This window comes from Salminus brasiliensis, chromosome 19 (assembly GCF_030463535.1).
Source record: "Salminus brasiliensis chromosome 19, fSalBra1.hap2, whole genome shotgun sequence".
Lineage (NCBI taxonomy): Eukaryota > Metazoa > Chordata > Actinopteri > Characiformes > Bryconidae > Salminus > Salminus brasiliensis.
In genome coordinates this window covers 963,370-1,035,458 of record NC_132896.1, presented here as the reverse complement: position 1 = coordinate 1,035,458, position 72,089 = coordinate 963,370, and the positions used below count along the sequence as shown (strand labels likewise).

Here is a 72,089-nt window from a genome sequence, read left to right as displayed (position 1 = left end):
TAAGTCTAAATAAAAGAATTGCTAATCAAGCAAAAAAACATTTAAATGGCAGTGATCAACAATTCTATGATAATAGAATTACATTTGAATAATAGTAATATGCAAAATAATAGTGCATTTCTGCAATGATGTTCATGATGTGACAAGTTCTTCTGTTTGTATTAAGTCAGAATAATGTCAGATGTGCCGGGACAGGTAGTGGCCAGTGTTATTTCCCATTGAGCCCATTGAGTCAAATTGAATCTGTCTTGTGCCATGTTCCTCTTTTTCCGTGTTCTTCTCTACTATGGCTCTATCACTCACTCTATTACATCTCCTCTAGTCATGGCTGATGAGGTTATGATGTCGCCCCAGGGTCACAATGAGCTCTGAAAAATCCCCAACCCAATGTCCTGCAGCGTGTAATTCAGTGGTGCATGTGTGGACTGACTCAGCCTGGTTAATCTGCATATGCTTTACTGTCTGTTTATCTTCAGAAGAGCTACTGGGAGCAGTACAGTGCCGGAATGCTGACAAGGAAAGCCACAAAGACCCTTATCAACCTGGCTCAGGCTATAACCAACCAGAAAGGAAGGTCAGTGATTCAGCTCACCCCGAATCGTTGTTTGGTGGGGTTTGGAACATTATCCTGTACTTTCTTGGCTTTGAGACATAACCATCGTCTCTCCATCCAGTGTAATTCTTGTTTTCCCCAGGAAACAGTAGTTGAGAGAAATTGGGTCATCTCAGTCAGATATAATTACCATAATCTATAATATAATATTTATGCATTATTGAAGTTAAATAAATCCACTCTGTTTTGTTTATTTAGATGTAATATGTTGTGTACTTTAAGGTGTGCTGATTAATAAATTCATTATAGTACGATATATAGTTCAGCCAACACAATTTACTAAATCTCCTTCAGCAGTAAGTGACCAGAAAATACTATATACCATATAATTATTCAAAAACATAAACATGAAGTCAGTGGTCAGTGAGAGTGTCTACCTGTAATTAACTGTATATAACATTAGAATAAACTGAAATAAACAGAAAGTCAGTGGTCAGACTGTTTTGTTGGTCAGTACAGTTATTGATATGCTGGTTAGAAGAGCACAGGTTCGGGTCCTGATCTCTAGACACTGTATGGATGTGTTAAGTTCCAGCTGCAGCTCACCTGATCTACTTTACTGATCTAGCAAAGCTAACACACTCACACACAACGACCACAATGAATTGTGTTTATTGTAATGTTATGTGAATTTTTAGTCTAAAAGGAACTCTTTTGCTTTCACTTCATTTTATTACTATATTTTATTACTGCGGAAATGTGTAGTATGTAGTAGTATGTATAATGATAGTGATTTGTCTTATACTATAGGTCAAAAAGTATGGAAGCAAGCAGTGTTTTTTTCTAAATGTTTAAAAATATTAAACATAAAATTTATTCTAAAAGTTTTTTGTGTAGTGTGTAAAAAGTGTAATATTGTGAAGATTGTAAGGTACTGTTCACTACTCAGTCCATGCAGTTTGCATATAGAAACCAAGCAGAAAAACAGCCCATTTTGAATATATTCTTTGTGTTGTGATGTCATAAAATCTGGCACATTTACATATGTTTGCCCATTCACATTTACTTTGCTCTTTGAATGAGGTGCAAAACAGGGCAGCCAGTCAGAACAGAGCTAATTTACATATTCTTTATGTAGGCTTATTTAGCATTAAAGGCATAGTAACAGAAAATAGTGGTTTTCATATTGTCATGGCAGCTTTGGTTCCTGAACTCTCCTGAAATGTTAGTAGAAGTAGAACTAAATACAGAACAGGATATAGATGTAAATATTTCCAATTTGCCAATTTGCCAAATAATTGGCGACTGTGACGGGCAGTCCAGAATCTTCCAGGACTTCTTAAACCAAGCCTTGAGGGACTTTGAGGTATGCTTTGGCTCATTATCCTGTTGGAAGGTCCAAAGATACCCAAGCTTCAGCCTCCTCACAGAAGGCATGATGTTTTCTCCTAGGATTTCCTGATACTTGATTGAATCCATCTTGCCCTTTCACTCGCTGTCTTCAAACACCGTCTTACTTACTAGAGTACTACTTGTGGTCTCCATACTGACTTCTAAATTTAGTAGAGTCTAAGCTTTTGGATCCTAGCCTCTACAAACGAGCCAAGGGTATTTTCTGAGTGAGCGGTGAAGCAGTCGTCATTACTAGTGGTATTGTGAGCTGAATCTGGAGATTACACTCATTTACAGTGGAGGTGGAGTCATTTTGAGTGCTGTAGTGTAGACATGTTGCATGGAACTGGTAGGCCTTAGAGGCGTGTCAAACAGAGGACAGGTGTAATTCAGCTGTGTTGGTTTTCCTCAGGTTCATGAGTGTTGATGACATACACATGTACTTGGATTGGGAAAAACATTTCAGCATCAAGTGCTGGAAACTGATCAACTGGATCGGTGTCATCAAAAACACCAGGCCTTCAAAGTAAGTGACAAACCCCATTTCTTCTAGACCAGAGAAATGAGACTTTGAAACTAGACGAACACATGAGCCTCTTCCACTGCAGGACCAGATGGTTACGAAAGCCACGCTGTGCAGTTCTGCGTCGGTACTGACCCGCTAGAACGGCTTCTATTTACATTTGCTGTGTTGCTAAATCAGGACCAGGAAGCGCACGGTGTCTCGTAATAATTATGCGCCAGTTTCGTTCTTTAGTAGCACTTAACACTAGCATCTGTTAGCACAGTGTAATCTGCATGCATAAATCACACTCTTCCCAAACCAAGCCGAGGAGGCCTTCATATAAATGTAGTGCCAAATATAATTAACTAGCGATGTTACCTGCGACCCATAGCTGACTCAAGTGTGACGTGACTTCTGCCAGCCGTGATTAATGACACCTAGAACTAGAACTCGCTGTGTGTGTTCCTCACCTATGGAGGGAGCTGCGTCTCCAAGATCTGTTCAGCTCAAACTCAGTTAGCGTGAATCTGAGCTGTGTGTAGAAGCTCTCCTACAGTTTAATCTGTGTAGGAACTTCTTTCACTTTTCCTAAAAGAAGCATGCTGTGCTTTACTTTTTGAGGCCCGGTCTCAAATCACTCCCTTTCCACTATGGAGTGCACTTTGTAGGTTGAGAACGAACAGTTTCCTCGTGGAAATCTGCACACAGCTCCACAGTCATATGAAGTAAATCTCATTTCACAGTTGGTTCAGTCCTTCTCAAGCCCTCAACTAAAAGAATATGTGCTACACCTGTGTGAGCACTTGAGAGACGTGAGAGACATTGTGTGCTAATATTTAGCATTTTCAAAACCTTTGGTGTGTAAAGGCCTTAACTGTCTAATAGGATTTGCTGAAAATATTGTGGGTATGTGTCATGACTGGCTAGGACAATGACGGGTGAACATGCAGGATGCAGGATTTTAATAAAACAAACAGGGGAAAACACAAGAATGCAGCAGTAACAAGGGATAATGAATAAACCAAACAAACGTGACAGACTAACATGGGCAAAACATGAAAGCCACCTAAGGCTGGTTGGTAGCCAGGGAGCCAGGCGAGATAGGGAAGATAAACAGGGAGACAATGCTAGAACCAAAAACCACTGGCAGGGCCAGTAAAAGATAACTCTCTCAGACGTCCCCGTGAGAAACACCAATGACAGCCACAAATCTCCTGAACATGAAGCCAACCCTCCAGGTTGGCATAGCAAGTGTACCAAGACGCCGACACTCCCGGTCGGCTAACGAACCGTACACAGACGCCGACACTCCAGGTCGGCTTGGGAACCTTAATTCTCTGCGAGGGGAAGATCGCGTTTGCTCCCTTTATACCCCAGTTCTCAGGTGACCCCAATTAAACAGAAAACATGGCGTCGTACATAGTGTGTTGTCAACATAAAAGTCCTGTGAGTGACGTGAACGTGAATCCAGAACTAAAAGTCTGTGACATAAACATGAACATAAGAGTTCTTGACCTTGAAGCCTGTGGGCGGCAGCTCGGGACCGCCCCCGGGGCGGGCGCGGACCTGACAGTATGTTTGATTAGCCACGGGGGCTGTGTTTACCACTGCTCTAATAAAAAACAGATTGGGGAAAAAAAGAATTTGGCCATGGGTGCCTAAACTTTTGCATAAGACTGTATGTTTCTGTTATGCTAAATCATCGTCCATGGTTATGGTGATGATTAAGAGGTAAAGAATTTTGGAATTTCTGAATAATAAAATGTTGGGTTTGACAGGAATGCCGTGCTGAAGCTGTGCTACAAGATTGTCCTCAGTGCCCCCTTCAACATTCTCATGTGCATCGTAATCCTGCTCAACGTATTGACCATCATTTTGGACTATATCCCTGAAGTTAGCACCAAGTACGACCTGGAGCTCAGCGTGGCAAACTATGTCTTCTTTGCCTTTTACGTTGCTGAAGCTGTGTTGAGGGTAAGAGAAATGAGGGTGTGGTTTGTGGCAGTGGCTGGTTATCTGCAATAACTTGCATGTTCTGAATGATGCATATCTGATTGAGGTGTGTTTCGACAGGCTATGGCGTTGAGAAAAGCTTATGTTTACGATTGTTGGAACTATTTTGAATTACTTATACTTGTACTGGCTGCTGTTGAAATCTGCGCTGAAGTTTTTGCACGCGTAAGCCACATAGTCAAGGTCCTACGAGTGTCGAAGATGCTCCGCCTCTGCAGAGTCCTGCGTTTGCTTAAGGTATGCTTAGTCCAAATGTTCTGTTTAAATTTTCAGCCCAAAGTTGTGATATTCCTCCTGAGCACTTTATTAGGGACACTGCATTATATATCCTGGGTAAGGCCTCTCTTTGCCCCCGTTGTAAGATTGGGTCCATGCATTCATGTGACCAATTTCTGACCTTAAAATCTGTGGTCAGTGTTCAGTTGTCCAGTGATGGTGAGCCAGTGTGCACTGCAGCCCCAGCCTTCCGTTATTTTCTGAGAGATCTTCTGTGGTTGTAGCTCATCCTTCTCAAGGTTGGAGGAGTTGTTCATGTGTTTCTTTATTCCACCGTTCTGAGAAACCCTGAAAATCAGAAGCAGATCAGCAGTTCCGGAAATACTCCAACCAGTACAATCACCCCACGCTCAGAACCACTGAGATCATGTTTCTGATGGCTGGTGTGATCGATGGAGCTGCTGGCCCGTATCTGTGATTTCACACACGATTGGTTGATTAGAAAACTGCATGAATGAAATTCCTAATAAAGTGCTCGGTGTGTGTGCATCTTGATTAGATTAGATTAATAGTCACAGTTTACAGAGGAATAAAAAGAAATACATGTAAAGGAGCAGAAGCCACACAGTGTAATACAGTTCTAATGAAGAAGTGTGCAGTTACTCAGCAGTGTTTTGGCCTGCGTTCGGGTCTGTAATAAATGTAGCACTTGATCTTTGTGTACCTCCAGGTAATCGCGCAGGTGCTGGTGAAAATACTTTGTCATGAGTTCCACGAACAGGTGAACTTTGGCTATGACATTGCAACAGGCTACATCAACGCACTGGAAGACATCAGCAAAATCATAGACCACATCACCGAAGACCAAAGAGTTGCTGAGGTACGGACAAAATATCATGTTCCTCCGTCCTCCTAACCACGGCTGCACTTACAGCAGTGAGTGCTGTTTATCATTTGAGCTTCTGTAGGAGGTTCAGTTTTAGCTGTGTTATTTACAATCTTCATTCAGCATAAAGTCAACAAGCACCAATTTGGCAGCAGAATATAAAGTGTTTTGATGTTCACTGGTTTTATGGAATTGTCACATCATGGAGAGATCAGTCTAGCCCCTGTAGAGAAGTACTGGCAATAGAATAGGACAAAAGGGGCATACAGGATAAAAGAAGTTGTAAAAACGCTGTCATATATTGGTCCTTTAATACACATATGGACAAACGTATTGGGACATCTGCTCATTCTGAAATCAGGAGAATTAGAAAAGGTTTGTCCTGCTTTTGTTGGAGCAACTGTCTGTACTGTCCAGGGAAGAAGATTTTCTACTAGATTTTGAAGCATTGCTATGAGGATTTGATTACAGCAAGAACATTAGTGAGGTCAGGATGTTTGATGATGATCACCACCCCTCTTCATTTCCAACCCCCCAACTCATCCCAAAAGTACTGGATGGAGCTCTACCATTATTCCAGAGAGCACAGCTCTTCCACTGCTCCACAGATCAATGCTGGGGGGCTTTATACCCCTCTAGCCCACGCCTGGCATTAGGCAGCATGGTGCCAATAGGTTCATGATGTTGATCTGCTCCAGAGAGTCCTATTCTATTGGCAGTAGTTCTCTACAGGGAATAGACAAGCTGTGTGTGTGTGTGTGTGTGTGTGTGTGTGTGTGTGCATTTGCACATAGTCTAATGACCTGTGCAGTGCATCACATAGGAAGTAGGAGCCATACACTGTGTCTCTGCCTTATTCAGGAGATTGAACTTAATTCAGTTCAGGGCTGCTGTTGAGGTGCAAATAAACTTAAATAGACTCAAATAAATAGAGATAGAGGTAATAGAGGTAAACTGATCCGTCTGATTAGCCTAAGAAAACTCTATATTACCCATGTCTAATTCTAAACCTATTTAATATTTCTGTTCTGTAATTCTAAATAGAATTATTAGTAATGAAGTTCCTCAATTAGCTAGTTTTATGTTTACAAACTACATATTCTCAGTTGACCTCTCTCGTCAAGAAGGAGCTTCTGTCTGCTCACTGCATGTGTTTTCTTTATTCAGAACATTTGCAGCTGTGATAGTTGCTTAATCTCCTGGAGTCTAGGAACTACCACGGTTAATAGACACACATTAAACCTAAACAGTGTGTTGAGTGAAATTACACACTGATGAAAGAGATTTTAATTAATGAATTATTATTCCTGATCAATTAATTAGTTCAGTCACTTTTCTTTCTTCAGCAAGTAAAGAGCCTTTTGGAGAGGGACATGAAGTATGCTGCTATGGAGATCGGTAAGCCCTTTATTTACATTTACAGCACGTCTTTATAGTGTGTCTATAATTATTATTCCAGTTGAATTTCCTACAGGGTGACGTTTTTAAACACTTTTTGGGTTTATTTGAAGCTAAAGAAATTGTTGTTGGTATTAATGGAGCAAAGGTTGGTGACAGTCTAGATCTTGTGTTTATTAGCATCGTTAGCCTAGCATTTCCAGTTGCAAACTAAAGAAGCACAGATCCTAACCATGTCTGGGCGGATCACCTGAGTCTGGGGTCAATAATCAATCATTTGAACATTTGTGATTTTTTCTTTTCTTTTTTTTTTCAGAAAATAAAACATAATATGATAAATGCACAGAGGCAGACAGCATGATGCAGAGGGCTTACCGAACAGTCTTGACCTTTTGAACACTTTTTAGTGCCCGTGAGATCCAGATTTGTACATTTCTAAAGTTTAAAGTCATATGGTGAAATTTGCAGGAGAGCTTGCGGGAAAGCATCATCGTGACAGATCGGAAAAAGGATGTCAGGTCACTCCAGCTCGCACTGTCACCTTCTCTGCACACTTCCAGCGGCTGGCGAAAGAAGAGAGGGAAAAAGCCTGCTGACTTTTTCTGCTTTTAGAGCAATCTCCACCAACGGCACCATCAAAGGAAATGGGCAGCACCGCAAAAATATAAATGATTAGGTCTGTTATGAGGGAAGATGGGGCTTAAGAAAAGAGAGTCAGGCTGTGAATGTACCAGCCCATTGTGGGCTGTGAAAAACAGCACGAGTGCACAGAGGTTCCACCTCAAAGAAACGGATTACAGGAGCACCGCTGGACAGAATGCCACAAAGCCACATTCTTAGCAGTGCCCGTCTTTTCGCGACAGCCACGTAACACTTGATTAGCATCAAAATGGTATACTTGTGCCTGTCCGCAATCGAATCACAGATTATACGCATATCACACGTACTCATGTTCTTGAAATGGATATTGATTCTCCCGCAGTGCACAACTAACATGGACCTGAGAGAGAGACCACACTGGCTTTGTGGTCTGAGAACATCTACATCCAGTTTGTTTTCAGTCATACTGGAAGACATGCAGTACAGCTTCTCAGAATATATTTAAAAGGCCCGAACCATTGAAAACTGAATAGACCTCACTATTATGAAATAAAAGAGCTTGATGTCAACAAGGTTTCACAGCACACCGCTCACCCCCCCCTTTCAAACTGTCCATGTTTGGAAACTTGGAGGGAAAAATCCAAGCACACCAAAATGTGTCCCATCAAACCATGTGATAATGTTCTCTCCGCTGATTGGTCAGACTTGTTGGGAGCGGAGCAAGACAGTAAATACAGGAAGAAGGTCTAGTGCAGATTTCTGTGCAGTTTAACATGGAGCAGCAGCGGAGATGGTGTCTGTTCATAGCTGTAGTAATGATCAGGCAGGATACCTGGTTAAACTGCACCTGCAGAACGAGGTCAGATCACCTTCTCACCACAAATGAACCGCTCCAGAGGTTCCTTGTGCAGTTGTTTTGGTCTGGATCTGAGTTACTGGTTACTGGCAGGTATTCTCACCTGCCCAAACAAAGGGTGAAAACGAACCAGAGTCCGATTTAACCGGACTGAGAGTGTGAAAACACCCCAAACTGCAAAGCAGCCACTAAACACAGGAAAACATATTGTAGCCCTTTAATTCAAATGAAGGTTTTCTCTGTAGGATGGGCTTTTACAATAGTCTGGAAAAGAAAACTGTCAGATCGTTGTTTAGGCCACACCTGCTTTTTAGACCAATAAAAAACCTGATCATCAGTATACCCTCAGCTTTAGCTCACAGCTGCTTCATCATCACTATTGTCTTACTCAATTGAAGAAGATCAGAAATCAGTGACCACTCCCATTTGACAGCTTTTGTACGTCCATGTGAAACATCTTGTGTCTGCAGATTTGCTTCAGAAAAGCTTTCCGGAGATTGCCATCTCAGTGAAGACCAGGAAGGCCCTTCGATCGATTCTCAACTCCAAAAGAGAAACCATCCAGCAATTTGTTTCAGCAGGACGTGTAGATGAAGTGGAAGCCTCAAAACTTGAGAAGGTAAAAACATTTTGTCACTCCTTTCTGTCGTAATTCCAGATTCCAGCTCACTGCTGTTTAGTTATTAATTTCTCCTTGTTTGTTGTTTTGATCAGGTCATTGAAAAAAATATGAAGAACCTCAGGGATTTCCCCCCGGCCATCCTGATGCCGATACACATGGAGGTCCTGCAAAATGTGCCATGGCTTCGTAACAGCATTCCTCAGATTCTGTATTTGAAGGTAGAACCTAAAGTATTTAATTAAGGAGCTGAAATAGAGACCTAAGTGCAGGTCTCTACACCAATGAGTCAAAACATTATGACCACTAGGGGTAGTATGCTGTTGTTCTTCCACGTGCTGCCAAAACAGCTCAGACTTCCTGAAGGTGGTATCTGTGTCAGATCCTTTAATTACTGTTAAGTTGGAGTCGCTGCAGCTCGGACCAGCGCCTCCCAGAGCTAAATAGAGCACCCTCACGATGTGATCTTACAAAAAAACAGACCACCCCTCATTGCTCCTCAAGGTTCAAGGTCCATTTCCGACACTCGCGTGTCTGGTGTAGGCAACAGTAGATGAGGTTTCGAATGTTTGGCTCTTTGGTGTATAAATACAGTATTTAGCAAAAGTCTAAAAATAAAAGGTAATAAGTTTTTATTTGTTGAAAAAGAACCTCACATTAAACACTGCTCTACATACAAATAAATAGTCATCCATTTCCAGTGCTGTCCTGGAGGAAGGTAGATATGTTCACTTCCCAACCAACACCTAGTTTATCTAATCAGTCCTTCATTAAAGTCAATCAGAGTCTGGAGCTCACAGAAAAGATCAGCACTCAAACCTGTGTTTTCCTAGCTGTGCTGCTCTAACCAGCATATCTATAACTTTACTGATCAACAGAACATTCTGATCACTGACTTTATATTTATTTGAGTTTATTCTAATGTTATATAGAGTTTTATAGGTATATATTAGACTGTTACACTAATATAGTAACATTCTCTATATACAGTTATATAAATATAAAACATATGCTGTTGCAGAAGTACAGATAAAGAAATATAAAAAGTTGAAATAATAATTATTATTACTATCTAGTGCATAGACCCAAATGCATGATTTGGTGGATGAATTCATTTTTGATGGATTGGTCCTGCTGTTGTTTCCAGAAAGTTTCCAAACTATTGAATTTCATGTCTGACGAGACCATCATCCGTGAAAATGACCAGCCTGAAGGAATATACCTCATCATCTATGGCACGGTAAAGGTAAGGTACACTCTTGACAAGTGTTAGAAAGGTTATTGTCCACAGCTGTTTCTGTTTTTATTCCAGGTGAAGTTAATACACAACTGGAAATCAGGAAAGCTGTTTCTTTAATGTACAGTAACATCAGGGACACAGTTTCTCTCTCCGACTCGTAGAAGGGTTTTGCAGATGTACATAAAATGCATCATAAAAAAGAAAGAAAAGCTTATTTCCGAATTTGTTACTAAATGATGTGTGTCATGACTAAATCAGGTTGTTCTAAAGCGTGGACAACGTTAATCAGATCAGAAAGCCCAATACAAATGTAGTGGACATTAGTATAGGTGGGGATTGGCTCTACATGACATCCCCTCAGCTCTTGAAGAATGAGGCTGACTAATTTCTCCTGAACAACACACCTGTAGTGTAAGCCTTGTCTCAGCTTTAATTATCCCACACCAAGGACCAGAGGAGAACATAACACAGAGCATGCAGGTAATGCTGTTAATATGTGCAAATTACACTTGATTTGTCACTTTTTGCCACCTTATAATCGAGCACAATGTTAGCAATTTTAACACATTTCAATGTGGCACTGCAATTATGGGTTATTTGGAAAGATAGGGGATAATAGGCCTGTCTCCCAGAGCATCACTTGAACATTAGCTGGGGAAATGCTTTGCTCCTTATAGATTTCACTGGCCTTTGGTCGCCAGCGTGCATTTCAGTGAATAGGTTTAGCATAGGTTTAATATTTTACAAATGAACAGTTTTGTAGAAAAATCTTTTTTCTTCGTTGTTTTGAGAAGCAGTAAACACAGCCTATGTAGCTAATCAAGCATAAAACACATAAAACATAGATATTCAAAACATCCTAACGCAGTTTCTCTTCATCCCCTTTAGCAGAAATCACAGCTCACAAGACCCTTTTTTCATTCAGATTTCCCCCACTCTTCTTAGCAGACAGTCTTTCGTTCTGAGATGTTCTTGGGTTGTCTTGCTTGTTTCTTCAGGTAGTCCATGGTGGTTAATCCTGTTGTAGTTGTCAGTTAGTTTAAGTACTCATACTTTGGGCTCGGAAACAAATTAATCTGCTAGAAAAAACAGTGAAGAGTCAGAAAACAGCTTTGGCCAGATTTATTCAAATGAACTTGCTGGACAAAATCATTTTGATGTAATGTAAGAAAGAATGAAGAAAGATAAAGTCGTTGATTATAGATAAAAAAATCAAGAAGAAACCCAGTTAGCCGGTCTGTTAACCCTTTCTTTAGTCTAAACACTGGTGTTCTGACCTCAAACCAAACCATTAATATCAATTAATACATATTGGACAGACCCGTAGGTCTTACAGTCTCTTTTCGGCTTCAGCCTTTTAACAGAGGGTTTAACATCTACATCCAGGATTTGCTGGAATTTTGTGGAATCCATTCTTCCCTCCACCCGTACAATATTGGCAGTGCCACTGGCAGCAACAGCCTCATGTTTCACAGTTGGCATTTTTACTTCAAACGTATCTCTGCTGACGGTGGTCAGAGAGCTCTGCTTTGACTTTATCAGTCCACAGCACTGTCTAATGTAAAGGGTCCCTTCTTATGACTCTTCTATGACTTATGTTTGAACATAGCAATGCTGCACAGTGGAACGGTGCAGAACCTTCTAGTTCTTGGGTGTTGCAGGTTCTTGGAAGCCATGTCTGGGTTTTGATTCCAGCTTATGGGCAGTTCTCTCTCATAGTTTTCTTGGTCTTCCAAATCTCATCTTGACCTCCACAGTCCCCCTGAACTGCCAGTCCCCCTGCCTACATGGCAGTAGTTCCTTAGAGGAGCAGGGATTTTAATGAGTGTTAGCACAAGGTTCGTAGAGTGAAAATAGAGGATGTGTTTCATGTTTGATTTGCTACAGAGACTGTTCTCTCTACTTCTCTCCAGTAAATGGTGCCAAACCTTCCCCAGACTGTAGGTGTAGGTAGCTGTTTCTGATAATGTGGCCAGTGAGAGTTGGTAAGAGTCGGGTAGACATAAGGCGGCAGCGATCAAACACAGAGACACACAGATCAAAGGACTTAAATCTTGCTTGATTCAGACAGCACTGATTATCAGGCCTTCTGAATGAACAAATACATCAGTAAACACTAATGATTACACACCCTGAATTTCACATGAAGGGTGACCTGCTGGAGTTCAGAGCTAAACCCTCCATATCACTCATCCCTGGACGGAACACGTTGATCATTGATATCTGACCTAGAAAACAGTGGGATGTTGATCGGTTATGTGATCTCTATTGCTCTTCTAACAGCTGCATGATTTAAAGGGAGTCCACTCAGGTACTGCATGATGTGTTTAGTGTATGGACAAAAGTATTTTCATTCATTGTTCAGTTATTGTTTCTTCTGAAATCAAGAGTATTAAAAGAGTTGCTTGTGCTAGAGGAACTCCTCTCTACTGTCCAGAGAAGAAGGCTTTTTACGAGGAGGATAGCTGTGGAAATTTGATTAGATAGATTTGATAAGATTTGCTCCTCTGCTTGTAATAATTTCAGATGAGTTGAAATGGTCTTTATCACCTGCTTGTTTTACTACAGGTGACGAGATCGAGACCAAGCCGTGGAGAGGATGATCAGGACGAGGAGAGTGAGGTGACGGATTACCAGAGCTCTGGCACTATTTTTGGAGAGCTAAACTGCCTCACACAGCAGCCCATGGAGGCCACTGTCACCTGTATGACCCACACGATGGTGAGAACGCTAATTAATTAAGAGACATATTGATGAATTTGGTGACAGTTCAAGACCAGATTGTTAGCCTGCAACTTTAGCCTAGCATCTCCTGTTGTAAAGTATTGTTGTGGATCACACATCAGTTACTAAACACGCCTTGGCTGGTCAACTAAGTCTGGGGTCAGTGATCAATACAGTGATCAATTACTACACTAATACTATAAGGTATACACTCGATATTAACCTTAACAGTGTGGGTTTGGCAGGTTGGTACACAAAATATTAACATACTAACCTGTTTTGTACTACATGGAAGTGTCACGCATTACTGCATATTCTTCTGCTGCCATCGCCGCTGCGCTTCAATCACCATCCACTAATTTTTCTCATTTTACAGACGCAAATTGTGGGATCCATTGGAACCACATGAAACCGACTTTTGTCTGGTTCTGAGTGTTTATTGTGGATATTTGAGCATACTCAACTTCTGCACTTTTGTCTATTTTACATACTACATTCTCCAAAACTAGTTAGTATAAATAATTAGCAGGCATGTTGGGCAAATCCATGCTCATTTGATTGTTCACTGAACTACTGCTTTAAGGGAAAACCAGTACATCAGATGTTTATTTTTATTTCTTTTTAATAAACAGATTTGTTCATGAAAGCTCTGTTTCTCCCCAGCATGTTCAGCTGAGCGCTGCTAGTGTCGATAGTTACTAAATCCTCGGTTTGTTCGTGGTCAGTGCCACTGAAATGGCTCTTGGCAATTTTGGCGTTCTTTTGCTCAAAGAGCCAGATGTGTGATTTTCTCTTCTTTCTAAACACAGTAAGCATGGAGAGGAGCTTAATTGGCCAGCCAAGCCCACTGTTATTCCTGCATAGGAGCTTAATTGACTGCTCTTCCCACAGACATGCTTCGTTACCAACGAGTTGCTGCATGAGGCTTTTGACGCTTTCCCTGATAAGCCTTCACTAGAGTACAAAATGTGGCTCTCACTGGCAGTCAGAAGCAGCTGCACCATCCTCCTGAACAACAGCAGATACCAGGTGAACCCACCCCCCCACTCCCCACCACCCTGCTTAGGATGGGTGCTGTTTCAAGACCGTAAGCCAGTTCATCTCTAAAACAGGGAAAAGACATTATCCCAATTGAAAACAGCTCAGACTTAACAAACAGTTACAAAGTACAGTAAAAGAGTTACATGCTGCTGCCGACCCTAAACTACAGTAGCAGCATTAACCTTGTGCCTCTACTCACTGGTCCATCATGGACCATGCTGAGCACAGCAGTGACACTGACGTAGTAGAGCTGGTATGAGTACTAAGCACAGCGCTGCTACAGGATTTCTGATAAAGAAGCCAGTAGGTACAGTCTGATCATGTCTGTGTTGTCTGAGTTGTCTTGCAGGACTGGACCTGCCACCAGATATGTGAATACCTGTCCAAGGGCTACCTGGTGGACGTGGAGGTGAACAGGACTTTGGCGCTGTATGATGACAGTGTGGATACAGTGGTGTTAATTCATGGCAGCTGTGATGATGTGGCGACTCAGAGCTCCTACCAGGCTCCAGCTCTTATCAGCAGGATCACACATCAGGTTACAATCAGGAACACACACACACACACACACACACACACACACACATCACAAGTCCCTTGTTTTATTTCTGTCAGTCAAACAAATACAGATTACTTATTATAGAGCAAGGTGGTGAAGTGAGGGCAGCACAAAACTACTGGTATCTGGAAGCCCAGCTCTGTCATGGAGTGACAGTTATTTGTAATCTGCATTGCCATTATATACTTCCTGATATTCCAAATAAATCTAAAAATAAAAATATTTTTCTTTTGCCTGAATAAAAAAAACAAATTGCCTTCATGAGCAAGCCTCGTCTTAGACTAAATTTAATGTCAAAAACTGTGATTAGTGTAGGTCCAGGATCAACCGATCCTAAATGCTGAATATAGAATGTTATATCTGTATAACTGAAAATTAGAGGCAAACATTTAGACCATCAAACCCAACCGTGCAGGGTGTGTTTTTAGATGCTGTTCTGCTGACACCTGCTGGTGTTTGGGCAGACATGCAGTCTGCTCTGCATAGATTGCTCCCCCTACTGGCCAAAGCCAATGGAAAAAACAGTGTTTTTATACGCTTGCTTCACAGCCCTGATCATATTAATCCTTTTAATGTCATCATATATACAAAATATTCAATATTCAAATATTAAAATTGTGACTGATATAAGAATTGTCACCTGAACCTGATATCTGATAAAGCTGATGTGGGTGTCTGTGGCTATATGAAGCTATATAAAAGTGTAGAAATTGGGACCAAACCCACCTGCATCAGATTTACTCAGAAACAGAACATTTATTAGTAGGGAATACAAGCAGTAAAAACCAATAAAATGCAGAGATTTAAGTTCAGTATTGTAGCATCATCTAAACACTCTGCTCTGCTGAAGATCAGTAAACACACCAACCTCAGATCAGCTCACATAATCACACAAATCCAAACATCCATCGCTTCTTCCTTCTTCTGACATTTGGATGATGTCTCCTTATTGTTAACCAGTAATCCCTCATATATAGAAACATAACAATATGACCCATAAACTGCAACTTAGTTTTATGGAAATATGTGCAGTGTGGTGTGACGGTCTGTGAGAGAAGCTCAGTATCAGAGTGTGGGGGTCAAATGTGATGTTACTGGTTCAATTTCTTTGGGGCTGGGGCATGGTGACATCATAAGAAATCAGATGTTTTAGAGGCAGTGAAAGTCAGTTATCGTTTAAATAGATAATAAAACTTGAATTATTTTTAAAGATATTATCTGATTATCAAAGTGATCAGCAACACAAAATAACAAGGTCAAAAGGTCAGCTTTGATTTCAGACTTTAATAACAGTGATATTTATTTGCAGGTAAAAGCGGAGAACTAACGCTGTGTCACTTCTGGTTTAATTTAGGTGGTAGGAAGAGCGAACATCACCAAACTGCTGATGGTTCCGAAGATGCCCTCAGCACGACCTCAGGGTAAAAACACCTAATTCTTTTAGAGAAAAAACAAAAAACAGGAAATCACTAAGAATTTACTCCTATTGGGCGTCGGGAGATAAACGTTTTAGAAAAATGTTTTAGCTTCTACTAAGTTTTAGCTTCTAGACACAAGGATACATTTGGACCATCATGGTGACCAATCATGATGATGAAGCTCCTGGTAGGGTCTAGTGCAGGAGACTTGGTAAAGCCTCAGGGCCCGAAGTGAAGGCATATGGGTTTCTGTGGTCCTGTTCTCCATTAATAATCAGACCTCTCAGACCAGCTCTGAGCTGTTGGAATAGTTCTGATCTGTAATGAAGCTGGAACTCACTGAATGTGTTTACATGCACTTCATAATCCACTTCATAATGAGTCAGGCAGCGATCGGAGTTCTGCTTTGTAAACCAGCCAGTAAACTCATGGAATAAGACGTGAAGTAAACGCCATGTAAACCCAAACTTCGTGCTGCAGCTTTAGTTTTTTACACATCGAGCCACAATATGAACAAGCTGAAGAATATTTGAATCCTTTATTTCCTGCTCTGGAAGTGTTTCGTCGTCGTCTCACAGGTGCTGTTTGCTTATTCCGGTCTGATTTCACACATGCAGACTGAGAAATCAGAGGTGACTCCAGTTGAGATCCTGACCTCCTGAGCTAAAACCCAGCTCTCTTTCTCTGATTTCTAGACCTCACTCCAGTCTCAGAAAGCAGAGTATGCGACTCAGTTCTGAGGAGAGGTGATGAGTGTAAGGGGCATAGATATTTAACAGGTAGGTATTGGTAACAAGGTGCATAGACATGTAGCATGCTGTGACGTTCTAAGTACTGAGGTAGTAAGTATGGGATATATAAATGAGATAAGATAAGACGCCGCTCTGAGCGCTAAACACGCTCTCTCAGACAAAACAACATGGGACGGACCACCTGTGTGAGTTATGTAGTGCCTAGAAGCCGCAGGTTGTGCATGCTGTGAAAAAACTACTAAACATGGTGGCAGTAACATTTGTGGTTCTAGATAACAGTGAGTGATACAGTGTCAGAAACCACAGTCACGTCTAGTAGAGGTCACTGAACACCTCCACACGCTTTGAGGAGAGTGTGATGTGGTGTCACTAGGTGTCACTACAGAAGCAGACCTCTAGGCTAGCTCAGCTGAGGAGGGGGAACTGGAAACTGTCTCACTGAACTGCTGCTTTGAGTCTCGCAGGTTGTGAGAACGTCCTGCTCTGTGAAACACCGCGGGGTGCGTGAGACTGTATTGATCTAAAGCTTGGTGTTGTAGGTGCTGATTCTGGAGGAAGTGACGAAGAGGAGCCTGGCCCATCTGGACTCCAGGTCTGGTGAAGTTACGTAGGGCAGTTTACGCTGGGCAAAGAAACAAATAAAATAACAGCACACGTCAGATACCGAACATGTCTTGGTTGATTTTTCCCGTCTCTGTCTTGGTTTATTGGTTCATTTGGTTCTCCAGTAGCTACTGCATCTACAGCTGATAGTGTTCATGGGGTTGATAAAAATCCTACAATAACAACAAATTCACAGGAAATATAAAAATAAGCAGAATGTGGAAGGAAAAAGAAAAGAAAGAAAATGAGGTCGGCAGCACTTTATCATACTAAAGTCTTAGTGGGAGCTTTTCACTTGGTGAGTAAATGTTATTTTCACACTGATTCAGATTCCAAGTGCCGCGCGGATCATCTGCAGTCCCACTGCACTTGGCCATGCTTCTGTCTCATCACACTGCACGGACCTCTGAACCACACCTGAGGGTCAGATGTCAGGTCTAATTTGCTGCGGCCCTGTGAACTGGGCTGGAGCTGCTGTGCTGCATGGCATCAATGACCCTTGGACAGTCTGGTCTATATTTTATCAGTCTTATCTACCAGTGAATGGGCTTTCTTTTTAATTTGTCATCATTTCAAAACAATCATTTTCTAAATGAGTTGAATAAGCAGGTGTCCCAATACTTTTGTGCATATACTGTATATATGCCTTGAGACAAACGTGTGGGCAGCCCTGTTCAAATCCCACATGCTGAAGTTATAAATACGTAACAAAGTCCTCTACAGGAAACAAACCTGAGAGACCTTGTGCACGTTTTTACACCATTTCTAGAATTCCTCATTTCTTTAATCCCACATTTAAGAATTAATATGTTGCATAATTCATTTCATTGTTGTTTGCAGTTATGCTTCAGAATGTACAGGAGTGTTATATCGTATATAAATAAATATACAGGTAATAAACATTCGATGACAAAATGATGATAGAGGTGCTGTGAGCGAAATGGTCCCTAATCAGCTCTTCAGTTATATCTATATAGAATTTCTGTAAACATCAAATTCCCACTTTTAAACGGAGTGTATCACAGCGTACCACAGTGCAACTCACCTAAAGGAACAACGTGAAAGCCTGGGTGAGACTCTGCAATCTGCTGCAGCTCCTAAAAAACAACAGAACCTTAACCTCAATGTTCTCAGCAGAGCAGCTCAGAGGAACCTGAGGAACCTGAGGAACAGACTTCTGCACGCAGGGCAGTGAGATATGGAGGTCTGATCGAACCTGCAGCAGTTCTGACAGTGCGGACAGAGCTGAAACAAGTGCCCACTGACTTCTACTGTAAGTGTGTTTTGAGTGGATGAGGTTTATTTATTTATTTGTTTATTTTGGAGAGTGAGGTCATCCTAATTGAAGTCAGTACATCAAATATTGCTCATTCTGAGGTTGTTGGGAGACTATTATAAAGTCTTTTTCTTATAAGTTCAGTAGATAAAATCACCCAAAACAACTTCAACTATCTTAAAATAGCCTGATAATATCCTCACTACAGTCTGAAAATGAGAAATATTCTGTATATTTACTGATTCTCAGATGATTTCATGATCAGGATGGTATTTGTTCAGTAAAGCTATCCAGATCAATTCTTGCCCCTTTTTACATCCCCCTGGAGCTCATAGCTGTAGATGTTCATCCAAACCTGCTCCACTTCTGCAACATGGCAACAAGGCTGTCTAAATAAGCCCTGAATGTGACTGAAATAAGGTTTTGTTGACCGTTTAGTGTCCCGGTCAGCAGCTGTCTGTGAAGCCTACACACTTTCATTTCTGTACAGATGCCTCGTGTAGTGCACACTTGTGATCATTTCTGTAACAAAAGCATTTTTATATATAATAAAGGTTCTGTTTTAAGGAATGGCCTTTTCTCTTTCATTTCCTCTCAGATCTTCTGTGAGTTTAAAAACTAATTAAGGTGAAGACCAATCAGCCAGAACATTCAAACACCAGGTGAAGTGAATAACATTCATCATCACCTTTGAAAGGGTGGATCTACATATCAGGCAGTGATGAAGGTGATGAAGCAGGACGAATGGACAGGACTTAAAGGATCTGCTGCTAATGTTAGTCTTGGTGCCAGAGACCACAGCAGGACACCTTCAGAGGCCTTGTGGAGTTCATGCTTCAATGGGTCAGAGCTGTTTTGATGAACATAAAGTGAGGACGTTACACAATGTTAGGTAAATGTTTTTAATGTTATGGCTGTTTGGTGTATTTGTATACGTACATACTGCTCTGTGGTGTTGTACAGTGTGCTGCTGCCCTCTTGTGTCCATGTTCACCTACCGGGCCAAAACGGTACATCACATGCTCATGAGATTCATGAATGTTCTTCAGCACTTTGGGGTATTACAAGTCTGGCTTTCCTGAAGAGCGGGCCTACTGAGCCGGTGAGCCGCTCTCTGTATGTCTGGGATTTGACTGATTGGTTGTGGCCATCCTGACTGGACGAATTCCATAACTAGGAGTTCTGCATCTGCAGCTGAATCAGTTTTGAAAGCTGAGTTTTCCCACCGTGACCGGGAGGTGAGCTGTTCTGCTTGCTCCTTCAGGTAAGCTCTGCTAAGGGCATCTGCAAGGTGCAATTCCTGTCCTCGGGAGCTTCTGGAGCAACGTCTTGAGCACGTTTTCCAGTGGTTTGTGATCGGTCTCGACTCGACCTTGAGCCATGTTCCTCAGATGACTGATCCCAGGCCTTCAGAGCTTGCAGTCTTTGTTAAGCTGGTAGAATCTCAGTAGAGGGGCATTGCTGATGACTGACTTCAGCCTTTCGGTCGTTCTGCTGTGATGACTCTCCGTGCTGTGCTGTCTCACCTGCGAGAAGCTTTCTGAGTGCTGCACTTATTACTGACAATTCCCAAAAACTCTCAGGAGGCAGCCTTGGGCTGAGATTTTGGCGTGTCCACTTTTGCGGAGACCGTCTTGGTCTTCCAGTCGTCTTCACTCAGGACTGTGTTCCAGTGTTTCTCACCTCTGTCATCCAAACCTTGCCCTGTCTAGCAGCTGTTTCAGTGTCTCCTCATTCACCCCACCCCAAAATCTCCTCCCTGATACTGACAACACCAGCCGACTCCTTCCCTTTCAGGGCCGGCCCAGTGTTTTCAGGGTTTCGCTCCATTGGTAATTTTGTGGGTTCTGTTCCTCATGCCGCCTGGTTTGGTATCATTGGTGTAAATGGAGCCTCTAAACATTCCAGGAAGCTCTTCTTCTTCTTCTGCAATTTCATGCGCACATGATTTTCAAGCCTGCATTTGACTGATCCAGTGGTCAACATAAAACATGAAGCTCACGTTTGCAAAAAGGTGACCACCAACATGCAGTGCATTATGGGTCACCACATAATCAATCGGACCACAGACAGGTGCAGTCAGGTACTTCTAATTAAGGACCTTATCTTCACTTAACCTTAACTAAAAAATACGTCCATCTCAGAATTATGACATTATGACCGTAATAAGTCAATATTATGAGTTATAAGCTCCTTATTTTTAGATACACGTGTGTTTCTGATAAATCAATATTAGAGGGTATAAGGTCCTTGATTTGAGGTAATAAGTCAATGTTATCATCGTTCAGTTATTAAGTCTTTATTTGGAGGTAGACTTATTTGTGGTACTGGGTCAGTGTCCGGGTTCGGGTTCTCGTGTCTAGTCGGGTTCAGTAGCGGGGTCTAGCCTGAGCGGAGGGGGGCTTTATTGTCTCCAGGGGAACAGAGGGTCTCGGGAGCGAAACACTTCAAACAAGGTGGCTTTAATCACCAGGCTGCTTTCATCTGTGGCTCCTTCTTCCCACGCCTTCCTCATCTCGGCCATCTCCTGTTTCACCTTCCTCTGCAGCTTCGAGCCCCTGGTATCCAAGAGGCACTTGTACCTCTCCTCCAACAGCTGCACCACCTGTCTCTTCTTTATTCTGCGAAACATCCCCACAATAGGCTTGGGCCACATGGTGCCCCTCTGCTCTCCGCCTGTGGACGGAACAGTAGTGAGGAGCTGGTCGCCTGCAGTCCCCTTTTATAGGCGCCTCAAGTGACGTCTAGATACACGTCAAAGAACGTCATAATTAAACCTCAACCGCGCGCGCGGTCAGTATTGCAGTTTTTCACTGGGACGTTTTTTTTAATATGGAGAATGTCGTCCGGGTGTGTGTCAGACACTAGAGGGCGCTCCTGAGCGAGTTTCGAAATGAGCAGGTTAATATGGAGGGTCTCTACCGCCCCGGCCCCTTTACTGCAGAAGAGACCAACAGCCAGGCAGGGTTTCTCGGGTTTCTCAGCGAAACACATCATTCTACTCTCCAAAATGAAAGGAAGTCTCAGTACCTCCAGTCTCCCTGAACCGGTTCTGCTCTGACCCACACTCACCACTTTCATTTGGGCCACGGTGCCACAGAATGACAGGCCAAATCTACCTGGAGTACCTGGAGTACCTGACCTGTAGCTTACAGGATATTCTCTATTAATACTGCTCTCTGCACCCTGTAGATCTACTCTATAATACAGTGCTGATTTGTAGGCGGCACTGTTTATGTTCTGATCATAAATAAGTAAACAAACAAAAATGCATTTGTGAATGTAACATGCTGAGGGACAGAAAACTGCATGCTTTGCTGAGGTGTGTTCCCCTGCAGAAGAGGTCCTCCTCTGAGAGCTGGTGGATCTCTCAGTTTCTTCCTCTTTGGGACAGTGTCTGTTATGAAGGAACTACAAACTGCAAATCAGAAGGAGGATGTTCAGCAAGCGTTCACTCCCACAGCTGTGTTTATATATAAAAAAAAAAAAAACCAAAAAACCCTGAACGCCACAACGCTGCACATGCTCTGTGAAAAAGTAGCTGCAAAAAGGAGAAGGATTTATTAAAAAAAAAAAAAAGAAACAGGAGGGAAAACAGCCACTTCTCCATGAGAGGAACGCTCTGAGGAAATGAATTTACATCATGATTTCTGGAAGGAAATTATTCCCTGGGTTCTTGCTAGCACAGAAAGCTTTTTATTAAAAAAAAAAAAAAAAAAAAAAGTAGTGGAAAAGATCAAAAAAAAAAAAAAAAAAAAAAAAGTGGATGCATGATTGAAGCTCTGTCAGAAAAGACTCAGTCCAGCTCTCCTTCAGGTTAAAGTCGACTGTAAAAATTGGGCCAGATCCTCTGCAGGCCATCAGAGAGAGAGTTTACACTGGGGAGCTACATGCAAACTGGACACAGCCTGATCTTCTTTGACCAGCCTCGCCCAACGGAGAGGTAGAGAGAGAGAGATTTCCACGGCTCTTAGTAACAATATTTTACCTACGTCTCAAAAGTTAAAAACTAGACCAAAAACGTCTCTTTCAAGCTCGCTCATGTTAAAAGGATACAAGAAACATTTACAAATAATACCTGTGGCAAAATAAATCAATCATTTAAAGCGTCCCTAATAATAAATTTATGAATAAAACAGATTGAGAGATTGCCAATCTACATTCTTGTGGTAGCTGTTGCTTTTACTTGGAAATTAAATAGCAGATTTTTGGAGGAAACCCTATCAAAAAAAACAACAACAGCTGAGCTTTTGGTCACACTGGGTGTTCCAATCTGTATAGTTTGGTTATTGATCTTCTGTTTCTGTATACATTTGTCTTTTTATAAAATATGTTTATTCATACAATCATTTTAACTATAGCAACATTACTATTAACTTTGAGTGTCAAGATATCAGACAGATCACCTCATGAGAACAATAGTATATAAACGAATGCACAAAAAAAAAATCATTAGAGTACGTTTCTCTTCATACAGTTGGAATTTTCTGTACAGCTGTCTAATATGAATATTGCTGGTCCTGATCTGGTGAACTTAGTCTGGTGAGGCTGCGCTGGCTCCTGCTCTGCACCTCCTGCTGGAGGTTGGAGCTAAGCTGGCATGCCCGACATCACACTGGGCCGTTCACCGCTGCTTCGGGAGAGGGCGCACACTGCTCTGTTCTGTAGGAGAGAGAGGGGGCCAATGGGTTGATTATGCAGTCCTATTCTATTGGCAGTACTTCTCTACAGGGACTAGACAAGCTGTGTGTGCTTCTCTACACTCAATGACAATTGACAATGAGGAGCATCAAATGATTCTTTGAGGGATGCCAAAGAAGATCCATGTTTGTAACAGATGTGAGGGCAAAACTTAACTGTGTAAAAATGATCCATTTCTTTTAGCCCTTTAAACGGCTCCTCACGCTCACATCTGCATTACAAACAGTTCTTCTTTGGTAGCCCTTAAAGCATCATTTGATCCACCTATTTTCTGTACCTGGTTAAAAGGTTATAAACACAAATCTTTAAGACAGTTATTCATGGCACTTTTTAAAAACCTATTCCAGCACCATCTAGAACCCTTTGAGTTTGCTGAGTGTACCATTCATGGAGTTAATAATAATAATAATAATAATAATAATAAAAATAATAATAGTGAAAAAATGAATCCTAATTGGAAAGAGAAAAACGTTAAAAGTCCTTACTTGGCCTCTTCCATGGCTGCGGCGTTCTCTAGAGGAGCGCTGAGAGCGTCGCAGGTAGCTTTTGTTTTCTCTGCTAGGTGCTTTGCACTGTCAGATGAAAGCGGGAGAGCGGACTCAGTTACACAAGTGGTGGATGAAAGAAAGGTGAAAAAACAGTGAGGAGAGACCGAGAGCAAGATTGAGTTGGGAGGTTTATTTCAGGGGTCAGGAGGCACTACACAACCCCGGGACAAGGCTCGGCTTCTCAGCACCACGGCCGGCCAGACTGCGCTTACCCTGATTTCTGACAGTTGCTGGCAGGCAGCGCTGATGCATTCCTCTCAGTCTCTCCACTCTCCCCAACAGCATACCTAACAGATGCATCTTCAGAGGTAGATCTGTTCTCCTCCTCACTGAAAAACAAACACACACCAGTTTATACACCTTCTCCACCTACACCTGCCCAAAGCCCGCTCCCCCCGCCAACCACTGTAAACATACCGGACAAGACATGCACAACAGAGTGGACCACTTCAAAAACAGGGGCAAAGACGTGTGAAAATGAGGACTGGGCTGGAGAAAACAAGACGGTGAAGATGTACAGCACATAGGGGAGCAGAGGGACGTCTGCCCAAGTTAAAGTGCAAACTGAGCAGATTATGGGAGCCTGCCTGGAGATGGTTTTGTTTAGGAGGAGGATGTGAGATGATTGTGAAGGAGAATCATTCCAGAGTGGGTAGCCTGGAACATGCCAGCTAGCCATAATTTTTAACCCTTAGAAGTCCTGCCACCGTCTTCATGTTTGTTGTTGTCAGAAGCTTGTGACTCTAAACTGCCCTCTAGAGGATGTGCAGCTCAACACCCATGCCACCATAGAGGGTGCATATAAGCATGTGGGCAGTGACTGTTACCCTGATTAAAACTGACGCCTCTCAACCAGACAGACAGTGCGCCTGGCTGAAAATCTTTTCTAATCAGTTCAATTTGGTAAATTACTATAAAATTAATTTATGTATTTAAGTTTTTCCCCCCCCCCCCAAAGGTGTCTCTGCAGAGACTGCAACTTATTTTATATCAACTATATATTGAGCTTGACCAGGGCACCCAAACTTTTGCACACGACTGTAGGCTTGTCACAATACCAGAATTTGTTCCAATACTGATCCCCAAATGATCACGTTGCTCGACACCAAACAACCCGACAAAACGTTAAAACACTTCTTTTCTGGACGCAATGGGACAATCTCCTCCACACGAATTAAGCCTAGTCTCAGCCTGTAACGTCGATGGTGAATCACCATGTTTAAGTTCAGACTTTAAGCCGCATCTGAGGAACAGGAATGCAGATGTTTGAGGACTAATGAGAGTTTTACAGCTTAACTGTCCCTTGTTAAAGTGAGGGACACTGAACGATTCAGAAATCCCATTCAGTCAAACGAGACACTAACACACATTTCAGTTTTCTCTCAACAATCTCCGCCGTGCGCTCATTTCAAACGAGTGTAAAATTATTGTACGGAGCCGATTCACCCCTCACCATCCTCCCACTGCAAACTCACATGTCAAAGTAAAGTGGGCAAGAAGGAGGTGGGACACATCCAAGCAGAGCTACAGTCTCTCATTAGGGTGAATATTAATAACGCTCTAAATGTAGGTATTGTGATATACACTGAGGAGGAGGAGCTACAGTCTCTCATTAGGGTGAATATTAATAACTCTAAATGTAGGTATTGTGATATACACTGAGGAGGCGGAGCTACAGTTTCTCATTAGGGTGAATATTAATAACTCTAAATGTAGGTATTGTGATATACACTGAGGAGGAGGAGCTACAGTCTCTCATTAGGGTGAATATTAATAACGCTCTAAATGTAGGTATTGTGATATACACTGAGGAGGAGGAGCTACAATCTCTCATTAGGGTGAATATTAATAACTCTAAATGTAGGTATTGTGATATACACTGAGGAGGAGGAGCTACAGTCTCTCATTAGGGTGAATATTAATAACTCTAAATGTAGGTATTGTGATATACACTGAGGAGGCGGAGCTACAGTTTCTCATTAGGGTGAATATTAATAACTCTAAATGTAGGTATTGTGATATACACTGAGGAGGAGGAGCTACAGTCTCTCATTAGGGTGAATATTAACGCTCTAAATGTAGGTATTGTGATATACACTGAGGAGGAGGAGCTAGTCTCATTGGGTCTGAATGGGACTTTTTACCAGTGTTCTTTGGGAGCTCGTCAAACCTCGCTGCAGCCGCTGCATAACGGCTAAGCACTAATAAGCAGAACTAGAGTTTGAGCCATAAAGAAGATTCTCTGCAGCTCTTTTTAAAGCAGAATTTTCTTAAGATGGGGGGGGGGGTTGGGGGGGTGTTTATGATATCGTCAACTACCTGCACATCTGGTATTAACATGCAAATGGAGATGGAGTAATAATTAAAAAAAAAAAAAAAAAAAAAAAAAAAAAAAAAGAACAGAACATGACTAAATTAGAACTGAATGGCTGACATGGAAAACACACACGTCAGAGGGCTGCCCCCTCCTCCTGATTGGCGGTACATACCGATAAGATTTCAACACCCTGAATTCCCACGCACGCAGAAAGAGAGAGGAAGCGCATGTTTTAACAGTGGAAGGACACACTTTTGTTTTTCAAGCAGAAACAGAACAGATGTTGGCTCTGTACACAGGGTGACATCAAATTAACAAAGAACAGTTTAATACATTTTAGAAGGCCTTTGAGAGGGCAGGTCCCTGGCCTGCTGGCTGCGGGAGGGGGAAAGGGGGCGGGACTTCGTGCAGAGTGACATGAAGCCGAATATTTTGGGGGTGGGGGGTTGGGGAAGGGTGATGAGGGAAAGCCCTCTGACGAGAAGTGAAAACAGCGTACCTTTTGAAAACAGCAGTTTCGGTTTTGGCATCTACAGTAAGGCTGAGCGTCTCCTTCATGGAGCCGTTGGTGACCGTCTCCGTGATCCTATCGCCGGCTGGTTCCTCCTCTGCATCCGAACTTCCCATCTTCCCCCCTGGAGAAACAGGCGGCTGAGCGGTGTCGTCATCGGGCCACTGCCCCGCACCTGCAGAAGGTAACCGTGTTTCATGTAGAGGCGGCATGATACAGATATTGAAATCCAACAGCGGCGATGTTTCTTCTCTAAGGCTACGATTAGTTATGAGGAATATGAACACGGAAATTGCACTCTGACACAGACCAGGGCAACCACACCAAGACACTTGAGAAGAGGTGGTCTCTGTCTGGCCCCAAATGTGATGTGACCACGATCCCACCCTACTATCAGATGCTCTCAAGTTTGAGCTATTAAGCTCTGCAGGTGCAGTTTAGCCTGGTATCCTGCCCAAATCATTACTACAGCTATGAACAGATGCAAACTCTGCTGCTGCGTCATGCACAGAAATCTGCACTAGTCCAGAAGACCGGGCCTTCCTCCTGTATTTACTGTCTTGTTCTGCCTCAGGCAGGTCTGACGTGACTTAATGCAATGGATTTTTTTGTGTGTTTCCCCAGTGTGAAAACAGACCAAATCTCGTTCTTAGACGTGACATCATGCTACAGCAAAATATATGCCTGGATTGCATCACACCTAATTAGTTACAGTTAACAAAATTGCATGTAGCCAGTTTTCCATTCATTTCAAAAGATGTCACAAATACAACACGATTAAATTCAAGTCATAATAAAATATTCCTCCTTTTACCTGCAAACACCGACATGGACTGAAAATGTAGAACTGCATCACATCAGCGAAATAATTCAGCCTAGATCAATCTCAATTGTTGGCAACGACCTCAACTTTCAAGAGTGGTCAGCTGGTCAGGAGGGCGTGGACCCACAGGACAGGTTTACAGCGGGAAAGGTTGGACTTACCTGCAGGAGCATTAACGCCGAGTGGATCCACCGTCTCCACGCTCGTCTCCATGGCTACTGGAGAGTTGCTCCTCAGTGGATCTTTAGGGCTGAAGACAATAAACACTGATCATTGTTGAGAGCTGGGCACAGTTCAGACTTTTTACTGAACACACACACCTAGATGTAGCTGAGCGCTGTCACTGATAAAAATGTAGTAACTTCTAATCTCCTCGCTATCAAGAACCACCTCATCACACTATCCTACCATAGAACCCACCCTTCAGACAGCAGAACCACTGATTTTAATGGAGGTGCTCATACTGCCCCGACATGCAGTTCTGAGGAGGGGTAGATTCTTAATTTCACTGCAGTAAAATAACTCCAGATCTAAGCACAGGAATAAAATCATACAAGTGAAACAACTGACTAAGCTTTCACCCAGTCACTGGGGGTTCATGCAGGTATCGGCTAAAGGATTAGCTCACCTCACGGGTGTGAAGCTGGAGAAGTCGGCCCAGCCGGTCTCCGTGGCAACATTGTTAGAAGGTGAGCTCCAGGCTGCAGGTTCAGAGGGAGAGGAGAGGGGAGCGTTTGACACGGCTCCCGTATCCATGGGAATATCATCAAAGTTGGCTGTCCAAACAGGTCCTGAAAACAAGGTGAAATTCCTCGTTCATGTTTCTACTGAAGGAACTGAGCAAACCTTTTTAGTAACTTCAGTAACACACACACACACACACACACACCTAAAGAACCTCAGGTAGCAATGAGAGGTGGGCTACATGACAAGGTGTTTAGGAGATGCTGGACTACAGCACTGTATTCATTCTACTGCATTTAGAACCTCCACCAATCAATGTCCTTTTCCTCTGTTTAGATTTCACATCAATCAGTCACCAACACCACCACTGTTTCTACACTCATAATCCACTCTATCAGCTCCACTGATCATACAGGAGTTCTGTACACTGTGTGTAGAATTATTAGGCAAATGAGTATTTTGATCACATCATCCTTTTTATACATGTTGTCCTACTCCAAGCTCTATAGGCTTGAAAGCCAAATACCAATCAAGTAAATCAGGTGATGTGCATCTCCGTAATGAGAAGGGGTGTGGTTTAATGACATCAACACCCTATTTAAGGTGTGCTTAATTATTAGGCAACTCTTCCTTTCCTTTGGCAAAATGGGTCAGAAGAGAGATTTGACGGACTCTGAAAAGTCAAAAATTGTGAGATGTCTTGCAGAGGGATGCAGCAGTCTTGAAATTGCCAAACTTTTGAAGCGTGATCACTGAACAATCAAGCGTTTCATGGCAAATAGCCAACAGGGTCGCAAGAAACGTGTTGAAAAAAAAAAAAAAAAAAAAAAAAGCTCAATATAACTGCCCATGAATTGAGGAAAATCAAGCGTGAAGCTGCCAAGATGCCATTTGCCACCAGTTTTGCCATATTTCAGAGCTGCAACGTTACTGGAGTATCAAAAAGCACAAGGTGTGCGATACTCAGGGACATGGCCAAGGTAAGGAAGGCTGAAAAACGACCACCTTTGAACAAGAAACATCAGATAAAACATCCAGACTGGGCCAAGAAATATCTTAAGACTGATTTAAGGTTTCATGGACTGATGAAATGCGAGTGACTCTCGATGGGCCAGATGGATGGGCCCGAGGCTGGATCAGTAAAGGGCAGAGAGCTCCACTCCGACTCAGACGCCAGCAAGGTGGAGGTGGGGTACTGGTATGGGCTGGTATCATCAAAGATGAACTTGTGGGACCTTTTCAGGTTGAGGATGGAGTGAAGCTCAACTCCCAGACCTACTGCCAGTTTCTGGAAGACACCTTCTTCAAGCAGTGGTATAGAAAGAAGTCGGTATCGTTCAAGAAAAACATGATTTAATGCAGGACAATGCTTCATCACATGCATCCAAATACTCCACAGCGTGGCTGGCCAGTAAAAAAAAAAAAAATGATGACATGGCCCCCTTGTTCACCTGATCTGAACCCCATAGAGAACCTGTGGTCCCTCATAAAATGTGAGATCTACAGGGAGGGAAAACGGTACACCTCTATGAACAGTGTCTGGGAGGCTGTGGTGTCTGCTGCACGCAATGCTGATCAGAAACAGATCAAGCAACTTTTGAGTGTCATGGTAAAGAAAGGTGGCTGTATTGATCACTGATTTGCTTGTGGTTTTGTTTTTGAATGTCAGAAATGTTTATTTCTAAATTGTGTTATATTGGTTTACCTGGTGAAAAAGTGAAATGGGTATATTTGTTTTTTTATTAAGTTGACTAATAATTCTGCACAGTAATAGTTACCTGCACAAACCAAACAGATATTCTCCCAAGATAGCCAAATCTAAAAAAAAAAACAAAAAAAAAACCCAAACAAACAAAAACACTCCAGTATTTGATCTGTTTTGCTGTGCATTTTAGTTATTCTTCTAAACTTATTACTTCTTAGTCATCTTTTTAAACACACGTGTTTAATAAATTCAGAGTCCATCTAGAACATGGTAGTTTTTCAGTATCTTAAGCTTGAGTCTTATGTATTTTGTAGCATTCTAAACAACACTGCAAGAGTGTAACCATAAAACAAAGCCCTACAATAAAAAGAGGAATTCCTCTCCTCACCCTCCCCGCTGTCCACTTCCATTCGGTCATCGGCAGCAGTGTTAGTGGGCTCAAACGGACCCTGCTTTCCATCTTCCTCCTCAGAGTCTGTACTCTCCTCACTGTCTGTGCTTCCTGAACTCCTGTGAAACACAGCAGTTCCATCATTAACACAAACCCACAGCTACTCACAAGTAACAGACAGACACTGTAGACAATGAAAGGCAGTATCAATCATTGATCGATTACAATCAGACTGAACATTTCCAGAACTATTTCAAGCATTTTTAAAATCTTAATTAGTCCAACATCACAGTTTTCATGACCAATTATCCGATCAATCCCATTTAATCAATCAAATACACAATCAATTCAATGTAGTACTGCTATGAAGATTTGATTGCAACTTTGAGCCACAAGGGCATCAGTGAGGTCAGGATGTTGGATGATCACCATCCCTCCTCATCCTCAAAAGTACTGGATGAAGCTCCACCACCATCATTCCAGAGAACTCAGTTCCTCCACTGCTCCACAGACCAATGCTGGGGGGCTTTATGCCCCTCTAGCCCACGCCTGGCATTAGGCAGCATGGTGCCCATATGGTCATATTGATCTGCTTCAGAGAGTCCTCTTCTATTGGCAGTACTTCTCTACTGGGACTAGACAAGCTGTGTGTGTGTGTGTGTGTGTCAGAAATGGACGCAGGCAACATGCAAAATGTCACATGCCGTCCCACAGCACCAGTAGGTACCTGGGGCGTCTCTGAGTTTCTGGAGCAAACGTCACATCTTTCTCATCCCAAATGTCTTCTTCATCTGAGCCGGCATCTTCAAACTGCTGGATTTTCTCCTTGCAGCATGCCTCAAACAGAGCCATGTTCGCCTGTTTTAACACACACACACACACACACACACACACACACACACACACACACACACACACACACACACACACACACTTCTCCAATATCTAGTCCTCAAACATTGCACATTTTAATTATCCATGTGCAGCTGAGTGCCAGCGTGACAGATTTTCAAAGCACACATACTTACACTTTCATTTGTATTCAAGGAAAAATTGATGTCTGATATTCTATCAAAGGGAATACTGCAAGGTTAAAGAGAACAGAGTTTAGTTCAGTTAAATCCGTTAGACTGAGACACCACAACATCTTACAAACAGCACCCAGTCACCCACAACACCTCTGAACTCGTGTGCCCCGCGTTTCGGAATTATGCCAACATTAGGAACAAAGTCTAAGGTGTTGTCTCTCTATCAAAGTGTCAGATTTGAAAATTAGGTTTCAAATTGATGAGGTTTCAAAGTACTTTAGTATAATGGTATGTTTTAAATATGTAGTCTGTTGCGACAAGCTTGCATGCGACAGCGTGTGAAAAGCTAAGGTTGTCTGTTTAAAGAGCATATTTTCATATAATTCATAAATTTCATATCACATACACTGAAGCACAGACATACAGGCGACAGGGAAGAGGGCTCAGATGGGAGTCAAATTCGCTCTTTACCCGTGATCTAATCACAGTAGTGCACGGTTTTATTAACAGTGACAAGAATTTACACAATTCACCCATCCCCCTGCCGTAGTACATGACGAAGGGCTTAATGTAATTGCTGGGTAAAATAGCTAAAGCCCTCCACCCCTTGACAACTTTTTTCTGTTTCTTCCACTGTTTATTTAGATACCGCAGGACCTTCATAAAAGGTCTCGTGCAGACCTGTCAGAGCTGTTGCAGTGGCACGAGGGGGATTTACTCAATAGTAGGCAGGTGGTGTTAGTCATGACCGCCTGGTGCAGTCAAACACTTCCTTACACTTGAAACTGAGAGGATCCAGTCACAACTTGAGACCAAATGTATCTGGCCTCAAGTGTTTACCACAGAGTGCAGCACTTATTTATTTATAATAAACAAACAAATAAATCATAAACAGCTTAGTTAGAGTTCCTCATACTGGCATCTCCTCAACAGCAGAATAGCACACAGCTTCAGTGGTCGGTAAAACTCTGCTTACAGATATAAAAAAAATAAAAATCCAATTTTCCAGCACATGTGTAAATCACAGTACCCATAATAAATAACAAAAAAGGGTAAATCAACAAATTCTGATCACCACTAATATTGATGCCACTCTACAGAACTAAAAAAAAAGAAATATCTGAATGTTAGAAAGAGTATTACAACACTAATAGCGGAGATGTGCAGGTAATAAAATATTCAGTGAACTGTTTCCAGGACCAGAATTCACTACTCAGGTGTTTGTTAGTGGTGGAAGGCACTAGAAGCCCAAGAGAAGAAGATTACAGAAGACCGATACAGAGATGTAAATTTGGGTTCTCCTACTAAAATATGTAGGAGATATAATAGTTGTGTTCATTAATGCTAGAAAATGATACAAATACTATTTCTTCTGAGGAAGCAAAGCTCTCACAGCAAGTCAACTCTGATCTCTCAATTTAATTGACAACTTACAACTGAATTAGTGGGCGAATGCTGTTAAAACAGGAGTTCATAGAGGAGTAAAATAGTTCCAAATCACAATACTTGACTCCTAAAACCTCAAACCTCCATCAACTCCTTTAAAGCTTTGTGATGCCAAGTATTTCAACATGATCAGAGATGATGTGCTGGATAGGAGTAAGGGAATGGTTGGGGTGGGTACAGGATGATAAAGAAAAGCAAGAGTACGGATGGGAAAGGAGGAGAGGGGTACAAGCAGGTTTACATGCATATGGATTGGTAAGGGTACTGTTGAGTACACAACTTCACTGATGTGAACCAGCATACACTTTTATCCAGAAGCAGCTACTCACCATTCTAGCGCTTCTAACTATACTAATGCTTCCAGCCTTTTCTCTTCACAGTTAACTAAAAACTGTTCATTAACTCATTACTAAAATAAGAAGGAAAATCAGAGCAGGACTGGGGTCAGAGTTGGAAACAGTCCACCAAACACACACAACTCCGGTTGAAACTTTTTAAAATGTGCTAATTGTCCTTTTTCAGTGATGAGGTTTGATATCTTTGAGTGCACCATGGTAACTACAGGTGTAACGATTTCAATACAGTATGCTGCTGTGTCTTAAAAAGGAGAAGAAAACAGCAGCAGATCTCGGCGCACCGTCTGTGGCTGTTCGGTTTTCCCTTCAGCGACTGCCTCCACAACATGTTCTGACAACCGGGCTTCTTCCTGAAGAGCTTATTTGTAGAGGTTGTGATTTTCGGGGTTTTAATCAAATTGAATGACCACCCGGATACCTGTACTGTTGAAATGCTTTTATTTACCTAGGCCAAACCAATCTGTGCAGAACTGCATTAGAACTCTAGAAGAACTGAAACATTTCATAAATTACAGAAAAACAAGCCAAGCCTTGACCGTTTAATATCCTAACATTTATTACATTACACTGCTGTTTATTGTGTTTCTGTGCTGGAGAAATCAGTCTGAGTGGATCAGGCTAAACTCAAACATTCTGTTGTTTCTAAAGTACTTTTAATAAACAGAAATATTAAAATCTTAACTTTGCAACATTCTTTAATATTAGTGTTTTAATATCTAACACTGAGTAGATGTTCTGATACAAACTGGCACAACCAAATCACCACTATCGTACTGAACCAATCTTCTGTAATTTGGAAATTGTTACACCTTTAGTAAGTCATGACTATTTTATTTGATTTAAAGCAGCCTTTAAGCCAGAGCACCACAGTATAGCTGCCATCTCGCACCCAACCCCACCCCCCCCCAACCAAACCCAACCCATGCTTTTCATACACAGGCCAAGCCCTAGCCAGCAGGGCATTACAAACAGGTTTTTAAAATACCATTTTAGCTCAGACTGGGCCTGTGTGTGAAAAACAAAAAGCAGCCTTTAGCGCCTCCTCTGGCACGGAAAGGAAAAGTCATGCAGGTTGAGTACTCACTCCACAACATCGTCCTGATCGGCAAACTCTTCGTCATTGAAGCCAAACTGCTCAATAAAATTGGACGTCATTTGTTGCATCTGATAATCAGAAAAGGCCTGGCAAACCCAGGACCAACGATAGTGATATAGTCTCGACACTACAAGGAAACTTCAGTGTTTACATCAGTTAAGCAGTTCAGACAAATAGAAGGTGCACAGAGACACTGAGACCACAGATACTTCATCATTAGTCAAAACCTACAGATGTGAGCCTTACTAGATATGGTATTAGTGGGCGAACATACAGATTAACGAAGACAGTAAGAACCTCAACACACAAACATCTGATTAGAGCTCATCCCTTTACAGACTTACTTGTTGCAGAGATGAATCCTGGTGGAAGCCGCTGTCTTTGAAATCTACCTCATCGTCACTGGACGAGTGAATATGATGAGTGTTAACCTGCAGACAAAAATACATTCTTAATTAGCTGCTGTTCTGTTTTAATTATGATTTTATATAATGTTTTAATATTACAAATACTATTAAACAATAAAAATACACTACATAATCACCACTATTATTGGTGACAAAACTACTGGGATACCTCTAGTAGAAGGCCTTCTATTAGATTGTGGTGTGTTGCTGTAGAAACTTGAAAAGAGCTTTGGAGATGTTTTAATACAGGATGTAAAAGCACTACGTTTTATATGAATGTTAGTTCATATTTATTCTGATATTTTACAGATTTAAACACTTACTGCTCGAATAACTGCTCAAATTCTACATTTTCTAATAAATGTTCAATAATCTTGCTTATGGGATTTCTGACACTATGACTCACTGTTATCTATAAACATGGGCTGAAGCACAGAGCAGAGCTAAACAGAGTAGCAGCAGCCTGCTTAGTCAAGAAATTCCATTAGAGAGTTTATTTTTGGGTTTGCTGAAGTGAAGTCTGTCTGAGAATAAACATGGAGCTTTGTTGGCTCACAAATTCCATGCATGCACAATTTTACTGGTGTCGAAGATTTAAAATTGATGGGTTGTAGTAAACAGTATTATTATTATTATTACTATTATTAAGAAGCTGTGTTGCTACTCTTCATAACCAAGTATGTGAATTGTGTGCCACTTTTTATACTGCAGGATTGTGCAGGCCACTGTTTCATGCCATCATTTAGCTATTCCAGTACTTATCAAAGCTATTCCGTAATTGCTGTGAACCTGGAGCACTGACGCTGTAGCCATACTTAGGCCCATCTAATACTACACAGTCATATCAGAATATTGTGACCACCCCTGGTTTGGAATGAACTCGGTCCGTCAGCACCCCAGTCAGTTGTTGCGTAGTGCAAAACGATCATAATGGACAAAGCGTAGTAGCATCTCTGAGAATGGATTTCTTTGCAAAATACTGCCATCATCAACAACAACCAAACAAGTAAATAAATGTGGTGCTTTACAAGCTATTGATGACCGAGGGGAACGACTACTCTGACAAGCGTCCGGAAAGCAACTGTGGAGCAGTTGATCTCTATAATGAGCACCTTCCATCACCCTAATACATACCAGGATGTCTCACTAGTGCAATCCGAGACAAGGTGTTTTATTAGATAGGTGGTCATAATATTCTGAGATTACTGTACTACTAAACCTGTTCCTGACAGACAGAGAAGCCAAACCAGGCTTACACTGGCTTTAACAAAGCAACACATGACACTTACTAAATCTACAGTGTTTTTCTTGTTTGTGTCTGCTAGTTGCCCCGAGGTGAAGGCTTCCCACCTCTCCCGGTCGTCCTCTTGGAGCTCTGAAAAAGTGCTGAGGAAAGTTAATACTGGAGGGACTAGAACACTTTCACTTTACTAATCATCATAACATCTAAACACAACAAAACTAACTAAACAGGTGTTTTTTAATTCAATTAAAGATTCTGTCTAAAATTCCCAGCACAGAGAGAAAACAATAAATCAGAGACCCCGTCTCACGCGTTTCACTCAGCTTACGGAAAGAGAGAGTGAGTTCAGGACGACTCAAATTAAATAAACCCATACAGGTGCAAACAATCAGATACTGACTATTTAAACACCTGCAGCCAGCAGGCCACACAGGTGCTTTCAGCAGGTACAGCAGAATCACGAAAACACAAACAGTACGGTTTTCTACATCATGTACAGTCCCATCATTACATCCAGAACATTTTAATCTTGAAAGCAAAAAAAAAAAAAAAAAAATCCCGATTTTAAGGAATAACTTCAGGGGGGGAAACAACAAGACAAGTCGAAACACACCTGAAATTAGCTGCTGAATCTGAGCCCCGTTCGGGCCTTTGTCACTGTTATGTACTACAGAGTTTGCTATTCTGGTCAGGTGACCCATGTAGCCTCTCCGACGGCCACCTTCAGACCTGAGGAGCGAAAGAGAGGCAGAGAAACAGGAAAGAAAAAGAAAAAAGGAAAGAAAAAAAAGATTAGAGTTCTCTGCTCAAATTCTTGTCTGACTGTGTGTGCAATGTTTTGAGGGTGGGTTGCATATAACTCACTGTTCTTTCTCATTGGAGCTCCACGCATCTAGAATTCTCTGTATCATCCTGCACTTCTGAAAGAGCTGTTTGTCAGGAGAGGAAAAAAATAAACAAGTTAAAACAGTCAGACAGAACGTCCTGAGTAGATATGAAACAATAAATCAAGACCCTATTATTAGTATTAATATTTTTTTTTATTTATTTATTTTTTATATTTTTAACAGTTATTCTACAGGTATAAATCAAAGCCCTATTTAACTGAAGCTGTTTCCAACAGTAGATGATTTTAAAATATTCATAAAAGTGACATCGAACATTCGCTTTAGTTTGTACTTACTTTTCAAAAAACAGATAAAAGATAAAAAGTTGCACAGCAGAAAATTTAACCTGGTAAAGTGTCTAAACAAAGGGCAGCTGTCACCTACTCCTCTGTTTACTTGGCTCCAGGTTTAACAGCTGAACAGCATTTAAAGTAAAACTGAAAGAAACGAGTCCCCACCTTGTCACAAATGGATGGTTTAAATATTTTAATTCAACAATATTTTTTCCTTTTGTTGTAGATCTTACTTTATATATATATATATATATATATATATATATATATATATATATATATATATATATATAAAAAAAAAAAAAAAAAAAAACATTACACTGCAATTGAGGGTCAATATACTCAGAGCTTAGCCAAAGGTTAATAAAAAACCCCACAAATACAGAAACTAAACTATAGCTCAGAAGAGACAGGGAGCGAGTAGACTGAATACTGACATGTGTGATGAGGATGTTTTCTCTGACAGGCTCTTGGTCGTCATCTCTGTTGATCTCTGAGTCACTGTGGGTCGGGGGCATCGCTAAGATCATGGCAGTACAGATTTCAACTTGTATGTGCAGGAAGTTATTCCAGATGTATTTAAAGTACATATCCTGAAGATTAAAAAAAAACAAACAAACCTGTTACACATCTGGAATTAAGATAAACTAAACCATGTGACGGAGAACAGAGAGCGTTATGACCCTTCCTTAGTGTGTAAATGCAGCGGTTCTGACATGATTTAAAATGAATTCTCTTGACCTCTTTAATGTGTCAAACTGTGTGGTTGTGTGCCATCTCAGAGGGACTCACGAGGATGACTCCCAGCATGTTGAGGTTGATGAGCTCCTGGTTGATGATATGCGTGTTGGTCTGCAGAAGGCTGGCCACTAGTCGGACCACATTAAGGCGCGTGTTCCCCACTGGCGGGTCCAGCACCCCCCACGTGGTCTTCAGAACGGCTTTCTGATCAAAAATCAACAAAACCCAAACATCACACTTCACACACCCCCCCCCCATTCAACAAGAATGATTTCCGTAACAAAACCTCACAAGAAACATGATCAATATAAGCAGTGTGCACACACGCGCGCACGCACACACGCGCACTTCTTAATGGAGTTCTTAATTCAGTTTGGTGTAAGGAGCACATACACACAGACTACTGACTGTGGAGCAGGGGCCTTCCTATGTTCTCACTCACCTTTGGAGGCTCCAGGAGGAGTTGGTGAAAATCTTTAAGTCTGGGCCTGACCGCATCAAGAATGCTCTGATTAACGGAGAAGGATGGGTGATTCAGCCCAGGAGGACAGAGCTCCAGGTGACCCTCAAACCTGCAAAACAGAGCAAACCGGTCAGAGTACAATCACTGTATATAAGAATAGAAATGAACGGGTCGCTGGCACTTACGCCGGTCGCCGTGTCTCGAAGAGCGTTAGAAGAATCTGGATTACGCTGACTATCGCAGACTCGTTTTTCTCCTTGTCAAAGATGTTGGACAGGAGCTGCTCTACAGTCTCTTGTCTGTGAAGGGGGTTAGAGAGTAAAGAAAACAAAGTCGACAAGAGCTCTAAACCTACTACCATTGATTTCATTTGAAAACCTCAAGTGGATCCATGTTCACAAAATTATACTGCACTTAAGACATTCTGTAGTAATCAGATCACGCAGGGCTGCTGAGAGTGTGGAATACGTTCCTACAGCGCAGCATAATCTTTTTTTTAGAACATAAACCAGGCTTTTTCTGTGGTGTATTTGTGAGTGAAGCACAGCATCAGGGAGGATCGAAATTCAGAAGTGAAACTTTTTTTTTATTAATTTTTAAAAATTATGATATTTAGCTCACTATGCTCACTGGTGCATAGTGATACAGCAGAATGGAGAGCATGCACGGTTTGGGTAAGAGATGATCGAAAATGGGGAGGAAATAGACGAAGTATAAAAAAAAATAATAAAATAGTAAAAAAGTAAAAAAAAAAGCCATTTCTGTTCTGTCAGGGCTTCTTCTTCTTCATTGTCTCTGAACGGCAATGGTTGTGCTTCATATGAACTATTGGCTACACCTCACCACCCTCCTAGATAGAACTCTAACCCTGCCTACCTGCACTTTGATAGAGAACCCCAGATTAAAGTCTTATCTGATATGTAGTTGACATGTATGTGTACATTAGTTTTTTTTTGGGGGGGGGGGTGAACCCATGTCTATTTTGTTGACCATTTTGCATCTGTTGGTTGAGTGTGGGATGTATGTGGGTGGTAACGGTTTACTGTTCTTATAGATATAAAAAAAAAAAAAAAAAAAAAAAATTAGAATAAATAAACAAAACAACAAACGATTAATTAGTTACAACACAATTGCTCTGCATCAACTCTAAAGTGAAGGGAGCGTTCGAGAGGCTGCCTTGTTATAAAGGAACATACTTCTCCAGTGTGGCCAGCAGTGGGTCAGGCTCAGAGCAGCCCTGTACCTGGAACATCTGATCTCTACTAAGGCGAATGATCTCACACAGCGACTGGGATGCGTTTGAGTGCCTCTGCAAAATAAATAAATAAATGAATAAATAATCAAAAAAATACAAAAATAATACACTGAATAAACACAAACATTTCTTCTTACAAAACACAGGCAGGGTACTTACATCCTCATCCTGAGAGGGTTGTACCATGTCCACCAGTCGCTGGATTACTTTCTCCTCATTCAACCACTGACCGGGGAGATCAAGAAGAGAGACAATAATGCTTTTTCGACAGTGAGCCAATACAAGGAAAGCATTAAGCAGATCATAAGCAAACAGTTCAGAGTTCAAATATAGAAGCAAAAGCACAGTAGAGGTGGGCGATATAGTAAAGATATGACCACAATATTTAAAGTCATTTTTCTGATACACATTTTGTTGTTTTTATACTATATGTTTTTATACTGTTGTTTTTATATAAGTGACCAATAAGTCCAGGTACACAGCAGGGGTTTCTATTAAATTGGCCATCATGTCCAGCAAAACATCCAGAACAAAACTGCTATATTGTTGCTTACCAAGAGAGCACTGAACCTGGTTGAGAGATGCACAACTGAATAATTGAACACTCGGACAAAATGCCCCTAGTACTGGCAGATTCTAAAAGCTATATTCAATATTTATCACTAATTTACACTCATTAAACACAAACTAATTACACTCTAATAAAAAGCGTCTTTGTTCAGATTAAGCATCAAGGATAACTGCAACAGATGATGTGTACTGTATCAAGATCAAACTACAAGATAACGGCATTTTGCCCACCTCTATTGCACAGCTCCCCCTGCTGATCAAAGCTTAAATAGCTTTTTACAGCAATGCAATTACAATGACTGAAAGGAAAACCAAGTGAGTGACTAAAATGTCTTGCTTCTATTAAAAAATTGATTGTGTGTAGTATGCAAGTGTGTAAGTATTTTACTTGAGGTTATTGCAGTTCATTAGGGGCTTCTACTGCCCTGAGCATGCTGTGTTTAGCCTTTTTAGACTGCAGTTTTGTAGTGCATCAGTTCTAAAATTAAACCATAGTCTAACAGTTATTTTAATGAAACGGTAACAGTCTAAGAACATTTATAGCTGCATGCATGAAAATGAGAAGTAAACTTACATTTAAAACATCTTGTCTAAGCTGTTGTGGCTCAATGCAGGTGAGCATCCTGAGGAGAAGGTCCATGATGGCTGAGGTTCCTATGTGTTTGATCATTAGATCTACAAAATCTTCCCTCTTTCTCAGGAACTCCACAATCTGCACACAAAACACAGGAGCACAGTATTACAAATAACTTTTACAACCTGGTTTAACTTTAAAAAAGTATACCGGTCACATTCAAACCAATCTGAAGCATCCTGCAACCTCATTGTCCACTCAACACTAAAAGTTCGGTAGAGGTCAGTACTTGCATATTGGTGCATGTTGGTATCAACAAGCATTAGCACTGCAAAAAAAAATTCTGTGACTTTTATAAGGGACAATTATCATCAACACTCTGAAAATAAGTCTGTGAGTCAGGGTTCCCAACTGAAGTCCTGAAGTTTGGAGAACTTTTAAAGCTAAACCAAGGAAACTTATAAGTTTACTTCTAATTCACTTCAATTTGATAAATTGCGTCTCACATTACAAATGACCAACAAAGGAAGTGTTGGCTGGATTTAACTCAACACAAGTCGATTAGCATAGTTTTCCCCCCAAAGACAGTTTGGGGGTTCCTTTATAAAAGCTGATAAAGCGGTCATAAGTTGACGTTCACTGAGCAGACCGCCCCCAAAATCGCACACTTTGTTTTATTTGCCTTTACATTACTGTGAACACTCACCTGCTCTGGCTTTCTGCCGATAAGGATGCTCAGGACTTTGCTGAAAAAGCTGGCCAGGAGAGGGTTCAGAGGAGGCTCGTTCTGCAAGAAGCCGTAGAGTTTCATCAGTAAACTCTCGTCCTCTCCTAGTCTGTCGTTTATCTGCCCAACATCTGAAGTGAGGAGCTCGCAGGATATGTTGGGGTACCTAAAAAACACACAGGACACAACAACAAAGAAATATTTAAACATGTTTTGATTCACTGGGAGGAAAGAACATCTTTAAAGAAAACCATCGGCTTAAAAATAAAAGCTTAACGTCTATACTGGCGTGTTTGAGACATTACAGGTTGCGTTACGATCAATTCAGCATAAACACCTAAGAGATTAAATAACGTACTTTGCAAACTGGTCTTACTTGTATTTGATTTTCTCCTCCACATCGTCACTGGGCTCCTGAGTGATGTAGCCCACCAGGTCCTCCATGCACTGCGGCCGCACCAGAAAGTCCACCAGCTTGTGGTTCTGAGCTTTACACTCCTGTAGAACGTCCTCCTCATCCATCACCTCAGTCAGAGTCACGTCCTCCTTATCCAGGAGTGTGTCGATGTGCGACGTTGTGTGCAGGTCAAACTTCCAAAACATGGTGCTTCTGTGGACAAAATCATTTAGCTTCTGCATCGATCGGGTGTTAAAGGAGACTTCAGGAACAGCGACAGACACCGTTATAGTAACAATAACAACAATAAGAACATCTGTAGAGTTTAAGACGATACACACATTCCAAAACCTTTACCCTCTAAAACATTTGTAGTTTAACTAAAGTTCTGTTCATCTTCAACATGGATCTTCATCAGAGGTCAGTTTTCGACCAGGGTGATGCTCATCTGAATATTTTTGAATGATGGACCCACTCCCAGCCCGGCAGGGACACTGGCGTGTTTAAAAACCACTCTACCTGATACTCCCTTGTACCAGCAGGACACACTTCCATTAACTCTATCGCGTCAGTATCACTGTTGTGCTGAGAACGGACCAGCACCCCAATGATAACTGGACGACGACGACAGCGACAGCAGCAGCAGCAGCCGCCGCCGCCGCCATGCAGTCAGAAACTCATTTTGATACTGTACACCAGTATATCTGGTGTTTCTAATAAAAGTGACCAATAAGTGCAGGTACACAGCAGGGGTGTACATAGAATTGGACACCATGTCCAGTAAACTGTCCAGAACAGAAGTGCTATATTGCTGCTTATTTAGAGAGCACTGAAGACGGTTAAAAGTGCAAGAATGAAGAGCGTACCTGAGTGTAACAGAGCTCAGAGGGTAAAAACTCTGATTAAAAAGAAAAGAATGCTTCAGCTCTTTGGGACTTCTGGCCCATTCCAGGCACCGCGGGATCCAGGAGAGAGACGCTAAAGAACAGCACGCATGCAGCAGAACCCACTTCAGCCACAGCAACACTCAACACACACCTGAAACAAACACAGGAGCTTTATTATAGAGACGGAAATATCACACAGTCAAACAAACCCTCTAACCAAAGCAATTATACTGAGCAAAGACAGCAGATTATATCGGTATATGTAGTCTCGATTTCTGCAAGCATGCAGGGTGTAGTGCGGCTACAAAAAGTAATCCCTAAAGAAAACTATTAGTTGAGATTCTCCACTATTTTACCATCATCATTATTCCATATAAAACTCAGAAGACTTATGTAGCTTCACTGGTGGGTTTGGATAGGAAATAAAACTGTTAAATTGCAGAAATGTATTGCAGTCATGGGGACATCTGATTTCATTCACCACCACTGTAAAGCAATCCTAGGTTTTGGGTTATTTTTGTTGTTTTTTTTTTTTTAAACAGTAAGGCACGATTCACACTAAACTCCCACTGTGATTGAGGTCATCTCAATCCCTGAACCACAAAAATCATTTAGAAAATGATTGTTTTGAAATGATGACAAATTAAAAACAAATGATGTTATGAAATGCCCCTTCACTGGTAGAGTTTAGATCATTACAGCTCTAACGCTTCTGTGAATGGAACTGACCGCACTGATGATGTTCAGCTAAAGTTCACATTAACAGTTCGGCTCAACATCAATAACAGTTTTTGCTTCTAAGACTAAACACATTCAAACCACAGAGGTTAAAGGTTAAAAACAGCCATGCTGATGTTCATGAATGGCTAAAAGGAGCTTATTAATAGCCTCGCACAGAGCTCTGACGCAGGGCCTTTACTACACCGCTGCACATGTAATGTATTCGGCTCAGACACTGAACTAGTCCACACTGATCAGTGCTCAAAAATCAAAGCAAGATTCAATATTCTTTCAAATAAGCTTATTTAAAGCTTAGAAGAAAGAAAGGAAAAATAAAATTATAGTATTGATAAGCACAGACATGTTTGGTATCGGATGTGAGCTTCTGTAATTAACACACATGAGATGCTGTACTTACATTGCTAACAAACAATTAAATGATGACTTAAACGGTCATCACTTTACTCATCTCTGTAAACACACCCAAAACCATTTGTCCTTCAGAGCTCCTCCAGATCTTCCTCAGCAGGTTAATGTGGATGTGGTTTATGAGACAGCAGGTTTTAGGTGTGTTGGCAGCTGTTTTGAGTAACACTTTAAATAAACTGATCAAATAAGCTCCTACACTTTGTTTTACTTGTTCGTGAAGACTTGATTGATTTAAAAAATAATAATTAATAAAAAATAAAAAGCATGAGTTTAGAGATGATGGTGATGTCTAAGTCCAGTGTTCATTAGTAACGTTAGCCTGACATCTGTTGTACACTTTATTTTTTTCCTAAACACACACGCAAGATCCGAAACATGTTTTTGCTGATCAATTACGCTCATTTAATTCTTCACCAAAACGGTCACTTTAGGATGACCGTTTTCTGACTAAGACAGAGTCCACTACAGTGTCTACAACAGACCCTGTGATTTGATTGGCCGAGCTTCTACTGTTTGTAGTTTTCTTATGCTTTACTCTTTCATTTTGTAAATCAATTAAGTAACATATGAAAGCTATTAAATAAAAAGCCTCGCCAGGGTCATTCAGGGTGGGTGACATGTGAACAGCATCTGTAAACTAAGAGAGAACTGTTTACCTTCAGGTTATACTTCACCAACCCCTTAAAGTACTAAAAACCCATCAGTGGTCGAGTTTGCTTTTTCTGGACCCTCCAGCAGCTCCAGCAGCTCCAGCAGCTCCGAACACTTTGACAGGTGTAGTGCACACTAACAGAGGCACCGCACAGCAGCCATCAACTGGTGAACAACCCCATTACAAGCTGATGAAGAGCTCGGGGAGGCTAGATTAGCATGCTTTTTATGAATAAGTCTAATCAATTCAAAGAGCTGATCAGTTCACAGCTGTGCTGTTAACCCAGGGCGTGTTATTTAGCCACTGTGTTCCTCTGAACTGCAGACTCTCCAGCTGAACCTTTACACCACCCAACTTCACCGGTAGCCGGCTGCTAACCAGCTAACAGGATTACACTCTATTGAGGCAGATTATCCATTTAAAATAAAAGAACCAACCAGTACATCGGCGGTAATAGACGGTAATGAAACACACATTTATTTATGACCCCCCTCCCTCATCCTCCTCCTCCTCTTTATTTCTCCTTTTCAAAAGTTACTCCATTACAGGCCCGGCATTAGCAGACTATGCTAAGCTAAAGCCAAATGTAAGCACTGGCAGCGCAGGACTCCGCTAGCATTAGCACTCTTCAATAGAACAGCAACGGGCTGCTTAGCGCATTAGCCTTCTGTCGGGTATGTTTACAAGAAGTTCACTCTTATACAGATATTGGGTTATAAAGCAAAACAATGTCGAGTTTAAGGCATTTTTTTTTACTAATTTACGTTTAAAACACAATAATTACAGCGAAAGCCGCGAAGATCGAATGCGCACAGCGGAAACAGTTAGCTTTAGCATTAGCTTAGCGTTAGCTTAGCATGCTAAGCTAACAATCCTTCATAGCGACCAAACGAAGAAAAACGTACCGATTAAAAGCTTCTTGCGTAGCAGGACCCCGTCATGAACCCGGGAGACGGCGTAGACAAAACAGCAAATCGCGTAAAGAAGGTTTAACCATGAGAATATCAATGAAAACTGACAATAATGATGTTAAAGTGCTGACAGTCCGAGGCTGACAGGCGCGAAAAACACGCACCATCACACAGCACTTCTTCAAGATGGAGCTATCGTCCCCTTCCCCCACAGCGGAGACCAGACATGTCAATCAAAGCGATTGCCGAACGCTGATTGGCTCGTGCTCACGCCACTCCAAAGCGTGAAGGTTTCAAATTGAATGCAAGACGAAGTTAAAATGACCGCAGCTGTAATACATAGCTACGTGTTTTAAGACAAGAAGATCCGACAATATTCACTTTTGTCAAAGTCAAATTAAAGCCGAATGTTACGTTGAACACACCCACGCCGAGTCCAACCAATGAGACATTCGTAAGCTACAGAAATCTGCGACCTCATTGGTCTGGCTGCGTTTTAATCAACCACAAAACCCGCCCCCAAAGCCGAAATGCTGAACCTGCATCAAACTACGTCTTTGCGTTTGGTGTGAAACTGTCCTCCGAATGAAAGACCTCACCAGCTTCTCCAGTGCGTGTCATGTTCCTCTCGCAGATGCCCGCATGTTTAGACCTTCGCAGCAGAAAAGACGAACTCTGGACTCAAGTAAAGAGGAAAGCGCTCCGACTCCGAGTCGTTCTTCTGTCTTGCTTGTTCGAAACGCCTTAGCAACAACCTGACGTCAGTTTGATCGACAGGTCCGTGAGCCAATCAGCGACAAGGCTCTTCTCTCTTTAGCTGTGCTGGCTGTTACGGTTACGGCAGGCATAGGTGGCCTACATCTCTTCTTTATGGCACGGTGTTGTGAAATGAGTGATGGTGTGACATCAGACCATGACATGTTGGTGTTCACGCTCGATCTGAGCGCGATACACTTCCTTCTTATCTGTGTCTTAGTAGATCCATCCTCCCCCACTGCTGATAAAATATAGACCAGACTGTCCAAGGGTCATTGATGCCATGCAGCACAGCAGCTACAGCCCAGTTCACAGGGCCGCAGCATCTGACCCTCAGGTGTGGTTCAGAGGTCCGTGCAGTGTGATGAGACAGAAGCATGGCCAAGTGCAGTGGGACTGCAGATGATCCGCGCGGCACTTGGAATCTGAATCAGTGTGAAAATAACATTTACTCACCAAGTGAAAAGCTCCCACTAAGACTTTAGTATGATAAAGTGCTGCCGACCTCATTTTCTTTCTTTTCTTTTTCCTTCCACATTCTGCTTATTTTTATATTTTCTGTGAATTTGTTGTTATTGTAGGATTTTTATCAACCCCATGAACACTATCAGCTGTAGATGCAGTAGCTACTGGAGAACCAAATGAACCAATAAACCAAGACAGAGACGGGAAAAATCAACCAAGACATGTTCGGTATCTGACGTGTGCTGTTATTTTATTTGTTTCTTTGCCCAGCGTAAACTGCCCTACGTAACTTCACCAGACCTGGAGTCCAGATGGGCCAGGCTCCTCTTCGTCACTTCCTCCAGAATCAGCACCTACAACACCAAGCTTTAGATCAATACAGTCTCACGCACCCGCGGTGTTTCACAGAGCAGGACGTTCTCACAACCTGCGAGACTCAAAGCAGCAGTTCAGTGAGACAGTTTCCAGTTCCCCCTCCTCAGCTGAGCTAGCCTAGAGGTCTGCTTCTGTAGTGACACCTAGTGACACCACATCACACTCTCCTCAAAGCGTGTGGAGGTGTTCAGTGACCTCTACTAGACGTGACTGTGGTTTCTGACACTGCATCACTCACTGTTATCTAGAACCACAAATGTTACTGCCACCATGTTTAGTTTTTTTTTCACAGCATGCACAACCTGCGGCTTCTAGGCACTACATAACTCACACAGGTGGTCCGTCCCATGTTGTTTTGTCTGAGAGAGCGTGTTTAGCGCTCAGAGCGGCGTCTTATCTTATCTCATTTATATATCCCATACTTACTACCTCAGTACTTAGAACGTCACAGCATGCTACATGTCTATGCACCTTGTTACCAATACCTACCTGTTAAATATCTATGCCCCTTACACTCATCACCTCTCCTCAGAACTGAGTCGCATACTCTGCTTTCTGAGACTGGAGTGAGGTCTAGAAATCAGAGAAAGAGAGCTGGGTTTTAGCTCAGGAGGTCAGGATCTCAACTGGAGTCACCTCTGATTTCTCAGTCTGCATGTGTGAAATCAGACCGAAATAAGCAAACAGCACCTGTGAGACGACGACGAAACACTTCCAGAGCAGGAAATAAAGGATTCAAATATTCTTCAGCTTGTTCATATTGTGGCTCGATGTGTAAAAAACTAAAGCTGCAGCACGAAGTTTGGGTTTACATGGCGTTTACTTCACGTCTTATTCCATGAGTTTACTGGCTGGTTTACAAAGCAGAACTCCGATCGCTGCCTGACTCATTATGAAGTGGATTATGAAGTGCATGTAAACACATTCAGTGAGTTCCAGCTTCATTACAGATCAGAACTATTCCAACAGCTCAGAGCTGGTCTGAGAGGTCTGATTATTAATGGAGAACAGGACCACAGAAACCCATATGCCTTCACTTCGGGCCCTGAGGCTTTACCAAGTCTCCTGCACTAGACCCTACCAGGAGCTTCATCATCATGATTGGTCACCATGATGGTCCAAATGTATCCTTGTGTCTAGAAGCAAAAATTTAGTAGAAGCTAAAACTTTTATCTAAAACGTTTAGCTCCCGACGCCCAATAGGAGTAAATTCTTAGTGATTTCCTGTTTTTTGTTTTTTCTCTAAAAGAATTAGGTGTTTTTACCCTGAGGTCGTGCTGAGGGCATCTTCGGAACCATCAGCAGTTTGGTGATGTTCGCTCTTCCTACCACCTAAATTAAACCAGAAGTGACACAGCGTTAGTTCTCCGCTTTTACCTGCAAATAAATATCACTGTTATTAAAGTCTGAAATCAAAGCTGACCTTTTGACCTTGTTATTTTGTGTTGCTGATCACTTTAATAATCAAATAATATCTTTAAAAATAATTCAAGTTTTATTATCTATTTAAATGATAACTGACTTTCACTGCCTCTAAAACATCTGATTTCTTATGATGTCACCATGCCCCAGCCCCAAAGAAATTGAACCAGTAACATCACATTTGACCCCCACACTCTGATACTGAGCTTCTCTCACAGACCGTCACACCACACTGCACATATTTCCATAAAACTAAGTTGCAGTTTATGGGTTATATTGTTATGTTTTTATATATGAGGGATTACTGGTTAACAATAAGGAGACATCATCCAAATGTCAGAAGAAGGAAGAAGCGATGGATGTTTGGATTTGTGTGATTATGTGAGCTGATCTGAGGTTGGTGTGTTTACTGATCTTCAGCAGAGCAGAGTGTTTAGATGATGCTACAATACTGAACTTAAATCTCTGCATTTTATTGGTTTTTACTGCTTGTATTTCCTACTAATAAATGTTCTGTTTCTGAGTAAATCTGATGCAGGTGGGTTTGGTCCCAATTTCTACCCACATCAGCTTTATCAGATATCAGGTTCAGGTGACAATTCTTATATCAGTCACAATTTTAATATTTGAATATTGAATATTTTGTATATATGATGACATTAAAATGATTAATATGATCAGGGCTGTGAAGCAAGCGTATAAAAACACTGTTTTTTCACATTGGCTTTGGCCAGTAGGGGGAGCAATCTATGCAGAGCAGACTGCATGTCTGCCCAAACACCAGCAGGTGTCAGCAGAACAGCATCTAAAAACACACCCTGCACGGTTGGGTTTGATGGTCTAAATGTTTGCCTCTAATTTTCAGTTATACAGATATAACATTCTATATTCAGCATTTAGGATCGGTTGATCCTGGACCTACACTAATCACAGTTTTTGACATTAAATTTAGTCTAAGACGAGGCTTGCTCATGAAGGCGATTTGTTTCTTATTCAAGCAAAAGAAAAATATTTTTATTTTTAGATTTATTTGGAATATCAGGAAGTATATAATGACAATGCAGATTACAAATAACTGTCACTCCATGACAGAGCTGGGCTTCCAGATACCAGTAGTTTTGTGCTGCCCTCACTTCACCACCTTGCTCTATAATAAGTAATCTGTATTTGTTTGACTGATAGAAATAAAACAAGGGACTTGTGATGTGTGTGTGTGTGTGTGTGTGTGTTCCTGATTGTAACCTGATGTGTGATCCTGCTGATAAGAGCTGGAGCCTGGTAGGAGCTCTGAGTCGCCACATCATCACAGCTGCCATGAATTAACACCACTGTATCCACACTGTCATCATACAGCGCCAAAGTCCTGTTCACCTCCACGTCCACCAGGTAGCCCTTGGACAGGTATTCACATATCTGGTGGCAGGTCCAGTCCTGCAAGACAACTCAGACAACACAGACATGATCAGTCTGTACCTACTGGCTTCTTTATCAGAAATCCTGTAGCAGCGCTGTGCTTAGTACTCATACCAGCTCTACTACGTCAGTGTCACTGCTGTGCTCAGCATGGTCCATGATGGACCAGTGAGTAGAGGCACAAGGTTAATGCTGCTACTGTAGTTTAGGGTCGGCAGCAGCATGTAACTCTTTTACTGTACTTTGTAACTGTTTGTTAAGTCTGAGCTGTTTTCAATTGCGATAATGTCTTTTCCCTGTTTTAGAGATGAACTGGCTTACGGTCTTGAAACAGCACCCATCCTAAGCAGGGTGGTGGGGAGTGGGGGGGTGGGTTCACCTGGTATCTGCTGTTGTTCAGGAGGATGGTGCAGCTGCTTCTGACTGCCAGTGAGAGCCACATTTTGTACTCTAGTGAAGGCTTATCAGGGAAAGCGTCAAAAGCCTCATGCAGCAACTCGTTGGTAACGAAGCATGTCTGTGGGAAGAGCAGTCAATTAAGCTCCTATGCAGGAATAACAGTGGGCTTGGCTGGCCAATTAAGCTCCTCTCCATGCTTACTGTGTTTAGAAAGAAGAGAAAATCACACATCTGGCTCTTTGAGCAAAAGAACGCCAAAATTGCCAAGAGCCATTTCAGTGGCACTGACCACGAACAAACCGAGGATTTAGTAACTATCGACACTAGCAGCGCTCAGCTGAACATGCTGGGGAGAAACAGAGCTTTCATGAACAAATCTGTTTATTAAAAAGAAATAAAAATAAACATCTGATGTACTGGTTTTCCCTTAAAGCAGTAGTTTAGTGAACAATCAAATGAGCATGGATTTGCCCAACATGCCTGCTAATTATTTATACTAACTAGTTTTGGAGAATGTAGTATGTAAAATAGACAAAAGTGCAGAAGTTGAGTATGCTCAAATATCCACAATAAACACTCAGAACCAGACAAAAGTCGGTTTTATGTGGTTCCAATAAATCCCACAATTTGCGTCTGTAAAATGAGAAAAATTAGTGGATGGTGGTTCAAGCGCAGCGGCGATGGCAGCAGAAGAATATGCAGTAATGCGTGACACTTCCATGTAGTACAAAACAGGTTAGTATGTTAATATTTTGTGTACCAACCTGCCAAACCCACACTGTTAAGGTTAATATCGAGTGTATACCTTATAGTATTAGTGTAGTAATTGATCACTGTATTGATCACTGACCCCAGACTTAGTTGACCAGCCAAGGCGTGTTTAGTAACTGATGTGTGATCCACAACAATACTTTACAACAGGAGATGCTAGGCTAAAGTTGCAGGCTAACAATCTGGTCTTGAACTGTCACCAAATTCATCAATATGTCTCTTAAGTAATTAGCGTTCTCACCATCGTGTGGGTCATACAGGTGACAGTGGCCTCCATGGGCTGCTGTGTGAGGCAGTTTAGCTCTCCAAAAATAGTGCCAGAGCTCTGGTAATCCGTCACCTCACTCTCCTCGTCCTGATCATCCTCTCCACGGCTTGGTCTCGATCTCGTCACCTGTAGCAAAACAAGCAGGTGATAAAGACCATTTCAACTCATCTGAAATTATTACAAGCAGAGGAGCAAATCTTATCAAACCTATCTAATCAAATTTCCACAGCTATCCTCCTCGTAAAAAGCCTTCTTCTCTGGACAGTAGAGAGGAGTTCCTCTAGCACAAGCAACTCTTTTAATACTCTTGATTTCAGAAGAAACAATAACTGAACAATGAATGAAAATACTTTTGTCCATACACTAAACACATCATGCAGTACCTGAGTGGACTCCCTTTAAATCATGCAGCTGTTAGAAGAGCAATAGAGATCACATAACCGATCAACATCCCACTGTTTTCTAGGTCAGATATCAATGATCAACGTGTTCCGTCCAGGGATGAGTGATATGGAGGGTTTAGCTCTGAACTCCAGCAGGTCACCCTTCATGTGAAATTCAGGGCGTGTAATCATTAGTGTTTACTGATGTATTTGTTCATTCAGAAGGCCTGATAATCAGTGCTGTCCGAATCAAGCAAGATTTAAGTCCTTTGATCTGTGTGTCTCTGTGTTTGATCGCTGCCGCCTTATGTCTACCCGACTCTTACCAACTCTCACTGGCCACATTATCAGAAACAGCTACCTACACCTACAGTCTGGGGAAGGTTTGGCACCATTTACTGGAGAGAAGTAGAGAGAACAGCCTCTGTAGCAAATCAAACATAAAACACATCCTCTATTTTCACTCTACGAACCTTGTGCTAACACTCATTAAAATCCCTGCTCCTCTAAGGAACTACTGCCATGTAGGCAGGGGGACTGTGGAGGTCAAGATGAGATTTGGAAGACCAAGAAAACTATGAGAGAGAACTGCCCATAAGCTGGAATCAAAACCCAGACATGGCTTCCAAGAACCTGCAACACCCAAGAACTAGAAGGTTCTGCACCGTTCCACTGTGCAGCATTGCTATGTTCAAACATAAGTCATAGAAGAGTCATAAGAAGGGACCCTTTACATTAGACAGTGCTGTGGACTGATAAAGTCAAAGCAGAGCTCTCTGACCACCGTCAGCAGAGATACGTTTGAAGTAAAAATGCCAACTGTGAAACATGAGGCTGTTGCTGCCAGTGGCACTGCCAATATTGTACGGGTGGAGGGAAGAATGGATTCCACAAAATTCCAGCAAATCCTGGATGTAGATGTTAAACCCTCTGTTAAAAGGCTGAAGCCGAAAAGAGACTGTAAGACCTACGGGTCTGTCCAATATGTATTAATTGATATTAATGGTTTGGTTTGAGGTCAGAACACCAGTGTTTAGACTAAAGAAAGGGTTAACAGACCGGCTAACTGGGTTTCTTCTTGATTTTTTTATCTATAATCAACGACTTTATCTTTCTTCATTCTTTCTTACATTACATCAAAATGATTTTGTCCAGCAAGTTCATTTGAATAAATCGGGCCAAAGCTGTTTTCTGACTCTTCACTGTTTTTTCTAGCAGATTAATTTGTTTCCGAGCCCAAAGTATGAGTACTTAAACTAACTGACAACTACAACAGGATTAACCACCATGGACTACCTGAAGAAACAAGCAAGACAACCCAAGAACATCTCAGAACGAAAGACTGTCTGCTAAGAAGAGTGGGGGAAATCTGAATGAAAAAAGGGTCTTGTGAGCTGTGATTTCTGCTAAAGGGGATGAAGAGAAACTGCGTTAGGATGTTTTGAATATCTATGTTTTATGTGTTTTATGCTTGATTAGCTACATAGGCTGTGTTTACTGCTTCTCAAAACAACGAAGAAAAAAGATTTTTCTACAAAACTGTTCATTTGTAAAATATTAAACCTATGCTAAACCTATTCACTGAAATGCACGCTGGCGACCAAAGGCCAGTGAAATCTATAAGGAGCAAAGCATTTCCCCAGCTAATGTTCAAGTGATGCTCTGGGAGACAGGCCTATTATCCCCTATCTTTCCAAATAACCCATAATTGCAGTGCCACATTGAAATGTGTTAAAATTGCTAACATTGTGCTCGATTATAAGGTGGCAAAAAGTGACAAATCAAGTGTAATGTGCACATATTAACAGCATTACCTGCATGCTCTGTGTTAGGTTCTCCTCTGGTCCTTGGTGTGGGATAATTAAAGCTGAGACAAGGCTTACACTACAGGTGTGTTGTTCAGGAGAAATTAGTCAGCCTCATTCTTCCAGAGCAGAGGGGATGTCATGTAGAGCCAATCCCCACCTATACTAATGTCCACTACATTTGTATTGGGCTTTCTGATCTGATTAACGTTGTCCACGCTTTAGAACAACCTGATTTAGTCATGACGCACATCATTTAGTAACAAATTCGGAAATAAGCTTTTCTTTCTTTTTTATGATGCATTTTATGTACATCTGCAAAACCCTTCTACGAGTCGGAGAGAGAAACTGTGTCCCTGATGTTACTGTACATTAAAGAAACAGCTTTCCTGATTTCCAGTTGTGTATTAACTTCACCTGGAATAAAAACTAAAGTGAACTTTTAACCTCAAAGTTCTCCAAATATCATTTTGTAAAGTGCAGTCTTGTTTCATTTACAACAACGCTGGGCCATAATGACCAGACTCGCATCTCAAACTCTGGCTCTGAGGGTCAATAAAGCCTCGCCAAGTTACTGGTAAAACTCAATTTCACCCAGGACAGAACACCAAACCACATTGCTAATGATTCTTATGCCAACACTGACAGTAGGCAGATAATACACTATCAGTGTTCTTTCAGAATTACTGTGCAGATCAATACGACTTAACTCCTGCTAAGGAAATCTCAGACGTCACGATAGCGCTATGTGTTTGCAGTAGCTAAACGTAGCGAAGCAGCAGCAGCAGCAGCAGCAGAAGCAGCTGTGGACTATAACCTTTCTAACACTTGTCAAGAGTGTACCTTACCTTTACTGTGCCATAGATGATGAGGTATATTCCTTCAGGCTGGTCATTTTCACAGATGATGGTCTCGCCAGACATGAAATTCAACAGTTTGGAAACTTTCTGGAAACAACAGCAGGACCAATCCATCAAAAATGAATTCATCCACCAAATCATGCATTTTGGGTCTATGCACTAGATAGTAATAATAATTATTATTTAAACTTTTTATATTTCTTTATCTGCACTTCTGAAACAGCATATGTTTTATATTTATATAACTGTATATAGAGAATGTTACTATATTAGTGTAACAGTCTAATATATACCTATAAAACTCTATATAACATTAGAATAAACTCAAATAAATATAAAGTCAGTGATCAGAATGTTCTGTTGATCAGTAAAGTTATAGATATGCTGGTTAGAGCAGCACAGCTAGGAAAACACAGGTTTGAGTGCTGATCTTTTATGAGCTCCAGACTCTGATTGACTTTAATGAAGGACTGATTAGATAAACTAGGTGTTGGTTGGGAAGTGAACATATCTGCCTTCCTCCAGGACAGCACTGGAAATGGGTGATTTGTATGTAGAGCAGTGTTTAATGTGAGGTTCTTTTTCAACAAATAAAAACTTATTACCCTTTATTTTTAGACTTTTGCTAAATACTGTATTTATACACCAAAGAGCCAAACATTCGAAACCTCATCTACTGTTGCCTACACCAGACACGCGAGGGTCGGAAATGGACCTTGAACCTTGAGGAGCAATGAGGGGTGGTCTGTTTTTTTGTAAGATCACATCGTGAGGGTGCTCTATTTAGCTCTGGGAGGCGCTGATCCGAGCTGCAGCGACTCCAACTTAACAGTAATTAAAGGATCTGACACAGATACCACCTTCAGGAAGTCTGAGCTGTTTTGGCAGCACGTGGAAGAACAACAGCATACTACCCCTAGTGGTCATAATGTTTTGACTCATTGGTGTAGAGACCTGCACTTAGGTCTCTATTTCAGCTCCTTAATTAAATACTTTAGGTTCTACCTTCAAATACAGAATCTGAGGAATGCTGTTACGAAGCCATGGCACATTTTGCAGGACCTCCATGTGTATCGGCATCAGGATGGCCGGGGGGAAATCCCTGAGGTTCTTCATATTTTTTTCAATGACCTGATCAAAAAAACAAACAAGGAGAAATTAATAACTAAACAGCAGTGAGCTGGAATCTGGAATTACGACAGAAAGTAGTGACAAAAAGTTTTTACCTTCTCAAGTTTTGAGGCTTCCACTTCATCTACACGTCCTGCTGAATCAAATTGCTGGATGGTTTCTCTGTTGAAGTTGAGAATCGATCGAAGGGCCTTCCTGGTCTTCACTGAGATGGCAATCTCCGGAAAGCTTTTCTGAAGCAAATCTGCAGACACAAGATGTTTCACATGGACTTACAAAAGCTGTCAAATGGGAGTGGTCACTGATTTCTGATCTTCTTCAATTGAGTAAGACAATAGTGATGATGCAGCAGCTGTGAACTAAAGCTGAGGGTATACTGATGATCAGGTTTTTTATTGGTCTAAAAAGCAGGTGTGGCCTAAACAACGATCTGACAGTTTTCTTTTCCAGACTATTGTAAAAGCCCATCCTACAGAGAAAACCTTCATTTGAATTAAAGGGCTACAATATGTTTTCCTGTGTTTAGTGGCTGCTTTGCAGTTTGGGGCGTTTTCACACTCTCAGTCCGGTTAAATCGGACTCTGGTTCGTTTTCACCCTTTGTTTGGGCAGGTGAGAATACCTGCCAGTAACCAGTAACTCAGATCCAGACCAAAACAACTGCACAAGGAACCTCTGGAGCGGTTCATTTGTGGTGAGAAGGTGATCTGACCTCGTTCTGCAGGTGCAGTTTAACCAGGTATCCTGCCTGATCATTACTACAGCTATGAACAGACACCATCTCCGCTGCTGCTCCATGTTAAACTGCACAGAAATCTGCACTAGACCTTCTTCCTGTATTTACTGTCTTGCTCCGCTCCCAACAAGTCTGACCAATCAGCGGAGAGAACATTATCACATGGTTTGATGGGACACATTTTGGTGTGCTTGGATTTTTCCCTCCAAGTTTCCAAACATGGACAGTTTGAAAGGGGGGGGTGAGCGGTGCACTGTGAAACATCAAGCTCTTTTATTTCATAATAGTGAGGTCTATTCAGTTTTCAATGGTTCGGCCTTTTAAATATATTCTGAGAAGCTGTACTGCATGTCTTCCAGTATGACTGAAAACAAACTGGATGTAGATGTTCTCAGACCACAAAGCCAGTGTGGTCTCTCTCTCAGGTCCATGTTAGTTGTGCACTGCGGGAGAATCAATATCCATTTCAAGAACATGAGTACGTGTGATATGCGTATAATCTGTGATTCGATTGCGGACAGGCACAAGTATACCATTTTGATGCTAATCAAGTGTTACGTGGCTGTCGCGAAAAGACGGGCACTGCTAAGAATGTGGCTTTGTGGCATTCTGTCCAGCGGTGCTCCTGTAATCCGTTTCTTTGAGGTGGAACCTCTGTGCACTCGTGCTGTTTTTCACAGCCCACAATGGGCTGGTACATTCACAGCCTGACTCTCTTTTCTTAAGCCCCATCTTCCCTCATAACAGACCTAATCATTTATATTTTTGCGGTGCTGCCCATTTCCTTTGATGGTGCCGTTGGTGGAGATTGCTCTAAAAGCAGAAAAAGTCAGCAGGCTTTTTCCCTCTCTTCTTTCGCCAGCCGCTGGAAGTGTGCAGAGAAGGTGACAGTGCGAGCTGGAGTGACCTGACATCCTTTTTCCGATCTGTCACGATGATGCTTTCCCGCAAGCTCTCCTGCAAATTTCACCATATGACTTTAAACTTTAGAAATGTACAAATCTGGATCTCACGGGCACTAAAAAGTGTTCAAAAGGTCAAGACTGTTCGGTAAGCCCTCTGCATCATGCTGTCTGCCTCTGTGCATTTATCATATTATGTTTTATTTTCTGAAAAAAAAAAGAAAAGAAAAAATCACAAATGTTCAAATGATTGATTATTGACCCCAGACTCAGGTGATCCGCCCAGACATGGTTAGGATCTGTGCTTCTTTAGTTTGCAACTGGAAATGCTAGGCTAACGATGCTAATAGACACAAGATCTAGACTGTCACCAACCTTTGCTCCATAAATACCAACAACAATTTCTTTAGCTTCAAATAAACCCAAAAAGTGTTTAAAAACGTCACCCTGTAGGAAATTCAACTGGAATAATAATTATAGACACACTATAAAGACGTGCTGTAAATGTAAATAAAGGGCTTACCGATCTCCATAGCAGCATACTTCATGTCCCTCTCCAAAAGGCTCTTTACTTGCTGAAGAAAGAAAAGTGACTGAACTAATTAATTGATCAGGAATAATAATTCATTAATTAAAATCTCTTTCATCAGTGTGTAATTTCACTCAACACACTGTTTAGGTTTAATGTGTGTCTATTAACCGTGGTAGTTCCTAGACTCCAGGAGATTAAGCAACTATCACAGCTGCAAATGTTCTGAATAAAGAAAACACATGCAGTGAGCAGACAGAAGCTCCTTCTTGACGAGAGAGGTCAACTGAGAATATGTAGTTTGTAAACATAAAACTAGCTAATTGAGGAACTTCATTACTAATAATTCTATTTAGAATTACAGAACAGAAATATTAAATAGGTTTAGAATTAGACATGGGTAATATAGAGTTTTCTTAGGCTAATCAGACGGATCAGTTTACCTCTATTACCTCTATCTCTATTTATTTGAGTCTATTTAAGTTTATTTGCACCTCAACAGCAGCCCTGAACTGAATTAAGTTCAATCTCCTGAATAAGGCAGAGACACAGTGTATGGCTCCTACTCCCTATGTGATGCACTGCACAGGTCATTAGACTATGTGCAAATGCACACACACACACACACACACACACACACACACAGCTTGTCTATTCCCTGTAGAGAACTACTGCCAATAGAATAGGACTCTCTGGAGCAGATCAACATCATGACCCTATTGGCACCATGCTGCCTGATGCCAGGCGTGGGCTAGAGGGGTATAAAGCCCCCCAGCATTGATCTGTGGAGCAGTGGAAGAGCTGTGCTCTCTGGAATAATGGTGGAGCTCCATCCAGTACTTTTGGGATGAGTTGGGGGGTTGGAAATGAAGAGGGGTGGTGATCATCATCAAACATCCTGACCTCACTAATGTTCTTGCTGTAATCAAATCCTCATAGCAATGCTTCAAAATCTAGTAGAAAATCTTCTTCCCTGGACAGTACAGACAGTTGCTCCAACAAAAGCAGGACAAACCTTCTCTAATTCTCCTGATTTCAGAATGAGCAGATGTCCCAATACTTTTGTCCATATGTGTATTAAAGGACCAATATATGACAGCGTTTTTACAACTTCTTTTATCCTGTATGCCCCTTTTGTCCTATTCTATTGGCAGTACTTCTCTACAGGGGCTAGACTGATCTCTCCATGATGTGACAATTCCATAAAACCAGTGAACATCAAAACACTTTATATTCTGCTGCCAAATTGGTGCTTGTTGACTTTATGCTGAATGAAGATTGTAAATAACACAGCTAAAACTGAACCTCCTACAGAAGCTCAAATGATAAACAGCACTCACTGCTGTAAGTGCAGCCGTGGTTAGGAGGAAGGAGGAACATGATATTTTGTCCGTACCTCAGCAACTCTTTGGTCTTCGGTGATGTGGTCTATGATTTTGCTGATGTCTTCCAGTGCGTTGATGTAGCCTGTTGCAATGTCATAGCCAAAGTTCACCTGTTCGTGGAACTCATGACAAAGTATTTTCACCAGCACCTGCGCGATTACCTGGAGGTACACAAAGATCAAGTGCTACATTTATTACAGACCCGAACGCAGGCCAAAACACTGCTGAGTAACTGCACACTTCTTCATTAGAACTGTATTACACTGTGTGGCTTCTGCTCCTTTACATGTATTTCTTTTTATTCCTCTGTAAACTGTGACTATTAATCTAATCTAATCAAGATGCACACACACCGAGCACTTTATTAGGAATTTCATTCATGCAGTTTTCTAATCAACCAATCGTGTGTGAAATCACAGATACGGGCCAGCAGCTCCATCGATCACACCAGCCATCAGAAACATGATCTCAGTGGTTCTGAGCGTGGGGTGATTGTACTGGTTGGAGTATTTCCGGAACTGCTGATCTGCTTCTGATTTTCAGGGTTTCTCAGAACGGTGGAATAAAGAAACACATGAATAACTCCTCCAACCTTGAGAAGGATGAGCTACAACCACAGAAGATCTCTCAGAAAATAACGGAAGGCTGGGGCTGCAGTGCACACTGGCTCACCATCACTGGACAACTGAACACTGACCACAGATTTTAAGGTCAGAAATTGGTCACATGAATGCATGGACCCAATCTTACAACGGGGGCAAAGAGAGGCCTTACCCAGGATATATAATGCAGTGTCCCTAATAAAGTGCTCAGGAGGAATATCACAACTTTGGGCTGAAAAGTTAAACAGAACATTTGGGCTAAGCATACCTTAAGCAAACGCAGGACTCTGCAGAGGCGGAGCATCTTCGACACTCGTAGGACCTTGACTATGTGGCTTACGCGTGCAAAAACTTCAGCGGAGATTTCAACAGCAGCCAGTACAAGTATAAGTAATTCAAAATAGTTCCAACAATCGTAAACATAAGCTTTTCTCAACGCCATAGCCTGTCGAAACACACATCAATCAGATATGCATCATTCAGAACATGCAAGTTATTGCAGATAACCAGCCACTGCCACAAACCACACCCTCATTTCTCTTACCCTCAACACAGTTTCAGCAACGTAAAAGGCAAAGAAGACATAGTTTGCCACGCTGAGCTCCAGGTCGTACTTGGTGCTAACTTCAGGGATATAGTCCAAAATGATGGTCAATACGTTGAGCAGGATTACGATGCACATGAGAATGTTGAAGGGGGCACTGAGGACAATCTTGTAGCACAGCTTCAGCACGGCATTCCTGTCAAACCCAACATTTTATTATTCAGAAATTCCAAAATTCTTTACCTCTTAATCATCACCATAACCATGGACGATGATTTAGCATAACAGAAACATACAGTCTTATGCAAAAGTTTAGGCACCCATGGCCAAATTCTTTTTTTCCCCAATCTGTTTTTTATTAGAGCAGTGGTAAACACAGCCCCCGTGGCTAATCAAACATACTGTCAGGTCCGCGCCCGCCCCGGGGGCGGTCCCGAGCTGCCGCCCACAGGCTTCAAGGTCAAGAACTCTTATGTTCATGTTTATGTCACAGACTTTTAGTTCTGGATTCACGTTCACGTCACTCACAGGACTTTTATGTTGACAACACACTATGTACGACGCCATGTTTTCTGTTTAATTGGGGTCACCTGAGAACTGGGGTATAAAGGGAGCAAACGCGATCTTCCCCTCGCAGAGAATTAAGGTTCCCAAGCCGACCTGGAGTGTCGGCGTCTGTGTACGGTTCGTTAGCCGACCGGGAGTGTCGGCGTCTTGGTACACTTGCTATGCCAACCTGGAGGGTTGGCTTCATGTTCAGGAGATTTGTGGCTGTCATTGGTGTTTCTCACGGGGACGTCTGAGAGAGTTATCTTTTACTGCCCCTGCCAGTGGTTTTTGGTTCTAGCATTGTCTCCCTGTTTATCTTCCCTATCTCGCCTGGCTCCCTGGCTACCAACCAGCCTCAGGTGGCTTTCATGTTTTGCCCATGTTAGTCTGTCACGTTTGTTTGGTTTATTCATTATCCCTTGTTACTGCTGCATTCTTGTGTTTTCCCCTGTTTGTTTTATTAAAATCCTGCATCCTGCATGTTCACCCGTCATTGTCCTAGCCAGTCATGACACATACCCACAATATTTTCAGCAAATCCTATTAGACAGTTAAGGCCTTTACACACCAAAGGTTTTGAAAATGCTAAATATTAGCACACAATGTCTCTCACGTCTCTCAAGTGCTCACACAGGTGTAGCACATATTCTTTTAGTTGAGGGCTTGAGAAGGACTGAACCAACTGTGAAATGAGATTTACTTCATATGACTGTGGAGCTGTGTGCAGATTTCCACGAGGAAACTGTTCGTTCTCAACCTACAAAGTGCACTCCATAGTGGAAAGGGAGTGATTTGAGACCGGGCCTCAAAAAGTAAAGCACAGCATGCTTCTTTTAGGAAAAGTGAAAGAAGTTCCTACACAGATTAAACTGTAGGAGAGCTTCTACACACAGCTCAGATTCACGCTAACTGAGTTTGAGCTGAACAGATCTTGGAGACGCAGCTCCCTCCATAGGTGAGGAACACACACAGCGAGTTCTAGTTCTAGGTGTCATTAATCACGGCTGGCAGAAGTCACGTCACACTTGAGTCAGCTATGGGTCGCAGGTAACATCGCTAGTTAATTATATTTGGCACTACATTTATATGAAGGCCTCCTCGGCTTGGTTTGGGAAGAGTGTGATTTATGCATGCAGATTACACTGTGCTAACAGATGCTAGTGTTAAGTGCTACTAAAGAACGAAACTGGCGCATAATTATTACGAGACACCGTGCGCTTCCTGGTCCTGATTTAGCAACACAGCAAATGTAAATAGAAGCCGTTCTAGCGGGTCAGTACCGACGCAGAACTGCACAGCGTGGCTTTCGTAACCATCTGGTCCTGCAGTGGAAGAGGCCCATGTGTTCGTCTAGTTTCAAAGTCTCATTTCTCTGGTCTAGAAGAAATGGGGTTTGTCACTTACTTTGAAGGCTTGGTGCATTTGATGACACCGATCCAGTTGATCAGTTTCCAGCACTTGATGCTGAAATGTTTTTCCCAATCCAAGTACATGTGTATGTCATCAACACTCATGAACCTGAGGAAAACCAACACAGCTGAATTACACCTGTCCTCTGTTTGACACGCCTCTAAGGCCTACCAGTTCCATGCAACATGTCTACACTACAGCACTCAAAATGACTCCACCTCCACTGTAAATGAGTGTAATCTCCAGATTCAGCTCACAATACCACTAGTAATGACGACTGCTTCACCGCTCACTCAGAAAATACCCTTGGCTCGTTTGTAGAGGCTAGGATCCAAAAGCTTAGACTCTACTAAATTTAGAAGTCAGTATGGAGACCACAAGTAGTACTCTAGTAAGTAAGACGGCGTTTGAAGACAGCGAGTGAAAGGGCAAGATGGATTCAATCAAGTATCAGGAAATCCTAGGAGAAAACATCATGCCTTCTGTGAGGAGGCTGAAGCTTGGGTATCTTTGGACCTTCCAACAGGATAATGAGCCAAAGCATACCTCAAAGTCCCTCAAGGCTTGGTTTAAGAAGTCCTGGAAGATTCTGGACTGCCCGTCACAGTCGCCAATTATTTGGCAAATTGGCAAATTGGAAATATTTACATCTATATCCTGTTCTGTATTTAGTTCTACTTCTACTAACATTTCAGGAGACTTCAGGAACCAAAGCTGCCATGACAATATGAAAACCACTATTTTCTGTTACTATGCCTTTAATGCTAAATAAGCCTACATAAAGAATATGTAAATTAGCTCTGTTCTGACTGGCTGCCCTGTTTTGCACCTCATTCAAAGAGCAAAGTAAATGTGAATGGGCAAACATATGTAAATGTGCCAGATTTTATGACATCACAACACAAAGAATATATTCAAAATGGGCTGTTTTTCTGCTTGGTTTCTATATGCAAACTGCATGGACTGAGTAGTGAACAGTACCTTACAATCTTCACAATATTACACTTTTTACACACTACACAAAAAACTTTTAGATTAAATTTTATGTTTAATATTTTTAAACATTTAGAAAAAAACACTGCTTGCTCCCATACTTTTTGACCTATAGTATAAGACAAATCACTATCATTATACATACTACTACATACTACACATTTCCGCAGTAATAAAATATAGTAATAAAGTGAAGTGAAAGCAAAAGAGTTCCTTTTAGACTAAAAATTCACATAACATTATAATAAACACAATTCATTGTGGTCGTTGTGTGTGAGTGTGTTAGCTTTGCTAGATCAGTAAAGTAGATCAGGTGAGCTGCAGCTGGAACTTAACACATCCATACAGTGTCTAGAGATCAGGACCCGAATCTGTGCTCTTCTAACCAGCATATCAATAACTGTACTGACCAACAAAACAGTCTGACCACTGACTTTCTGTTTATTTCAGTTTATTCTAATGTTATATACAGTTAATTACAGGTAGACACTCTCACTGACCACTGACTTCATGTTTATGTTTTTGAATAATTATATGGTATATAGTATTTTCTGGTCACTTACTGCTGAAGGAGATTTAGTAAATTGTGTTGGCTGAACTATATATCGTACTATAATGAATTTATTAATCAGCACACCTTAAAGTACGCAACATATTACATCTAAATAAACAAAACAGAGTGGATTTATTTAACTTCAATAATGCATAAATATTATATTATAGATTATGGTAATTATATCTGACTGAGATGACCCAATTTCTCTCAACTACTGTTTCCTGGGGAAAACAAGAAGTACACTGGATGGAGAGACGATGGTTATGTCTCAAAGCCAAGAAAGTACAGGATAATGTTCCAAACCCCACCAAACAACGATTCGGGGTGAGCTGAATCACTGACCTTCCTTTCTGGTTGGTTATAGTCTGAGCCAGGTTGATAAGGGTCTTTGTGGCTTTCCTTGTCAGCATTCCGGCACTGTACTGCTCCCAGTAGCTCTTCTGAAGATAAACAGACAGTAAAGCATATGCAGATTAACCAGGCTGAGTCAGTCCACACATGCACCACTGAATTACACGCTGCAGGACATTGGGTTGGGGATTTTTCAGAGCTCATTGTGACCCTGGGGCGACATCATAACCTCATCAGCCATGACTAGAGGAGATGTAATAGAGTGAGTGATAGAGCCATAGTAGAGAAGAACACGGAAAAAGAGGAACATGGCACAAGACAGATTCAATTTGACTCAATGGGCTCAATGGGAAATAACACTGGCCACTACCTGTCCCGGCACATCTGACATTATTCTGACTTAATACAAACAGAAGAATTTGTCACATCATGAACATCATTGCAGAAATGCACTATTATTTTGCATATTACTATTATTCAAATGTAATTCTATTATCATAGAATTGTTGATCACTGCCATTTAAATGTTTTTTTGCTTGATTAGCAATTCTTTTATTTAGACTTAAAACATCTGTCATAGAACAACTTCACTGCGCAATTATCCCAAAAATCTCATCCATATATTTAGACCTCAAACTTAAAGTCTGTCTGAAATCTGCTAATATGTCTTATAAGCAACATGATGCTAAAGTGTCATGCTGAAATTGCAATATTCGAGCAGTTGCAAGCTGAAGTTGCAAGCTCTTCCAAAGTGGGAATCACAAGTTGGTGTATTCAGAAACTCCAAGCTTATCCTGCTTTTGTTGGAGTAACCGTCTCTACTGTCTACTGAAGACCTTTGGAGAGCATTAATTGATTACATTAAGCGACAAGAGCGTTAGTAAGGTCAGGATGTTGGATGATGATCACCATCCCACCTCATCCCCAACTTATCCCAAAAGTACTGGATGGAGCTCCACCATCATTCCAGAGAACACAGTTCTTCCACTGCTCCACAGCTCCTCAATGCTGGGGGGCTTTATACCCCTCTAGCCCACGCCTGGCATTAGGCAGCATGGTGCCAATAGGTTCATGATGTTGATCTGCTTCAGAGAGTCCTATTCTATCAGCAGTGCTACTCCACAGGGACTAGACAAGCTGTGTGTGTGCATTTGCACATCTGTGTCAGCAATGTGAGCAACTTAGAATGCATGCATTAAAACTTACAGTGTGAGTTTGTGTGGACCACACAGACTGGGGCAGTACATTTAGAAATGTGTAAATTACTACAGCTCTTAGATAATGCATGTAAACCTCTTTTATTTGTAAGAAAGCAACATGAGATGTTTCATGGTAGAAACACTTTAACAACTGACTACAAGGACAAATCCATAAGTGGTGCCTAGGTCTGAATTTATTATCAACATTTTTGAATAGCTACTTGAGAGTGTTTAAAGCTGTATCAGGGCAAAGCGGGTCTAAAAGCAGCAGCACTGCCTAAGTAGAAGTGTCCATATATAAGACTGGTATTGTGTTTGTGTGTGTGTGTGTGTGTGTGTGTGTGTGTACGAACCGTTAGGGATTTCAGGATACGCATTCGGGCTATCTCCATCATTTCGTCTAGTTTCTGCTTTGGGGTTCTGGGGACGTCATTTACATCACAGTCTGGACCCGTTCTCCTCTTCCTGGTAAAACGACAGTCCACTCTGTTCTGCTGGAGATCAACACATAGATTCTTTATCAATCAACAGGCCTGACGCCCTGCCAGTTGGTGGTCTGTCCCTCCATGAACCACTGCTGACCAGGAGCCCCCCGTAAACCTTACTCAGGGCAATAAAGTTTATAAATATGTGGTACTGTGTTTTAGTGGTACTGTTAATGTTTGTTGTTTATCACACCTGGCTGTACAACAACTTTCTCTTTCGGAGACAATAAGGTTACTGAACAGATGTTTTGGAAAAATAATAAACAACATTTAGATTTGATTTACATTCAACATATCGACCAGACCAAGTCTGCCCTCCCCACGTTTTAATCCAATTAAAAACACAATGAAAAAAAGGATGATTGTGCAACTAGAAAAATAACATACTAAACTTTCTTAAACAAAATGTGTAAATTATTTTCATTTACTTACAATAAAACAAGGTTGTTTTTTTACTTTATCTACGTTTGTCTGTCACTGTGAAATAAATGTGGAAAAGATTTATATTTATATTTTTTTTAATGTTTATTGCACCACGTTTTTCAGTGTAATGTAATCATACTAAACTATCTCCTCTTCCATTTACAGATGTTGACCATTCTATCAGCATATTATTTGGGCTGAGAATGAGACAGCATTGCTTATAGGGTTCATCATCGATATCGTGGTCAAAAAAGATAATACAAACAAAACAAAAGCCAAGCGGTTCCACATGACAAAAATGAGCTTTGGTGTTGACACAATATACATTTCTGATGTGTATAAATGGTAAAATATTAATGAGGATCTTTAAAACACTGCTGGCTTGTATTTCAAATCAAGTCACCATCATCACTTATCATAAATATAACATTCTATAAGTAATTCACTTTAATGTATTCATATAAGTCCAGTTTGTTCTGTAAAATTAGACTGATACCGGCCCTTCAAATGCTTAAAATAGTTTTAAGGACAAATATGAACAGCAAAGATGATGCTTATGTATCAATTAATTACCAAAAATGTAACAATAGCTGCTTGAGAGAATGCAACAAGTGTTTAAAACTGCATTAAAGCAAAGAGGACCAACTGAAGAGTCTCCAGCACATGTTACTTTCACCAACAACAAAAAGAACTGCTGCAGATGCTAAATGCTGAATTGACTCCTGATAATAACCTGAAATCTGGATTGTGGGGGAATCTCTCTTCTCTCACATCCTTTTTTTCCAGAAGTTTCATATGGGTTCTTAGTCCGTACAAGCCGTGTTACCATGTCCCAGTTGACATCGAACATAGAAGGGTCAGCTTTGAGCTTTTTGATGTTTTTTCCGGTGGCCTCCTCCATGGCCTGAAACAGTCTGAGCATAGCCTTTTGTTTTGCCGGTAAAATATCACTGATGCCTGCCAACATGAAGAGAGATGATCAATACATCCGCCAACCTCATCTTTTCCTTTCAAACAAGACACATTTTATTTGGATGCTGCAAAAACAGCAGTAAAAAACAAACCTATAAGGCTGTGTTTACACAGCAGGGCTTTGCGTGCAGAAGTGTGAATGGAAAAACACACACTGAATTAATCAAATTTGAGCCAATGGAGCTGTGTGAACGTAGTCTTAATGTTAAGTCTTACCGATAAGTTTAAAAAACAGGCTTGTTGTGGATCCATTAATCACAAGGGTAAGAATAACCACTCCACAGGAAAGCACTAAAATCTGGAACATAGAGAATAAATACATTACGAATAAACCACAAAATACCTGTAAATACATGTATAAACAGAGCATTTATGACTTTCTAAATCCTAATGCTGCATTCACAGATTTCTTTTCTCCTTACCAGCAACCAAAGCCGTGTTCTTACATATCTATAACTTTACTGACCAACAGCACATTCTGACCACTGACACTGACACTGACTTTTGAGTTTATTCTAATGTTATGTAGAGTTCATTACAGGTAGACACTCTCACTGACCACTGACTTTATGTTTATGTGGGTTTATTCTAATGTTATGTAGAGTTCATTACAGGTAGACACTCTCACTGACCACTGACTTTATGTTTATGTGGGTTTATTTTAATGTTATGTAGAGTTCATTACAGGTAGACACTCTCACTGACCACTGACTCTATGTTTATGTGGGTTTATTCTAATGTTATATAGAGTTTATTACAGGTAGACACTCTCACTGACCACTGACTTTCTGTTTATTTGGGTTTATTCTAATGTTATATAGAGTTAATTACAGGTAGACACTCTCACTGACCACTGACTTTCTGTTTATTTGGGTTTATTCTGTTATATAGAGTTAATTACAGGTAGACACTCAGTTTGAAGCAGTTCTAATCACTGTGCAATTTATCTAAGGTCTTTTTTGGGACTAATTACCTTGTCTCGTACTAGTACTTTGTCCAGTCCTTCAGCCTGAAAAGCCATTAGTGTCAGGCACAGGCAAAAAGCCCCTCTGGTTGCACCCCAGACACAAACTAAAGCCCAGCGCCAGTTGAAGCCATGTCCAACGCAGGACAGGACTGGCGATAGCAGAAAAACTGTAAACAGCCTGCAAGGACATATCAGCATGCATGTTAGTAGACTGCAGATTCCCTTTATTGATATGAATAATAATAAACTCATATATACACCAATCAGCCATAACATTAGCAGCACAGACAGGTAGAGTGAAAACCACTGATTATCTTCTACAGTGTCTCCTGTCAAGGGGCAAATATATTAGCAGGTAAACAGTCAGTTCCTGAAGGTAATGCTTTGAAGCAGTAAAAATGAGAATCCGGGATACTTTGTCAGAACTTCTCAGAAACATCAGGCAGGTCTTCAGGGTTTTTCTGGTGTGCAGTCAGTACCTATCAAAAGTGCTCCAAGAAACTGGTGAACCGGCATCGGACACAGAAGGCTCACTGATGCACATGGAGGTCCCACCTCTTATAACTTACAGCACTTAAAGGATCTGCTGCTAACGTTAGATTTGGTGCCAGATACCACAGGACATCTTTAGAGGTCTAGATTGGTCAAATCTACTGTGATGGAACAAGGGGGTGATACTCAATATTGGGGGGTGTATGCCACCTTTCCTAAATAATATGGATAGTAATAATACATAGAAATGCTAACAGTGAACAAGGGTCGAAATAAAAACAATTGTGTAAGGCACACCTTATAACGGTAATGGCAAGGAAGAGCGCCAAAATGTAGAGCCAATCAAGGAGAACCATGTGCTGAAACGCTTGGGAAGTGATAAGTCCGATGATGAAGAAGATCAGGGTATTGGCCAGGTATGTCAACAGTTCCCAACACCTGCACGAAATCAGGAAATGAAATAAAAATGAGAAAACAAACATTCAAGCATTCAAGCATTTTTATGGCTTAAGACTTTTATGGAATTACAGCCACAGAACATAATGCTGAAACATGCATGACATAATCTTTGGACCTAAAGCTTTCTTTTAATGAAAACTGCCCATCAGAAAAATAATAAAAATACAGAACATATACACATTAACTTACTCTATAGACACGCCATTTAAAATGTACAGGTTAATATATATATATATATAAAAGTTTACATTACTATTTACATCATATTGACATTAGATACTGCATTGTTCAATAGCGCACTTTCATCTGGATTTCTTTTCTATGCTTTATATTATAGCAGACAGAGATCACGTGGAAAAATGCTGGACTATTCCTTCAAGGCACTGACCATAAGAGGAGCTCTTCGATTTCAGGACTGAAGTTGACCGCGTCAAGAAGAAGACCAATTATGAGAACGGCAATAATGCCGGACATTCCCAACAACTGAGCTGTGGAAGGACAGATGTTAATATTTTTACTCATTACATCCACATGCAGCACAGAGGAACAGAGAATGTGGTGAAAAAACGATCAGGGATGGGTTTCCCAAAAACATCTGGAATCATGAAGATGATTATTAACTGCTCGAATAAGCATCACGCTGAACACTCTCTCCACCTGTTCGCTAGAGACGATAATATCACACTGAGATGCTTCTGGGAAACTGGGACATTCAGATCACACGCTAAACAAACGCCTTCAAAAATCACTTACCGAGATAGAATGTGATGTAGGTCACGGAGAGGCTGAGCGTAATTTCAGTTGTCATGTCATTGAACATGTGTGAGAGCAAATAGGTGATGATCTTTGACCCAACAAGTCCCAGAAGAGGACTCCCCAAAACTTTCAACACCAGTTTCACAGCCAAATGAGTCACTGGGGACAAAAATACAGCTATTTTCAGAAAGCTCAAACAACTGAAGAGATATAAATATGTTTATGAAGATATGAAGACTACCATCAATGTGGCCATGACCGATGGCCAGGTCTTTAAACATTCCAAACATGAGGAAGGCCGTTCCATCACTAAACAACGACTCGCCCTCTGTTATCAGAATCAGATGCTCAGCCGTTCCTGTCAAAAAGAAAGGACAGCTGTCTCTGAATCCGCCCCTACTCACTGTTTAGTGTTCTATTTAGGGTGGCAGCAATTTTGTAGTGTGGCCCGAATTCTCAGAGGGCAAATTTGATTCCCTTTATACAACAGTTAGTTAGTTCCGACCTCACAATCTGACTAGATGAGAAGTGTTGTGCTGATATTTGTGATAACAGCACAGTGTTTTCACAGTAAAATCACAATAAAAGCCTTTTTAAAAAGACCATTCAAGGTCATGTGTTATCCCAAATAACATCAGGGCTGTAATGAGCTACGGTATTCGTTAACCCGTCTATGTCATTCATGATAACACACTCCCTCTCGTGTTCAAGCGCTATGCACTATAAAACCAGTGAACCCCTGATGCAGTCTACTTTTGGCCAAATGGACCACAATGCGATGCGGTTGCTGCAAAGCAGCAGTGGGAAAGATGGTGGACGAGTGCGGAACTACTGAAGTAGCATATTATCATTATCATTATCATCATTATATCTACTTATCATTATATGATAGGTAGATACACACATTAGTATACATATTCATATTCATATTTAAATATATATCAAATTGTTAACACTCATAGACACTCATAGATCTCATATTGTCCTGACAGGATTGCAGGAACATACCCAAGCTGTGCAATTCAGCTGTTGATGTTGCGGGATCGATGGTGCTAACGATTGCACCAAACATCATTCCAACAGACCAATCCCAGGTGTGGTTATACAACCACACTGTAAAGACCCCGGTCAGACAGGCGCTGAGTAAAAACCCAGGTACAGCAAGAATCAGAACCTGCCCAAAAAAAGGACAAATTTAACATTACACATGAACTAATACCTAAACAGGTTTGAATACGTCACATATGTAAATTAGCCCAGAGGCAATTGATCAGCCATGTCATGTTTGGTGTGTCTTTACTTTCACACTGGAGCTACAGGGTTAATGTATCATGTTGATGCTCCACTAGCCATAATAGGTAAAACAGTGTCTTGGCACACCACGGCAGAACCTGCACTTGGTGACTCGGGTGAAGCGGACAGGACATTGCTTGCCAGAACTGTGCAACGCTGAGACACCCGGGCCATATTTGCGTAAAATCCTGCAAATGTATTACTCTACCGTCTTTGTCCACAAGCTTCTTTCACTTTCAGTGACGGTTCTGTATCTCAGAGCTTGTGTATATTTGTATATTTGTATATTTGTGAGAGCCATATAGGGGGAGAACATGTACAAGTACTGTTTTACAAAAAATGACCAATGTTCTTCAACACAGATGGCAATGCTCTGTTACTGCAGACTCTAGAACATTCTCACCTGTATAAGAGACTTCTGGAACATGTGTGGGTCAATCTTAAAAGCACAGCTAAAGGTAATCACTGGAATAAATATGTGAAGTAGGAGTTGGGGGTTGATGTTTGCGATTGCTTCTGTGTAGTAACTGACCTGGAAGAAAAGGAGACACCAAGGTGTCAGCTGACAGAGCTGTTATACATTTAAACCAGTGACACTGAGAGATAAGGCATTCAGAGGAGTTTCTAGTAGAGTCTAGAAAACCTTGGATTTACATTTTTCATTTTCCCGTTTTTGTTCTTTACATTGTGTTACATTTCACCAACAGAAATGCAACAAAATGACTTGAAATGTAATCTTTTTACACTGACTTTAAGGTTTTCTCCTTCTTGCATAAAGTTTCTATTTTGGAGATATGAATATATGTTAGGGCTGGGCGATATGATAGAAATACTACATCACGATATTTAAAGACTGTATACTAATTACACTATATTTATCACAATACATCTGCTGTACTGTATCTAACTTAACCAGTCTAATTACACTGTTAGTTATGAAACCTGCAGCTGATCAGTGTTTATTAAGCACTAACGGTCTCCTCCATATGCTTATTACAATAAGCATATTATCACAATAACAAAACT

The 72,089-nt window shown here is 41.4% G+C and overlaps 1 protein-coding gene across 5 annotated transcripts; it reads right to left on the bottom strand.

Moving 5' to 3' along the window:
• Window positions 1–22,678: 22,678 nt before the first annotated feature.
• On the bottom strand, window positions 22,679–46,151 carry LOC140541441 (serine/threonine-protein phosphatase 6 regulatory subunit 3-like). Of its 5 annotated transcripts, none has more exons than XM_072664064.1 (26): window positions 46,013–46,151; window positions 42,681–42,852; window positions 41,794–42,027; window positions 41,397–41,583; window positions 40,691–40,828; window positions 39,706–39,771; window positions 39,488–39,600; window positions 38,477–38,590; window positions 38,271–38,400; window positions 37,880–38,032; window positions 37,525–37,680; window positions 36,772–36,836; window positions 36,521–36,636; window positions 35,954–36,039; window positions 34,602–34,688; window positions 34,246–34,343; window positions 31,360–31,414; window positions 31,059–31,189; window positions 30,329–30,450; window positions 28,180–28,342; window positions 27,713–27,801; window positions 26,717–26,903; window positions 26,390–26,407; window positions 24,113–24,229; window positions 23,838–23,924; window positions 22,679–23,313 (listed from the first exon to the last, which is right to left on the bottom strand). In XM_072664064.1, exons 3-26 carry the CDS (start codon window positions 42,018–42,020, stop codon window positions 23,262–23,264), a joined length of 2,757 nt encoding a protein of 918 aa, XP_072520165.1. In that variant the 5' UTR covers window positions 42,021–42,027; window positions 42,681–42,852; window positions 46,013–46,151; the 3' UTR covers window positions 22,679–23,261. The 5 variants fall into 5 exon arrangements, with proteins under 5 accessions (XP_072520165.1, XP_072520168.1, XP_072520166.1 ...); XM_072664067.1 differs by having other exon boundaries at window positions 34,246–34,325; XM_072664065.1 differs by lacking the exon at window positions 46,013–46,151 and adding an exon at window positions 45,408–45,630.
• Window positions 46,152–72,089: the final 25,938 nt, after the last annotated feature.

What these genes read in the sequence shown, in the direction of transcription:
- LOC140541441 (XM_072664064.1), bottom strand. Translation starts at nt 42,020, where the DNA reads ATGTTTTGGAAGTTTGACCTGCACACAACGTCGCACATCGACACACTC. An exon ending in ACATGCTGGGAGTCATCCTC is followed by an intron (nt 37,681 to 37,879) that starts GTGAGTCCCTCT and finishes TTTAATCTTCAG; the next exon opens with GATATGTACTTTAAATACAT. An exon ending in GATCAGGACGATGTTGTGGA is followed by an intron (nt 31,415 to 34,245) that starts GTGAGTACTCAA and finishes TTAACCTTGCAG; the next exon opens with TATTCCCTTTGATAGAATAT.